The sequence below is a fragment of the Panicum virgatum genome, chromosome 3K, assembly GCF_016808335.1.
Source record: "Panicum virgatum strain AP13 chromosome 3K, P.virgatum_v5, whole genome shotgun sequence".
In the NCBI taxonomy this organism is placed as follows: Eukaryota; Viridiplantae; Streptophyta; class Magnoliopsida; order Poales; family Poaceae; genus Panicum; species Panicum virgatum.
This window is the reverse complement of record NC_053138.1, coordinates 19,465,874-19,535,692: the sequence shown is the minus strand read 5'-3', so window position 1 is coordinate 19,535,692 and position 69,819 is coordinate 19,465,874. Positions and strand designations below refer to the sequence as shown.

General features: G+C 47.8%; 5 protein-coding genes and 1 pseudogene across 10 annotated transcripts; 2 read left to right on the top strand and 4 right to left on the bottom strand.

The window, feature by feature from the left end:
* Positions 1-10,151: 10,151 nt before the first annotated feature.
* On the bottom strand, positions 10,152-12,196 carry LOC120698162 (tyrosine decarboxylase-like). The gene has a single exon (XM_039981691.1). It carries the CDS (start codon positions 11,999-12,001, stop codon positions 10,406-10,408), a length of 1,596 nt encoding a protein of 531 aa, XP_039837625.1. The 5' UTR covers positions 12,002-12,196; the 3' UTR covers positions 10,152-10,405.
* Positions 12,197-24,338: 12,142 nt separating this feature from the next.
* LOC120698160 lies at positions 24,339-31,027 on the top strand (annotated as a pseudogene).
* Positions 31,028-31,164: 137 nt separating this feature from the next.
* On the bottom strand, positions 31,165-34,505 carry LOC120698161 (putative rRNA methylase YtqB). 6 transcript variants are annotated; one of them, XM_039981686.1, is made up of 7 exons: positions 34,028-34,173; positions 32,978-33,881; positions 32,825-32,888; positions 32,432-32,627; positions 32,199-32,272; positions 31,889-32,044; positions 31,165-31,624 (listed from the first exon to the last, which is right to left on the bottom strand). In XM_039981686.1, exons 2-7 carry the CDS (start codon positions 33,192-33,194, stop codon positions 31,501-31,503), a joined length of 831 nt encoding a protein of 276 aa, XP_039837620.1. In that variant the 5' UTR covers positions 33,195-33,881; positions 34,028-34,173; the 3' UTR covers positions 31,165-31,500. The 6 variants fall into 6 exon arrangements, with proteins under 6 accessions (XP_039837620.1, XP_039837619.1, XP_039837623.1 ...); XM_039981685.1 differs by having other exon boundaries at positions 32,978-33,934; positions 34,028-34,171; XM_039981689.1 differs by having other exon boundaries at positions 32,978-33,165; positions 34,028-34,161.
* A 3,437-nt stretch (positions 34,506-37,942) lies between these two features.
* LOC120698159 (lipoyl synthase 2, chloroplastic-like) lies at positions 37,943-40,567 on the bottom strand. Its single transcript, XM_039981684.1, has 7 exons — positions 39,945-40,567; positions 39,643-39,824; positions 39,466-39,556; positions 39,238-39,395; positions 38,801-38,972; positions 38,575-38,685; positions 37,943-38,268 (listed from the first exon to the last, which is right to left on the bottom strand). The coding sequence occupies exons 1-5, from the start codon at positions 40,251-40,253 to the stop codon at positions 38,909-38,911; spliced, it is 804 nt and encodes a 267-aa protein (XP_039837618.1). The 5' UTR covers positions 40,254-40,567; the 3' UTR covers positions 37,943-38,268; positions 38,575-38,685; positions 38,801-38,908.
* A 134-nt stretch (positions 40,568-40,701) lies between these two features.
* On the bottom strand, positions 40,702-47,139 carry LOC120698157 (protein PAT1 homolog 1-like). The gene is made up of 5 exons (XM_039981683.1): positions 46,836-47,139; positions 46,479-46,642; positions 44,500-44,556; positions 43,919-43,988; positions 40,702-43,333 (listed from the first exon to the last, which is right to left on the bottom strand). The coding sequence occupies exons 1-5, from the start codon at positions 46,897-46,899 to the stop codon at positions 41,265-41,267; spliced, it is 2,424 nt and encodes an 807-aa protein (XP_039837617.1). The 5' UTR covers positions 46,900-47,139; the 3' UTR covers positions 40,702-41,264.
* Positions 47,140-51,516: 4,377 nt separating this feature from the next.
* Positions 51,517-58,921, top strand: LOC120698156 (serine/threonine-protein kinase tricornered-like). Its single transcript, XM_039981682.1, has 14 exons — positions 51,517-51,775; positions 52,422-52,805; positions 53,491-53,665; positions 54,696-54,779; positions 54,868-55,109; positions 55,202-55,439; positions 55,959-56,038; positions 56,155-56,239; positions 56,647-56,778; positions 56,850-56,963; positions 57,820-57,867; positions 58,246-58,330; positions 58,430-58,486; positions 58,573-58,921. Exons 2-14 carry the CDS (start codon positions 52,594-52,596, stop codon positions 58,692-58,694), a joined length of 1,674 nt encoding a protein of 557 aa, XP_039837616.1. The 5' UTR covers positions 51,517-51,775; positions 52,422-52,593; the 3' UTR covers positions 58,695-58,921.
* Positions 58,922-69,819: the final 10,898 nt, after the last annotated feature.

The window sequence follows — 69,819 nt, the reverse complement described above, 5'->3', positions numbered from 1 at the left end:
GCGTCAGCTTCATCCATGATGACCGACGCGGCGTCCGCATCGGCATCATTGGGAACGACGTACCCCGACGACACCCTCTGGAGATCCATGAGGTAATGCGTCGAGGCCACGGCGAGAGCCCGCTGGACAGCGAGGCGGAAGGTACTCTTGGCGTGTTCGGCAATCCGGCCGCCTAGCGCGCGCAGGCGGCTGATCACCGAACTGCCCGAGACGGCGCCCTCCCCCTCGAGCTCTTGACACACGCTCACGGCGGTCTGCTCCAGCTCAGCAAACTCCATCTGTGCCGCCGTGAGCGCGGTGTGGACTGCTTCCTTCGCCGCGGTCTCATCCGCCACCTTTTGCCTCAGCTCTGAGCAAAGGAAATCAACATTAGCCACGAAAGAAAGTAAAACGACGGAAAATCGAAGGTACTCACCCGCCATGTTCTTTTGCGCCTCCTCCCTCTGGGTACGGGCGGCCTCCTCGAGCGAGGAAATGGAGGCTTCCTTTTCCTCAAGGCTAGCCCCCATGTTCTGGAGGGCCACCTCCCTCTCTTCGAGGGCCACACCCTGTTCCTGGAGGGTCCCGGCAAGCGCAACCACGGCCACCTCTTTGTGGAGGAGCTCGGCTTTCTGCTGCTCAAGAGTGGCGCCGAGGCGTTGCAGCTCGGCGCTCTGCGCCTCTGCCTCCCGAGCTCTCTCCTCGAGCGCCGTCCGAAGGCGCTGCAGCTCGGCAGCTTGTGCCTCGGCCTCCTGGGCCTTCTCCTCCGCTGCCGCCCTCTGGACGTCCCGCTCACCAGCAACCCGCGCCAGCTCCTCCTCCAGCGCCCGCTGACGCGCTTCCAGATCGGCCATTTTGGTGTTGGCGTCGATGTTTTTGAGCACCAGCTCGGCGTTGTGTTGCCCGAGCTGGCTCATCTGGGAGTACAGCCGGTTCATCTCGATGCTCTTTTGGCGCGAGATTTCCCTCAGCTGCTGCAAAGGGGGAGGGTGTAGGTGAGGACGCGTAAAAACTAAAACCGAATCGGAGCAATTTTCTGGGGGAAATATTTACCTGGCTGACCTGGTAATCCGCGTTCTGATGAAGCTGATAAGCGCGGTCGAGGGCCTGCAAGATCTCGCGCCCAACGCCCATCTGCTTGTTCCAGGCCTCCTCCTCCTCCTGCTCCTTGCGAAGGAACTCTGAGGGGACACCGGACGGGACGATAACCCCGAGGTGGCTCCCCTCCGACGCCCCCGCTTCGAGCACGCCCGCGCTGGCCGACGCGAACTCGGCAATATGTGCGGCGGTGCTCGCCGCAGCAGCGGGGTCGATATCCATCGAGTCCCCGTACTCCTCGCTGCTGTCTGGCAGCTCCACCACCGTCGTTGCGCCCCCTGCGCCGTGGGCACGGGCACTATCGCGGCGGTACCCTCGTCTCGGGCCTCGGTGGGCTCCGAGATGGGGGCTCCTTCTACCGCTGGCGCCTCTTGCGCCATTTCTTCTGCGAGACCCTCGCCCTCGGCCCTCGAAGGCTCGAAGACGGGGGTCTCCTCCGCAGTTTGGCCGGCAGGGTGCTCCTGCGCGCCCCCGCCAGTTTCTCCTCCTATGTCCGGCCGGGCGGCGATATCTGCGTTGCCCTGACCGGCCTCAACATCAATGACCGCTTGGGCGGCACCACCGGCACCGCCCTGGCCGGTCTCCTCGGCGTCGGCCGCTTGAGCAGCCGCCTCGGCGCCACGGTGGCCGGCGTCACTCTGACCAGCGTCACCCTCCTTCTCCCGGGCTTGCTGCGCCGCTTGGGCCCCTCGGGCCACTGCCTCCCGTAGCCTAGCGGCCGCCGCCTCGAGATCCAAGGCGGGCGGGGGCTGCGGCGCCGTGTGCGGAGTGCTGCGAGCCCCGGTCTTGAGAGCCTTGGCCGGGGCAAGCCGCACTGCATCCTTGGGAACGGCCCCGGGGCTGGAAGTCAAGAGGCACGAGTTGAGCGGGATCGAGAAATTTACCAAGTACATAACAAAAAACGAAATCCAAAATGCTTACCCAGATCGAGCACTCATGCTCCTCTTCCTCGTGGCGCTCTTTCGAGTCTGGGGCATCGGGCTGTCCCTCGAAGACTGCCCCGAGGGCGCCCCCCTCGTGTCAGCCCGATGGCTCGAGGCTGCTAGCACGGACGACTCCTCTCCCGCCGCGGCCTCGTGGCCGCGGATCAGCACCTGGGGCGCAGGCGGCCCCTCGCCGGTCGCCGGCGAAGATGACCCCCGTATCGCACCCTCGAGGGTGGGATTCGCCGATGACCCCGCTACGGCCCCCGGCTCCTCTGGCGCCACGGTTGCTCCCTCTTCCTCGTCCCACAGGTCGAACGGTAGGGGGCTCGCGCCCTCCCCGTCCCCCCTCGGCGCGCGGTCCTCGGCATCCGAGTCCTCCTCCTCGTCCTCCTCCGAGGACTCAGGTGTGGCGGGTCGCGGCTTCCCCTCCGCCCGAGCGAGCTGGCGCGCCTTGTCGTGCGCCGCCTTCCTTTTCCTCTTCCTCTCGGCCTTGGCCTCCACCGCGTCCTTCCGCCTCTTCATCTTCTCCGCGTGGAGGCGATTGATCAGGCGCTGTTCTGAGACCGGAGGCCTCGAGGTGCCGCATCTCAAACCCTGTACAATACACACAGATGGGGTCAGGAAAGGGGAACTACACGATGCACGACGAGTTCGAAGCCAAAACTCACCAGGGAAATATACCCCGGCTCGGGACGCATCTTGATCCTCCAAAGATCCGCGGGATCTTGGGGAAACTCCGCCACCGCATACTTCGCCCTTCGGGCGGCGTTGGTGTGGGAGAGAAGCTTGCTCGACGTCCTCGAGCCCTCGACCTTGCTCCCGGGGATGAGCCGGTAAATCGGCAGGGCCCTCTCCACAAGAGGGATCACCCTCTGCCGGTGAAAGTTCGCTATGACGTCCGCCGCTGTCAATCCCTTCCTCACCAAACGCGCCAGCGCATCGGTAAGGCCCTCGAGCCTGGCTTGTTGGGCAGGGGGCGACACCCCCCAGTCCCACTTCGCCGGACGCTCCCGAAGAACCTTGTTAGTAAACGCCGGGAGCGCGCCGCTGAAGTTTCGAAGGTAGAACCAACCCCTCGGCTCCACCCGGAGTTGTTTGTCGTCATCTTGCTTGTGATGTAAAGGTTCCGCCGGTTCGGGCGGACGTGGAGCGTCAAGCCACCGGCGCGCGCGAACCGCCTTGGCTGGTTCCGCGCGTTCTCGACGAAGAGCTCGCCGCAGAACAGGTGGATCCAGATATCCCAGTGGACGTCGATGCCGAGGTACCCCTCGCAGACGGCGACGAAGACCGCCGCCTGCGAGATGGAGTTGGGGCTGAAATTGTGCAGCTCCACTCCGTAGTACTCGCACAGCGCCCTCATAAACTTGCTGGCGGGGACGCCGAAGCCCCGTTCGTGGAGGCGCACGAAGCTCACAACATAGCCCTGCGGGGGCTCCGGCTCAGACTCGTCCGGGCGCGGGGAAATCCACGCCGGCGCCCCCGCGTCGGGGTTCCGCGGCAGCAGCCGATCGGCGACCAGCTGCTCCAGCACCGCGACGGTGGCGGAGGACTTCCCCCATGGCAAGGGCTCCTGGATATCCGACATCTCCGAGAGTCGAGGGGGGATGGAAAAAGGAAGGCTCCGAAATGGCTAAGTCTCTTCCTCTCACTTTCTCTTTCTCCTTTTCTCCTTCTCGCTCTAGGCTATGGGTTCAGGAGGCGACGGAGGCGGAGAAGGCGAAACAGGATGAAGGCAAATGGCCAGGTGAACCCAAAACATCCCCTTCTTCTCCATATTTATGTACCACGGGGGGCGCACCCACAGCCACGGCCCAAATCTACCGCATTCAATGCGGTAGATTTTGCTATCACTGACGGGTGGGCCCCACGACCGCGGAGTTCCCCACGCGCGCACGCGGCGATAAATGCGGCACGGTAACCGGCGGGCGCGACGCGACTGTTGTGTTATCCCATCCGTCAGCCGCCGCCCACGCCGCTCCGTCTGCCCGAGGCCGACGCCTGAAAAGGCGCGCCCACGCCGCACCGCACGAATCGGGCCACGTTCGCCCACCACCAGCGGAAGACCCGTGCACACGACTTGCGACTCTGCGTCGTTTCAAACCAAGACGGAATATTCCTTCAGGGGTCTCTTTACCCTCGAAGGAATCGCATTTTGAGGCCTTACTGATCAAGGGATCGAAGCCTGGCCCTTCAGGGGGTTCGACAGGCGCCCCAGATCACCGGAGTCAGGGACTGCAGGGATGTGCCATACAAGCTACCCTCGAATGCGGAGTTCAAGACATCCTACACAGTGTTTAAGGCCAGTCGAGAGTGCCTAGAAGGGGGATCCCATCGAGGGAGAGCGTCGAGCCCTCGGACCCTATCGAATGGGTCCGAGCCCCGCCTAGTGAACCCTCGCAAGCGCTTTATGAGACGTGTCTATGGACCACGAGCCGACCCCTATCGAACGGGGCACGGACGTCCACTTGAACAACCTGCTAATAGCTCACTGAAGCAGCCATAGCTCGCGGCCCGGGCAAGGGTAGCATGGTGCGCTTCACCCCTCCTCCCTGCTGAAGGGCGACGAGGGTCGTAATTAAAGTCGAGGGTTTCCCCTGAACGCCTTCACACGGGCCTAGGCTCGGGGGCTCCTCGCACACCACGGTTCAAAACCACACCCTCGAATAAATCGACAACCATCACTTATGAAGCTCCACGCGTAAACCGAACCCACCGCTATTAGCGTACGTCCCCCTAACGGCTAAAGCTGAACGCCAGATCGCCGTACCAGCACTAAGAGTGCCGAGGCCGGCTGAAAAAGTGCCGATGCCGGCTGAAAAAGACGCTGGACGGCCATCCCAGTAGAGCTACCCAGCGGGACAACGTTTATAGCCCTTGGACGAGCACAAACTCTCCTCCAAGGCCTCGGGGGCTACACCCGCGGGTGCGCTGACGCGCCCCCGCGAAGGTGACTTCACACATATTCGAGGGTCGTGACTCTCTATACACCCCTATACCCTCGGTAATCCTCCCCGCAGAGGAGAAAGGGAACTTTATTGCTCAAAAGCAAGTAAAGATTACAAAGGATCACCGGCGCGAAGCCATCGAAAGATACAAACACATTGCCACCTACGTGGCAATTTTCCCTGTCTTGGGGAGGAGCGAGCGACGAAGAAAGGCACCAAGCCCCTAGCCGACGCAGCGGCGGGGCTGCTAGGGATGCGAGAAGCGGCCCCCAGACCTCACGGGTCCAGCGGGACGCTCTCCTCGCAAGCCTTCTTCTAGCGTCTCCTCCACCGAAGACCGCGCGGGGGGTCAAGCTGGCGGATAGCGCCCTCCGCACCCTCTCCCCGAGAGCAACCTTGTCGCCGGGGGGGACGAGGCGAAAAATAGCCGCCGGACCTGGTGCCAGCGCCCCGGTCAGGCGTCTCATCCCCCTTCAGGCTAGGGGACATCGCAGGAGCAGGACCCCACGGGCCCAATGCTCTTCCGCTGATCCCACTGAAGCTGAGGGATGGTGCGCACGCCCACTCCGGTCTTCCCCAACCGCTCGCAAGCATTCTTCTAGCGCCAAAAGCTTAAAAAAGCCAGGCCACCCCATCTGGGGGCCGGTCGCAAAAAGGCAATGGAAACATTACAAGATTTAGGCAATGCTGGAAGAAAGAGTCGGAAGGCTGGAGAAGAAGGGAAATCCCACGACCCCTATTTATAGCTGTGCCGGGCACAAAGCTTCGAGCTTTCCGAAGAGCGGAGGCTTGTATCGCCCGTGACAAAGCGGCGCTCCACGAGCAAAGGATGTCCTCGGTCCCTGCGCCGAGACACGACCGAACGAAATAAAGCGGAGCAGAGTCCCCGGATGCTAAGCGGTGCAACATCGGCCCTGGCCGGATGCCCTCGAACGGCGCGCCGTAAAGCAACCAGGAACGCTGGGGCCAAGGCCCTACGTACGGGACAGCACGATGGGAGCACCAGCTGCCAAGCAGCGGGTGCCACCGTCGCCCTGGCCCCCCTCAGTGCGCGGACACGTCTTGTCCTTCAAACAAACAAACAAAGAGGCGCGCGCCTCGAAGTACACCCCCCACGGGCGTACTATCCCGACCGGCGTGTTGTCGCACCCGCCGGGCCCGCGCTCAGGCGCGCCCAGCAGGTGCGCGACTTTGACTAAACACATCGAGAGAGAAACCGCCGAATTACCCTTTGGACGAATCCCATGACTCGACCAAAGCCTCAGGGGCTACTGTCGGGTGCCACAATTAGGGACACCCTAATTGGAGTACTAAAACCACTTTCGAAAACACAAACACATGTTAAGGCAACTGGGCCCACAAAGGCCCCCGGGCTCCTTCCAAATCTGGAAGAGAGGAAAGGACTCAAAGAAGCCCAGCATGTGGCCCATTCGCACCCCTCTCAGGCCCACCGAACAATCTCTGCCCCGCTCGAGGGTAGCGAATCTACCCTCGGGCGGGTCACTCATCTCCGCCTCGCTCGAGGGCTCCCCTCGGACCCTCGACCACGCAATCGCATTTCCGCCTCGCTCGAGGACAGCGGACCTGCCCTCGAGCGGGTGGCCAGTCTCCGCCTCGCTCGAGGACAGCGGACCTGCCCTCGAGCGGGTGGCCAATCTCCGCCTCGCTCGAGGCCATCTCTCGGCACAAGGGACAAGTGGCCCCGCCGCCCAACCGACCGCCGTACAAAGGCATTAAAGGCCAGCTACTCCGCCACGGCTCAAAGGACGGGCGGCGTCAGACTACCACTCCCGCAGTGGATGTGACCGGCGTCCCGTCCACTGACCCCGGTCACCGCTCTGCCACCCCAGCCGCTATAGCAGCACTATGGAGCATTCAACGCAGTACAAGACAAGTTGGCGCCGCCCCCGTTACTGTCACGCCGACATCAACCATCCGAACACACCTCCCCCTGGGGAAGGGGTCTGGTGATGTCACGTGCCCTTCCGGGAGGGGCACTCCGCATGCGCGGACGGTCCCGGACCTCCCTCTTGTGGGGTCCGGGACTTCCACGCGCCCCCGGACCTTCTAGTGCGCACGCTCGCACCCCGACCAGGGGGTCCGGGACCGTCCCACGCCATTACTACCGCTGGGACTCTGCAGGACGGCCGCCGCCATCTCCACGAGACCAAGGACGGAGCCTAGGATGACGGCGACGTGCGTCGCCTTCCCACAGTACGCTTCCTACAGTGCTCGACCACTGTACCCGCGATTCAGGGGAAAACGACGACTTCCGCGCCCCTACACTCATGTACGCCGCCCCTCCTTACAACTATAAAAGGAGAGGGTGGGCTTCCTTTTGGAGAGGCTGATCGACTCTCTCCAATCAAAGGTTGGAAGTAAGTTCTCTGAACTCCCCCTCAGAGGACTCTCAGCACGACTGAGCACTCATCTCAACCAACTCCACCTCTAGCAGAGACTTGGGAGCTTCTCTCCCTCTCTCGCCTCGCTTGTATCCCCTACTACGAGCACTTCGGGTGCAAGATAATACAGTGCCCTCGCACACCCCCTTTGCTGGACGTACGGCCCCGCGGCCGGAACCAGGATAAAACCGTGCGTTACTGTGATTGCCTCTTGCATCATCATCCGGGACGAGGAAACACGCAGCATTTACTAGTTGGGATTCAGGCCCCACGGGTCGGAACGCCGACACATGGTATAGATGCACTGACATGCATGGGTAAAGGAGAGAGAGAGTGATAAGACTACTCACCAAGGAATGGTGAGAGAGAGTGCGGGGAGGCTGTGTTTAGTTCGCGAAAAAGTTTTGGATTTTGATACTATAGCATATTTTGTTGTTACTTGACAAATAATGTTCAATTATGGATTAATTAGACTTAAAAGATTCATCTTGTGCTAATCAGCTAGATTGTGTAATTAATTATTTTTTTCAACTACATTTGATGCTTCATGCATGTGTCAAACGATTTGATGTGATGGGTACATTTTTTTGGAACAAAAAATGGCCTAAAAAGAGTGATAAGACTACTCAAACAAGCGTGGTGAGAGAGAGTGACAAGACTACTAAGTCTCAAATAGTGAGGGTGAGTTTAGTTGATGAAAATAGTGAGGGTGAGTTTAGTTGATGAAAAAGTTTAAGTTTTGGTATTGTAGCACATTTTATTGTTACATAACCAATAATATCTAATCATGAACTAATTAAACTTAAAAGATTCATCTCGTGCTAATTAGTTAGACTGTGTAATTAGTTATTTTTTCAACTATATTTAATGTTTAATGCATGTGTCGAAAGATTCGATGTGATGGGTAATGTAGAAAAAAAATTTAAGAACTAAACAAGGCATAAGAAAGATGGCAGCAGGTATTATAACAGTTTAAAATGAGGCTAAATACTGAGGTGAAGAGAAGATGAAAAGTGGGTTGTAAGCTTGCAGCCGGTTTGGATACAGGAAATAGAAAATCTTCTGAGATAAATAAGTATGTCTTACACTAATGGTGAAGGCCTCGCAAAAAAAAGACTTAGAGAGGTAGGCTGCTACAATCCTTTTTTAAAAATATCCATGCATGCGGAGAGAGGCCATGCACTTTGATTGAATCGTCTGCTGCGTGTGTTTAAAAAAATGATTTTATTGGTGAACTGAATTGTTTGCTTGGCCATGCAGTGGCGGATATAAGCCTAGGCCCCTAGCGTAGACCTATATTTTGTATACCGTAGATCACTGTTCATAGCACTGTAGCACTTGCTGACGCACCATTTCTGCCCTAGGTGTGGCCGTGGGCCAGCTCCGCCCCTGTGGCCATGTGAGAGAGGGCGCAGGTGCTAGACAGTTACCGTGTGTTTGGTTGGAGAGCGGAGCGAGTCGGGTCGGAGCGGACCCGTCCTTGCGGCTGTTTGGATGGAAGATGGGAGAGTTGGGTTGGCTCCAAGAGGGAATATTCTGCCCAGATGTGGGTTGGCTCCGTCCTCCGAAAAGTGGCGGACGGGGCGAACCCAGCTGGGTTCCGTCCCTCGCGCACACCTCCGTTCGTCGTCTCCATTTCGTTCCCCTTCTCCATGCGTTCGCAGAGCTCGCTCGTGGCCGGGATGGATCTCACGGCCGGGACGGGAGGAGCTCGCGCCGGGATGGGAGGAGCCGCCAGGGCGGAGCTCGCGGCCGGGACGGGTGGATGTCGCAACGGGACGGGAGGAGCCACTCCAGGGCGGAGCTCGCGGCCGACGGAGCTCGCCCACGGGCGGATCTCGCGGCCGGCGGAGCCCCGCGTCCACCTGCCATGGCGCCGCCGTGGAGGAAAGAGGGCCCTGAGCGCCGCGTCCGCCTGACCGGAGGTCGCGCCAGCGGCGGAGCTCGCCCAGGCCGAGCGCGTGCCGGCGGGGGGCCGTCGGGTCCGGCGGGGTGAGTTGCGCGGCAGCCCCCCCCCCCCCCCCGGGCTGAGGAAGAAGATAAGGGAGAGAAAAAAAGAAAAAAGATGAGAGGTTGGCAGGTGGGGTTTATTGGTGGCAAGTGGGACTCTCATTAACGGTGTTATCATGCCATCCAACCCGTATTCCCAATTCCTTCAACTAAACATGGAATGGGTTCACTCCATCCCCAAAATCAGAAGTGCAACCAAACAATGAATGGATCGGCTCCGTTCCCAAAATTCGGGTTGGATCCAACCCAACCCATTGATCCCGCAACCAAACACACGGTTAGTGCTGCTATTTGCTTCACGCAGGCCTGGCTTCACGGGAGGAAGAAGCGAAGTGAGAGGGGGCAGTGTGGCATAGCAGCTACTGAGATTTTTTTTTTGATAGCTAAGCTACTGGGATTTGAGAATCCAAAAGAATAAATTTTCTAAATGTCATTGAAATTTTAATTAATCCCTGAATGTCATTCGATGGCATTAAGAGGATGATTTTTGTATCTATGACACGTGGATCCAATGGCATTGAGAGGATGAGTTAAATTTTTTATGGTATTGAGGGAAGACGAAGGGGCCAAGAGGGAGAAGCTAGTTTGCTGTCGGAGAAATCGAGATGGAGTGAGAGAGAAGGAGACCTGCTTGCTTTCTCTTGGAAAGAAGAACAACAGAGAGGAGCCGCCACGATCTCGCCCCGCGCAGCTCGCGGCTATATGCACTGCGCGTCTGCAACATTGCCGCTTGCACACCGAATCGGGAGAGAAAAGGAGAGGACAAGCGCGAGATGCGAGTAGAAAATTCATTATGGGCCCACCTAAAGAAATTTTATTTTGGAGATTGCAGTTTCTCTAGTAGGAATTACCCTACAATGCCATTTACTTACCATGCGAACCAACTATGGCATCATAAACAATTAACTTCGACACTTCAAAATAAACAATTAATAACTTCCAAACAAGGCCTTGCATCTTGCAAGCCACAATGACAAGAGTCGCCTCAAGACCGAATGGGGTAAACCTCATTCTGCACAGGAGGAACAGCAGCCGGAGCATCGGCTTAACGGGCGCTGCGCACCGCACGTTCCTCCGTGCACGCCGCGGCAGCCAAGACAGCGGTGGCTTGCTCCTGCACCACGCGCCACGCCTCCCGGACGTGCCGCTCCTCGGTGAGCGAGTTGCCGATGGCGCAGCGCAGCACGTAGATGCCGCCGACCACGGCGGAGCTCATGTACGCCCGCCCCGTCGCGTTCACCGCCTCGAGGAGCCTCCTGTTGAGCTCGTTGGGCTCCGCGTCGTTATCACGGTCACGGCCGCGCTTCTCCCCGACGGCGGCGGCGGCGGCGGCGCGCAGCCGGAAGCACACCAGCGCGAACTGCCTCGGCACGGGCACCTCGAACCGCGCGTCGGCGCGCACCAAGCCGCGCAGGCCCTCGACGCCGTGGCACCGGAGCACGAGCCAGAGCTTGAGAGCGCGGAACCGGCGGCTCAGCGCGACCTGCCAGTCCTTGTAGTCCACCACGCCGCCGCCCCGCTCCGACGACGGGTCCTTGAGGATCACGTCGTGGTCGGTGCCAAGCGCGGCCGTCAGCGCCTCGGGCCGCCGCACCCACAGCGCGCAGCAGTCCATGTTGGCCAGCAGCCACTTGTGCGGGTTGGTGCTGAACGAGTCCACGGCCTCGGCGCCCGCGGTGGCGCCGCGGAACTCCGGGCACACGCACGCGGCGCCGGCGTAGGCCGCGTCCACGTGCACCCACACGCCGCGCCCGGCCACGGCAGCGCACAGCTCGCGGAGAGGGTCGACCGCCGCCGTCGGGGTGGTCCCCACCGTGGCGCACAGGAACATCGGGACCCTGCCCGCCGCCTCGTCAGCGCGCACGGCGGCGAGGAGCGTCCTGGGCTGGAGTGCGAAGCCGCTCTCCCTGGACGTTGGTATCTCGCGGCAGTTTCCGCGGCGGATGCCGGCGATGCGCGCGGCCTTCCGGAAGGAGAAGTGGGTCTGGTCAGAGCAGTAGACGACGAGGTCGCCCATCCGCTCCTCGCCTATCTCGGCGAGCTTCCGGTCCCTCGCGGCGACGAGGGTGCAGAGCATGGCCTCGCAGGACGTGCCCAGCAGCGTGCCCCCGCCGCCTCCTGAGAACAGCAGCCTCTCCGGGAGGTGCAGCGCCTTGCCGAGCCAGTCGGTGACGACGACCTCGAGCTCGGTGGCGGCCGGCGAGGCCGCCCACGTGAAGGGGTTGATGTTGAGCCCCGCGGCGAGGGCTTCGCCGAGGGCACCCACGTTGCTGCCCGTGGTCGCGAAGTGCGCGAAGTGGCGGGGGCTCTGCCAGTGCGTGACGCCGGGCAGGATGAGGTCGCGGACGTCGCGGAGCGCCGCGGCGAGCGCGTCGCCGCCGGGCTCCGGCCGCGCCGGCGCCGCCTCGGGGAGCTGCCGGGCCAGGAACCCCGGAGCGACGGCTGGACGCACGGGGTACTCGTCGATGCGCGTGTAGTAGTCCGCGATGAAGTCGACGACCAAGCGCCCCTGCCTGCGGAACTCGTCGGCGTCTAGCACCGGCTGAACAAGCGAATGCATGGGAGGTGCAACGTTAACGGCGGCGGCTGCCGGGCTGGTGCCGCTCGCTGCGGTGGTGTCGCCGTGGTTCAGGATGGCCATGGATGGCAGGAGGCCGCGGTGTGAGCTCTGATGTGGTGGAGTACTCTTCTTGGCCAATCGCGGCTTCCACGGTGTCACGGTGAGTGGGGGAGCAAGAGGCGGGGGTATTTTAGGGGCAGTTTTGTTCGGGACCCTTTCTTGCCGAGCTAAAATTTGGCGCTACTCCGATTTTTTTTTTTGGCAGGCGTTCCACGTTAGGTCGGAAGCCAAACTTTATTACTTAACAGAACTAGAAAAAAATTGGCACGAATGCTAAAACTGCGAGAGCCGTCGATTTTGGGACGTCGATTTATTTTGTGCCCAATTGGCCTGGCCACACGGGTAGGGCAGCAGCTGACGTGTCAGTTGGGGGTTAGTTGCTCGCTTGAGTGTCCCCGTGGCCAAGGGGTGGGCGTTGTCTCCCAGCCGCTGGATCCACAGCCCGGTGCCGCCTCCACCAGACAGAAGGCCGCTCCTCCCTCTCCGGTTAGCAAGGCAGTTTTAGTGGAAGTTTTATGAATACAGATATCTAGACTAAGAACTAAGTAATTATGCTAGATGAGTTTTATGGTGATGAAATTCTCCTTACATCCCATGAAATCTCATCATTCTTTCTTCTTGTCACGTCAATAAAATTAATAATATTTAATATCATAAAATTTTTCATAAAATCTCACTGAAACTGGCTTAACCCACCGGTATCAAGCCGCCACCCAGGCCGTTGGTGTCCCAGCTGCCCCCGCAACCCGCCGCCACTGCCGGTCTTCTCCACCTCTCCCCCTCCTCTTCTAAGGCCGCCGGTGACCGCCGTCCCTTACAAGTAGCAACCAACCCTCTCAAAGTCCAGCCACCTAACCTCCACGAGGTAGAAGCATAGCGTGTGTACTACATCGCGAGCTCTACTCGCGCACGAGAGGAATAGATTTTCCCAAGGTGCATTGCCTCCTAACGTTTCAAGAGCTTTACTTGTATGTCAAACAATTATAGTTTCGTATACTCGTACTTCAAACGATTCTATCAACTAAACCATACTTATTATTGCTATTTTATTTGAACAACTACATTTCTTGCAATTAAGTCTACAAACAAATCAAGATCCGTATTATTCGCTGAAAGTGACCGGGTGCTCTAGCCTAAGAGGGGGAGGGGGTGAATTAGGCATTCAAAAAACTTAGACCTATGACTCCAACTAGTTTGCACAAAACTTAAACTAAAACATACTATCTAGATGTGCAACTAGGTTGTTCTAGTGTGAAAACTCTATCCAAAAGAGTTTAGCAACATATAGACTTTCCTATCAAGAAATTATTCTATGAAAGTAAAGGCACACAAATTGCTAGTATGAAATGCGGAAACTTAAAGAGCGGGATAGGAGATAGCAAACTCTTGACGCAGGTGTTTATCCTGTGGTTCGGTTAGTCACAAAGGCACACCTACATCCACGTTGTTGTAGCACTCACTAAGAGTATTGCTACTCGGCCACCAAGTCTCTTCCGTGAACACAATCACGGTCACCTTGGCTCCGGGTTCCACTAAGAAACTTCTCCACAAAGGATGGGGGTCTCCACGTCCCCCGCACAAAGATGTCGTCGCCGCTCCACACCAAATCGGAGGGTCGATGACGTTGCCGGCGAGCTTCACGCTCCAAAGTGCCGGCGCACCAAGCTCTTGTTTTGGTTCGCTAAAGAACCACAGCACAAAGGCTCGAAGCCTTGCAATCTCACTCACTAAGAGCTAATTCTTTACACAACACTCTCAAAGTGTGATAAGGGCTAAGGATATGATCTTGATGCTTTTGTATGGCTTGGAGATGTTCTTGGGTGTGTGTGGGATGTCCAGCAACTCCAGCAATCTTCAAATGGCCGGGGTGAGGCGCATATATAGGCCACCAAGTCTTGTAGCCGTTGCTCCAACGGTCAGCAGAAAATCTGCGTATCATTGGATGAACCGATGCCTCTGGCTGGGGTAGCGTCGGTTCATCCGGTCACTCATAACCTGAAGTAGTCGTTGAACTCCTGACAGCTGACGCAGTGATCACCGGTTGAACCGATGCTTTGTACCGATGCATCACCGGTTCATCCGGTGCTTAAGGATCTTCTCCTGGGCGCTGACGTCATTACACCGACGGTATGCACCGATGCTTCACCGGTTCAACCGGTGCTGAAGACTTGGCTCTTGCGCGACTTGCATCGTCTCTGGAACACTGTACGCCCAATGCACCGATGCCCCTTTTTGACCCATCAGTTCATCCGGTGCCTCTAAGCTGACTTGGCTTCGATTCTCTTCTGCACCAAAATACCAAGGCGTCGGTTCTTCCGGTGCTACCAACCGAAGAGCTTTCAGGGGGCTGCCCTGAGACCTGTGAGGGGCGGCTCCCCCATCGACCCCCGTCCGCTAACCGGGTAGCGGAACCCCCGTAGGGGCGGCCCTTCGGGCCTTGCTACGCCTATCTTCTCTTTCTCTTTGTCATCACTTAAACCTAAAAGCCTGAGAATGGTCATCTTGACAATCATATTAGTACAAGTGTTGTGTTGTCGTTCGATCACCAAAATCACTCGAAATGGCATAAATGGTGCCATGTTCGTTTCATTCGCACTAAAAACTTTATTGCCACATGGGGTCCATATGTCAGTCACAATTAAGATTGCTCCAACATTATTCGTGTAATTTGGCTTGTCTCCGATCCAAACATTAGTACCTGGCCAAAGATTGGCCATGCCCTAGTTTGTCCTCGTTGAGCTCGTCGGCCAGATCAGAGTGCCTTGCAAGTTGCACGGTGAGTGGAAAGGAGCAGGGGGTGGGGGTATTTTATTGAAGAAAATTTCTTATATGCCACTAAAAATTTACCTCATCCTTTTGATACTATCAAAATTTAAATCATCCCATTCGGTACTATTGAAAATTTTAACTCCATCCCTTATATGTCATTACCGTTACAATAACAACAACACAGTCACATGCTTTTGATACTATATGTTACAGTTAACAGCAATACTTTGTATATATCTAGAGCAAGCAACACACGCCAATATCTTCTCTCCTCTAACAACTTCCACGCAACCAAGAAATGAGAAATCGGAAAAAAAAGACGAGAGAAAAAAAAAGGATATGCCCTGTTCCATCCGTCCACACACTCCATGCATCATCAGCGGCCTTGGAGTTGTGCCCGCCGAGGCAGCTCTTGCCACTCGCATTGAAAATCTTGAGCAACTCTGACCCCACCTGCCGTGTCGCCGCCGAGCACATGCTCTGCATTAGCACGTGTAGCCAGAGATGGTAATGGATCAGGATTCTAGTGGTCACTTGTAGGCCCAATTTGACTCTTTAATTTTTTTAATTTAAAAATTATAAAAAATTAGAGACCGACTCTTTTAAAATTCAGTTTTTAAATTATCTAAGCTAAATTTGTCGATCCTTTACCACCTAGCCTGTAGCCCACCCTCGCACCCAGCCGGTTGCCACAGCCGGGATGGCGGTCCCCGCGGAATCGCAGATTGCCGTGCGGTCCTCGAAGCACCCTACCACGTCCGTAAACGTTCTACCGAACCTAGAGGCTTGTACCCACCCAACGTGACGACCGTTGAATATACTCCCTCCGCCCAGTGCAATTCTAGGATTTGAATAGCAATCTTAGTTTTTATAGGAAATGACATTAATACCCCTATGTAAAGTAGGGTGCAGTAGATAGACTAGAAATACAGGTAATCATTGCAGCTTTTCACATGTTATACTTGGAAGACAAACTATGCCTCCACGTATACAATCTGGAACATCCCAGAAAATAAGCATTCCATGAGAGAGCAGAAAATGGCGCCACTACGGAGCCATTCAAAATTTGAAACCCGTGCCCACCAGTGTAGGCCCCCACTATATAAACGCATGGTGAGCTCCATTTAGGCACTCCTCTTGTATCATGAGCTGCAGCCACCACATCACCCACTCCAGCCTGCATTTCTCGTCATCATAAGCCATGGCCATTGATCTAAACACAATACCAGAAGAAGATGGAGATCCCATACCTGATCTAAATGAAGAACCACCAGATGAGCAAGAGGATGAAATCCATCATCTCCAACAAGATGAGGTCCATGTACTGGTGGATGATGCAGTCCATTGCCTCGAAAAAGCTCAATCCCATGTTCTCCAGGAAGATGAACATGTTACTGTGCGTGGACATCCCTTACCTGATCTCAACGATGATCCTTCTGAGCTGCAACAATCAAATGAAGGTAATGTCTTGTTTTAATTACGTCAGTCAATCAAGTTTTTTTCATGGTCTTATCATAGGATGCCACAATCAAATGAAGGAATGCTCATCTGCTTTCTAGTACATATAAACATTCACCATCACACATAGTAGACATCCTGATCCCACATCAATATTATTTTATCATCACACATCAAGCATCAGCAAATGAACTAGGGTTTGAAGAAAGCAGGCACCATAACCTTGAACATGCTGACAAAGACATCGTGGAAGGTAGGATCCATTTGGGCAAGCAACTTCTTCATGCGGACAGACACCTCTGGGTGCATCTCCTCGTTGGTACCTACGCTTGTTGCAACCTTAACGCCATCTGTGGCGCCCTTGTCGGACGCAACCTCTACGGCATCGGCGGGGACGCCCTTAGTACCCTTAGTCACCGCATCGAAGTCATCCTCCGCAACCCCGACGGCCCCAAATCGCGATGGTTTCGGTGGGGACTCCAACAATGGCCATCTGGGTGCCATCCGCGGGACCCGAGCCGGCCCCAAAATCGGCCATCTCCACGCCGCCCACGTCCACCACCATGCCAGGCTCTTCATCCTCGGAATCAGGGACGTAGACGTCGCCATTGGCGTCAACTGTCATGCGTCCCACCAGTGTGATGCGGTGCCCGCGGACGCAGATCCCCTCACCGCAACTGTGGCTGCCTGGCTTCATAACGATGTCACCGTTTTCTTCAGAGCGGGCACGCTTTGAGCCCCCACGACGCCGGTAGATCCGGCCGCGACGCCATGGGCCCCTACCGCCGCCAGCCATGAAATCGAGGTATGGAGAGACGACGAGGGGGCACAGGGAGCACGTGGATGGAGGGGTGCCGGCAGATCTGGAAGGCACACAACAGAGGGGAGGGGGCGTAAGGGATTTGCCAAGGGCGGCGGCGCTAGATGTGGAGCAGCACGGCGGCGCTAGATGTGGGCGATGAGAACAGGCGTGCGGGAGAGCCGGAGAGGTGGACTGCGGAAGAAGCCAGAACCTGCCGGAGAGGAAGCGGTGAGTTTTTTTTAGTTGATAGGAGGGTGCAGTGCTGAGTTGTTTTCTAAAATGAATGGGCCCCGCATACCCTACCCACCAGCTGCAACATCCGGAACCTCATATCGTGAGTTTATTTGGGATATTTTTTAAATCTTCCAAATGCACTTAAACTGGACGGAGGGAGTACTTTGAGAATCTTGGAGCTTGTTTTGGTGCACCATTGGATTACTGTTTGCACCTATATATTTACGATTTTGTAGGTGGGTTATGTATGTATCTCTTTTTGCATCTGTTCACACTCCGTTCCGTTCAGTGGCTTAGGTCAGTTTCAATTCCGTCGTGGTTATGGTTATTAGGTGGTGTGATTGGTCCGATATGTCCTATTTTTTTCTCGGATGAGTCTATGTAAATTCTACTACTTGGTTTAGTGTTTAGGATTAGGGGTTTAGGTTTAGAATTTAGGGTATAGCTTAGGGTTTAAGAATTCGAGTTTAGGGTTTACGGTTCAGAGTTTTAGGATTTATGGTTTTAGGATTTTATATTTAGAATTTAGTGTTTTGGGTTTAGGAGTTAGTGTTTTGGATTTACACTTTAATGTTTAGAATTTAAGGTCTATGGTATAGGACTTTTGGACTTAGCAGGATTCTGTATCGGTTGGTGTTTTCATAAGTTGCTGTGCAGGTTCTAAAACTTTGGAGTCCTTCGTGTCCTCACTGATGTCCCGCAACACGTGTTGTTCATGCAATCGTTACCGTCCTACTGTTCGCGATAGGGCCTCACATCGAGTTACCGACCTATTGTTCGTGAAACTGATTGAAGTCGGATATTGACTTCATAAACTCTAATTGCTGCACAAGACAAACTGACAAGTCTGTAATAGTAAAACCTAAAGGATGCTTCATGTATTATGCTTAATTTAGGGGGGGAAATGCAGGATGCAAGTACCTATTGTCTTAGTAATTAGTAAGATTGTACGCCGCGTAGTCTATACACACTTAACGCTTTAACCACCGTGTTGAGTCCAAAATTTGAAGGAAAAAATTCCACTTTTTTACTATTGAACTATCGTCGGAGTCTGACCTTGGCCATTAAACTTGAAAACCAGAAAACTTTGGCCAGAACTATAAACTCGGCCAAGTTTAGCTATTTACCTAGTTTCAAAGATGGTTTTGGATATATTTATATTTTCTAAAAATAATAAAATATGGTTTAACCTCTAAAAATTTATAGCTAATTTATTTTAAATAAAAAATATGAAATCACTACAAAAAAAAATCTCTTGATGAATCCTTTTGGTCAACATCCTAATCTATTATAGCATCAAACATCAATTTAAATAAACAATATCACGATTGCAAGCAATATAACACTAGCAAAAGGAACAAATAAGATTCAGATAACTCAAAATAGAGCACAGTCAGGTAGATTATATTTTTTGAGAAAATTTGCTATGTGTTTCATATTTTTTTGTTTTAAACTGAATTAGTTATGAATTTTTAGAGATTATATATCAGATTATTAGTTTTAGAAAATATACTTATATGCAAAACCACCTTTGAAATCGGATAGATGGTCAAATTTGTCTGGTTTTCAATGTTTAATGGTTGTTGGGGATTGGGCCTTCGGGAAGTCTCTCGAAGGTTAATCTCGGCCTCAAAAACATCTCCTAACCTGTCCGCAGGGCCCCGATGGTTGGGTGATAAATACGCCCGAAGGATGATTGGTGCCTTCCAGGACCTGCGAAGAATCAAGGAGCTCACCTTCGCAAGGACGAAGGTGACGATGGATCACCCGGAAGCACAAGCCCAGAGATCAATACCTGCGAAGCATCGAAGAAATCACCTTCGGGAGATCGAAGGTGATGATTGATCACTCAGGAGCACAAGCTTGAAGACCAGAACCTGTGAAGGATCTCAACACCCGAAGGATATTAAATACAGAGTGCAACCCGGATGAAGGATTACATAACCTTCGTCGGGAGTAGGCGTGCGTGTAAAACGTGAATGCGTGAGAAGGTCGGATTTGTACACCTCTCACTTTATAATTTTACCTGAAACCGTCTGTAAGTGAGCTGTAAATGAGTTGGAAGAGGGCAATTTGGGGATATCTGACCGAGGGCCAAGGGTATAAATAGCCCTCTCTCTCCACAGTGTAAAGGATTGAATTTTCTGGTGATTTACTGGAGAATGAAGTGCCTATTTCTATTTCTATTTTCATACTGTTCATGCTCCCTGTATGGTCATCTAAGAAGCAAAGATCCCAACAATGGTCAAAGATACCCGGTTTTCAGGTTTTCAAGTTCGATGGCTAAAATCGAAATGTGGCGATAGTTTGATGGTCAAAAATAGACTTTTTTCAAATTCAAACCTGGTTAGAAAGATTTCTACACAAGGATCTAAAAACTAAGGTATACTTAGTATGCGAGCAAACAATTGTTAATCCATATTGTTTCCAATCCAATCGATTGCTTCTAATACTCCTTAGAAACCTTACCGTGCAATGGATTGTTACAGCTAATTTTCCCAGTATAAGAGGATGGTGCTCTGCATGTTAATAATCATACCATCGCTATCGATCCATCAGAGGAACCGGTCGATAATATACCATATTGTTTGTCCAACAACAATGCCAAATTCTACCTTGGATAAATTATATGCATATCCTTGCAAAATAGCTTTTATGGTTATGTGAGAGTGATATAAATTTTATTATTCAAAATAAGAAACACAAAAATGACCGGTGTGTGTTAACTTCTCGATACACGGCATAGACGAACGCCAGACTCGTATGCATATATACGTAACCCTATTAACATACACACTCAGGGGCGAAGCCAGAACAAAATGCCACCGGGGTCAGCAGGTTTCTTGTTGAAATTTAACCGGGGTCTAACACTGTGAAAATCAATTGGGTATAAAGGATATGTGGAAATCGTCGGTCGGCCGACCCCTACGCCACCACGTAGCTCAGCCCCTGTACACACTCACATTCCATCATCATGGCGTGTACAGAAGCGGAGCCTGAAAAAAATATGATTAGAGGGGCCGCATGGTAGAAATGACATCAAAGGTGGTCTACTTTTCAATTCTTTCTTTATTTTTATGAATTTTTTCTTTACGTTGAAAATACATGTATATATATGTGCATGGCGTTCTACTAGCATAGGAGATGTTTGAGCCCCATAGCTAAGTGATCATTTTTTTTACTTATTTGCAGTTTGGGGCTCTCGATGTTACTTGTTTGTGACATTTTAGAAGTTGTACCTTGCACGGGCACATTTATGTCAGAAAACCATAAAAAAGCATCTGTCGAAAACCAATATTCTTCATATGTGGCGCAGGCGACAATATGTATCACTGTCTTAAAAGATTATTATTGGCGTTACTAGCCCCCTCCATGTAAGATTTAAATCTCGTTTTGGACAAGGTTTGAGTCAAACATTAGAAATATAAATCATGAATAATTTTTAAGTTATTGAGTTTGAAAAAGTGAAAATTATATGAATAGATTTGTCTTAAAAAACACTTTCATAAAAATATACATATATCACTTTTCAACAAATAATTTTATAAAAATAAGCAGTCAAAGTTATACTTTGGAGACCGTGTCGCTGTCCTAAACATCACATATTTTCTATATAAAGGGAGTATATGAAATTTATAGGCCACCGATCGATCCACCCAAAACACAGTCACGTGTCAAGACTATAGTGGACCGTACTGGGCGTGTGAAACACGAAAAGAATATACTATGCTACACGCGTTATGATTTATATATTTTTATGAAACTTTATAATTTATATTGCCTGCCATACGAACAAGTGGGGCATCTGCATATATATCTTGGCCAATCAAACAGCCATTTATATCTTGGAGTATGTGACAAATCACTGTCAGAAAATCGTAGCACGTGACCAGTATTTTTGAACCATGTAATTGTTTGGTTCGATAGTTTTGTGATCGCTATGCAACACCGTGGGCTCATCAAGTGCACGTTCCAAGTTACAGCACGCCATAGTTGTGTCCTGGCTGTAAGATTTGAATGTACTGTGCTGATTTTTTTCTTTTAATATATGTTGCATCCTTTTCTCGCAAAAAAAAAAGTTGTGTCCTAGCACAAAGTTTGACGCTCCCACTAAGGCCCACGTAGGAGTATCTCTGAAGACGCAGTGGGGGCCCGGCCCAGTGGGCCACTCCGACCCGGCTGCCGCTGGATCGCTCTCGAAGGCGCACGCAGGCGCAGCTATGGATCGCTTCAGGTGATAGTTATGGCAACCATCATCTAAAGAGCATGTCATTAATTTTCTTTAGATCCAAACGGCTTGTTGGGCTCTATCTTATATCTTAGATCCGTTAGTATTTTTTCCCGCCGAGTTAATTCTTCTACTAGGAAATAAAATCTGCCATACATGCAGATATATACAAAATGCTGACATCATCCATGTATATGCAAATCTAAAACTAAAAAAATTATAACTACAAAATTGAGCAGCCAAATTAAATTTAGATTGCACCATTATCTTTCTTATGATAAGATCTTCAAAACAAGACCACACTTGCCTATGTTTGCTCGATATTTTTAAAAAACATTTTTTTAACACTAAATAATTAATTTTAAAATAGTGCGAACAAATATTTTGACACCACAAACAAATAATTATTCATACGAACAAAAAATTAAACGTCATGAACAAATAATAATGTACAACAAACAAAAAATAGTAACAGTCTGAACATTTGATTGTATAGGATAACTACTGAAAAATGAATATCGCGAACAAATGAATCAACATCGCCAAACAATTTAATCTACAAAGAGAACAAATAATTTAGCATTACGAACAAATGAGTTATACACAGACACACGAAGAACAATATATCTACATTTAAAAAATATCTTTATAAGCGTATATACACATATTAAACAAGTTAATGTATAAAAAGTAAATTATTAAAGAACTCTATAGGACGTCCACATTCTACAACTTACATAGATTTATAGAGTTAGTTAACAAAAAAATAAAAAAAAATAAAAAATAAAAAATAACCAGCAATGTTTCTTTTGCGAAAAGGGAAGATATATTAATGTGATGCACAGTACATCCCCCCCTTTTTCAACCAGGTACAGAAAGAAAAAGAAAATTACAAGAAAGTCCCTAAGACTCCTATTCATCTTCTTTCTTTCATCGCCCGATCGATCTCCGCCACCGACACCTGCACTTCCAGATCCTCCAATAGCAGACTCCAAACCTTGGTTAAGCTGCAAGAGCCACCACCTCGGACCAACCAAGATAGATGTAAAGCGTTGAACGGAAATCAGCAGTCTGCCCAACAAAGGAAGAAGAGGCGCAAACTCCAGGCGCACCACGACAGGCTCGCCGCAGACGATGCTGGCACCAACACCTCGACGACGAAGCAGTAGCCCAGCAGCCAACCCGCCGCCAGTGTTGAAATCACTAGCGCGGAAACCAAAGCCCCCCCGGGGACACCCAAGATCTATCACCATCGCAACTGCTAGAAGATAGAACACAAACCTCCACCACACAGCCTTATTGAGGTAACCACAGCTGCGTCGGAGCACAGGCGTCATCGCCGGCCACCGGTAGACCGCCGCCGCCGACGAAGACCAAAAGATCCCACACGAAGCTGTCTTCATGGGGAAACCTAGACTACACCAAGGTCTATACAACCTAAGCTAGTAAGTATAGCCGGCGGTCGATTCCGAGCTCGCCTTCTCCTCCAATGCCTAAGAGGACACCGGAGGAAGAAGAGAGTCGTCAGAATCGGCCCCGGAAGCAGCGTCGCCCACCCTTTCGCCTGTCTGTACTGTAGCGACGAGAAAGGAGGGGGAAAGAACGAGAAACACTGGTCAAATAACCAGCAATGTTGAGGCCGTGTTTAGATGTTTTGCAAAAAAAATTTGCGATGGAATCTTGCTAATTTGAAGTACTAAATGAAGTCTATTTACAAAACTTTTTGCAAAGATGGGTTGTAAATCGCGAGACGAATCTAATGATGCTAATTAATCTATGATTAATTAATAATTAGCGAATGATTACTGTAGCATCAATGTTGTAAATCATGGATTAAGTAGGCTCATTAGATTCGTCTCGCGATTTACAGCCCATTCATGCAAAAAAAATTATAAATAGACTTCATTTAGTACTCCATGTATGTGTCGAAATATTTAATGTGATATTTTTTTTTTCGTTTATAGGGTTCATGGGTGGGAACGCCCCGAGGAGAGAGCCGTGCGCTGCACCTGCTATGCCCTGTGCTGCACGCGTCCGCATGAGCCCCATCTGTGCTGGTGGTGCAGTGCCGCACGCATCCGCATGGGTCCCTGGCCCAGCTTGTTGCGCGCCCCCGCATGGGCTGCTGGTGCACGTCAGCCCACCTGGCTGCTGACGCTTCTGACTGAATTTAAATAGATCTTTACCCTAAATCCTGTAAACGAAAAAAAGTCACATTTTACCAGTATTAAATGAAGTTTATTTATAAATTTTTTAGACAGTAAATTACGAGACGAATCTAATGAGCTTACTTAATTTATGATTTACAACAGTGATGCAACAGTAACTATATCGTAATTATAGATTAATCATAAATTAATTAGCATAATTAGATTCGTCTCGTGATTTACAACCCATATGTATAAAAATGTTTATAAATAAATTTCATTTAATATTTCAAATTAACAAGATTCTTTTACAAAAAATTTTACATGCAAGGCCTTGTTTAGTTTTTTACATATAAACACAAAAACGCCGTAAACACATTATTTTACAACGAAATCTTGCTAATTTGAAGTACTAAATGAAGTCTATTTACAAAACTTTTTGCATGAATGGGCTGTAAATCGCGAGACGAATCTAATGAGCCTACTTAATTCATGAGTTGCAACAGTGATGCTACAGTAAATATCCGCTAATTTTTAATTAAACATGGATTATTTAGCATCATTAGATTCGTCTCGCGATTTACAACCCATCTACGCAAAATTTTTTGCAAATAAACTTTATTTAGTACTTTAAATGACCAAGATTCTTTGCAAATTTTTTTTTGCAAAATGAACTAAAGAGACCCTAAACATTCAAGCTGGCGGGCGCACGCGGGGAGTTGCCTCTATCCCCGCCAGCTTGCGAAAGAAGGAGCACCAAAATTGAACGAAAATTTGGAGGAAAATCTCCCGCCACGATAAATACCATGCCTCCGAAATCCCCCCCTCCCAGACGGCCAGAGCGCCAGAATCCCAGAACCGAGATCAGAAATCGCCGCAAGGAAACGCAAGAGTCGCCGAGGATCTGGAGGCGAGATCCAAGGACCGTGATGGCGGACGTGGGGAGCCTCGAGAGGATGGGCCGGGAGCTCAAGTGCCCCATCTGGACGCCACCGCCGCAGCCGCCGCGCTGCTCCGCCCAGCCTTCTCCTTTGCTTTCTTGGATCCGTATTATTTTGTTTACATCCGATTGCTCGTGATCTTTGTCGAGGTCTTTTCTTACATTTCTGCTATTCCCCCATGGTAAATCTTGAGACTTGCGATTTGTTGCGTATTTGCTGAAATGTTTCGTGGTCCTGGCAGCTTGAGCCTGCTGGGTTCGGCGGTGTCCATCACCTGCAACCACATCTTCTGCAAGTGAGTCCCGTCCCTTGTTCCTCTCCGATGAACTATAGTCGCTATTTATAGTTTTGCTCGATTTGATTTCGCGCGTCTCTTATTGCAGCGGCTGCCTGACGGAGTCGATGAAATCTTCCTCCAGCTGCCCGGTGTGCAAGGTCCCGTTCCGTCGAAGAGGTTAGTTCGTTGGTGCGGTGATTGTTGCAGTATCTGAATAGCGTATGTGTTAGAGTATATTAGGCAACTCCAGATATGGTAGTTTAGGATTGATGTAATCCCGTGATAGACTTCCTTATCTCTAGGGGAGTTGACTTGCCCTCCAAGCCTTGTACTCCTATATATACCGCCCAAGTGGCTCATTGCAATACAATCGATCACATTATACGTATCCTACCTTTCCTACATGGCATACGCCTAGGTTACGAGATCCTAACCCTAGCCGCGCCGCCGCTTCCGCTACACCCGCGCGCCACCGGGGAGATTGATCTCCGCCGGGGGCAGCGCCCTCCTAGGATGCGCCGCGGATCCCTCTGATCCGCCGCGGATCCCTCTGATCCGCGCCGCCGTCGTCGTCCACAAGCAGCAGGAGGGCTGACCTCTACTGTCGCCGTGGCCGTGTCGCTCGTCGGCATCGCCATGGCCCCGCCTTGGGCCGCCGCCGCCTCTGCGTCGTCGTCCCCGGCCCCGCTCACGGCTTTCCTGCGCCTTAGGCCAGCCCCCTCCCAGCGCCGCCGCCGCCGCACGACAACGTGCGTGCGCGGCTGCCGAGGGGGAGGAGCCCCTCCCAGTGCCGCCGCACGGTGGCTGGAGGGGAGGAGCCAAGACCGCGCCGTCGGGCGGACGGGCCGCAGCATCGCCGGTCGACGTCGCTGTCGGGCCGCCACGTTGTGGGCTCCGCCCCACCGCCCTTTCCTCGCCGGCTACCTCCCCTGCGCCATTGGCCGCCGCCCTTCCTCCCCCAGTGCCGCCTCTGCTTCTCGAGAAGACGCGGCTGCGGGGGCGGATCTTGGCTTGACGATCGGAGGAGAACCACTCGGGTTTTCCAATCTCTTCTGTTTTCTCTGTCCTGTGTTGACCATGCGGGGAAGAGACAAGGAGGAGAGAGGAATTCGCTACGGCACTCGAGATTGTACTCGGAGGTCACTCTGTTGCTGCTGTGTGTTTTTCTTAGGTTTTTTCCCGATTCGTTATCGGGTTTGCGTCGCCCTGCCGTTTGTCGCCGTTCATCATCGACACTCTCGAAGGACGAGGTTGTTGTTGCGCCCTCCAGGCTGCAGCAACAACGTTCGTGATCAAGCCACCCTACCGGTGCCGTCGCCTTTTCAGGCGGTGGCGCCACTCGCCGCCGGTCTTCGTCAAGCAGGCGCTCGATCCGCCTCCGCGCCTCTAGCCTTTCTCGCGCGGACATCGCCGCCGATGTTCCTGAAGGAAGACGTCGTCGCCACCCCTGATCTGAGCGCGACACTTGCTGCAACCTGCGCCGTCGCCACCCCTGTCCTGAGCGTGACCTAAGTCGCAAACCGCGCCGTCTATCATCGTCATCCGCCGCATCGTTCTGCTGCTATCTTCGGCAAGAAGCTGCTGCGTTTGTGTACTCGAGCACCTCGACGACGCTTCGACCCGCGCCCCCTCCACGGCTTCGACCACGTCCACCTCGACTTCGGCTACTATGGCACTAAAGGGCTATCATTGCATGAGTCTCCAGTCAAAGCTTTCGCACCGGCGTTCCGACTGCAGGGGGGATACGTCTCCATTGTTCTCCAGTCTGACCGTTCGTGTTGCTACCGCTACGACTGCGGGGGGATGTTAGAGTATATTAGGCAACTCCAGATATGGTAGTTTAGGATTGATGTAATCCCGTGATAGCCTTCCTTATCTCTAGGGGAGGTGTCTTGCCCTCCAAGTCTTGTACTCCTATATATACCGCCCAAGGGGCTCATTGCAATACAATCGACCACATTATACGTATCCTACTTTTCCTACAGTATGCTTGGTGTAGAAATTAACTGAAGAAATTCCAAATCCGCACAAACCTTTTAGATAATGGAATCTGCACCAACAATGATCTGTTGGGCTCCATTGGTGCATTTCATTTATAAAATTTGGTATTATCCGATTTTGATGAAAGCAGTATATACTGGAAATGCTTAGGCAATTCCTTGATCTCCTGTGCAAAACTCATGGCATGTGATGGTCTTTTGCTTGTAGAAATACGACCAGCACCTCACATGGACAATTTGGTGGCTGTTTTCAAAAGTATGGAAGCTGCAGCAGGTACTAGTGTCGTTTCAACACAGCTGGCTCCTGCACCCAAGGTTGCAGATAATTAGAAATCTTTATTTAGTTTCCTGTTTTCTGGCACATGGGCAAGATTTAGTTACATGCTTACAGTGATAGACCGATAGTTTTGCATCTCTGTCTTCTAACCACAGATATTGAGTCTATTTGAGCATATTTGCTGTTTTAGGTCTTTGACTCTCTCTAACAATCGAATTTCAGAGAAATTGAACAATTATGCTAGACTTATTTTCTTACTTTTACTTGAAGATGGATCACAATGTGGTGGGAACAGTGGCCGCAAGGCTAAAAGGTTGCGGAAAAAGAAGGTAGCATCCAAGAAGGAAAATAATACATCCAAGGCTACTGCAGCTTCTGCATCTTGTCCTACTACAAAGCCTTCAATCTCCACAAACAAAAGAATACACGTGACGCCATTTCCTGAATCTGAGACGCCAACAAGGCCCCAAAAGATCATGAAGCCTGAAGGGCAAAAAACTAATCTGAATGGTGATGCTGAAGAGGACAAAAATAAAACACTGATTTCTGATAGACCAGAGAGTCCTTCATTATCACCATTTTTTTGGCTGAGGGGAGAAAAGGAAGAAGAATGTGGCACTGCTGGAACTTCAAGTGAACCACTATCATTGGAGACACCCTTGCGTCACAATGCACCCACATTCAGCGATATCATAGATTCTGATGATGAAATACCTAATAATGCTACTCCTAATGTAAGTTCTTCTGAGCATTTTTTTTCCTTTTTTATTTTAAATTCCTGGCTGAACTTCTGTGCACACCATTTGTTTACATGTGCTGTAGAGCAAAGCTGAGGTTTCAGAGATATTTGACAGTGAAATCTTTGAATGGAGCCAGAGACCTTGCTCTCCTGAGCTGCGATCTACTCCACTGAAAAAACAGGTATTTTTGTTAACTGAGTCAGTAGCTCTATACTTACCAGTTCTTCTGCCACCTTTGCAATTTGACTATTTATGTAGTTCTTGCATTTTGTGTGTATCTAACTTAGCTGTTTTGTCCGTTCAGGGTAAATTGAAGAATGGTCTAGATCGAATCACAGAGACAGATGATGTTGAAGATATGAATCTTGACTGTTCATTTGATAAGTTAGACCATGCTCAGCCTGTCAATTCTAAAGAAATTAAGAAGAGAAAGTTGGCAAGGGCTAGGACCAACAAGAATTCAAAACTGCCCAATTGTGTTAAGTTATGTACAAAAGGATCTGACACTGATAACCAAGTTACAAATATACCTGTAAGTATTGATGCAAAGCGATCCAAGAAGAACAGCAGTAAAAAAGAGAGAAATACTTCAAGTGGAGGAAACAAGGTCTCTGGCACCAGCAATAGATTTCTTTGCTCTAATGATAAATCTAAAGAGACATTTTCCCAACAAGATGATGGTTTGGAGGTTGAAGAACCTGAGGACCAGCCTTCAGAAAGGTCCTAAAAAATGGATAAAAACAGTCGACGAAAACTTGAAATAACAGGGGATAGTGCAGTGAAGACTGCAGAGAAAACATCTGAACAAAGAAGTAAGCGATTCAGAAGAATTGTTTCAGAGGCTGAAAATGAAACAGAACCACTGCAGCTTCAGAGTTTCATAAAAGGCTGCAGCCAACATAAATCCTTGGATGGCAGAAGTAAACAAAGCACAGAATCAAACATTGATCCACATACGCCAAGCATTTTACCTGGGAGATGCCTATTTAATGAGACCAGGCGCACAGTTCCTTCAGTAAAGAATGGTAGTGCAAAGGTCATCGAACAAACAGGTTACTCAGCAACTATCAGATCATGCACTGCACGGAGTGCTGGCCTGAAGAAATGTGAGGATAAAGTTCCTAAGATTTCATGTGCTTTCTGCCAGTCTGATGATATCACAGAGGTATGTGCTGACAAGTCTCTTGAAGTTAACTTTCCTTTTACTAAATGAATAAATTAACCAAATGTCTTTTTAAAGGAATCTGGAGAGATGGTTCACTATCATAATGGGAAACAAGTGCCTGCCGAATTTAGTGGAGGGGCTAGTGTAATTCATTCCCACAAAAACTGCCTTGAGTGGTATGTTGCCCTTTCTAACGGAATGTTATATTGGCAAACTTTTGAATTTCAGTATCCCTAGCTAATTCGTATTTGATTTTTATTTCATTGAAGGGCTCCTGATGTCTACTTCAAAGATGACTCTGTGTTTAATCTTGCAACTGAATTGGCTAGAAGTAGAAGGATCAGATGTGCTTGCTGTGGAATTAAAGGTGCTGCACTTGGATGCTTCGAGATGAGTTGTCGAAAAAGCTTCCACTTCACCTGTGCTAAATTGATCCCAGAATGTAGATGGGATAATGTAAGTTCATATCATGTTGCTACACTAGTGTTTTCAAATGTACTAGAATAGTTTATTGATATTATGCAAAGTCCAGCGGTGTCGCCTTTGCCAACTTTTTTCTTTTCTTTTGCTGACAGGAAAACTTTGTGATGCTGTGCCCTTTGCACCAATCTTCGAAGTTGCCAATAGAAACTGGGTCGAAAAAGATGTCTCAGAGGAGACTGACACCAAAAGGGTATTCTTTAGTGTTTATGGCATGTTAGTTAAAAGGTTATGGTTGACAAATATATGGATATTCACTGTAGCATAACTGCTTTCCAGGCCATCTCAAGCAAGAACCTGTCAGGATTCTGGTAATAAATGGACATGGCCATCTGGATCACCACAGAAGTGGGTTCTCTGCTGTTCAGCCCTTTCTGCTGCGGAAAAGGTGTTTTCTAGTGTCCATCTTATTTTGCTGATGATTTTTATGATGTTTGCTTCATATGCATTTCAACTGATAATAAAATGAACAAATCACTTAGGGTATTGTATCAGAATTTGCAAAAATAGCTGGCGTGCCTATCTCAACTAGTTGGAATCCCAGTGTTACTCATGTTATTGCAAAAACTGATCTGTCCGGTGCTTGCAAGCGCACACTGAAGTTTCTGATGGCAATCTTGACTGGCAAATGGGTTCTCTCTATAGACTGTAAGTCCACTTTCCTTGGGTGACCATCATAATATCTATGCAGAACAGCTTATACTTGTCAAATTGCTACCATTTGTTGCTAAATACTGACTTTATTCCACAGGGGTTAAAACTTGTATGGAATGTATGGAACCTGTTGATGAAGTTAGATTTGAAGTCACCACTGATGTACATGGTGTCAGTGAGGGTCCCAAGTTAGGCAGGCAAAGAGTTATCAACAAGGTAAGGTTGTGTGCCCTTGTTGCGTACTCCATCTGGTAGTCTCATATTGTCTACACAATACCGCTGACAATATTAGTGTACTGCTGCCATTTATTAGCACGAGCATCATTGTTCCCAGGGATATGTTCTAGTGATCACAATCTTTCTCTATGCAGCAACCTAAATTATTCGATGGCATTGAGCTCTATCTCCATGGAGATTACACCAAATCCTACCGGGGCTACCTGCAAGACCTTGTGGTTGCAGCCGGTGGAAATGTCCTGCAGAGGAAGCCTGTGTCAAGAGACCAGCAGAAGTTGGTCGACAACAGCTCCCTCGTCCTCATTGTCTACAGCGTGGAGAATCAAGACAAAGTGAAAGTAAAATCCAAGGATGTTGTCGCTACTGGTAGTAACCAAGCTGATGCTCAGGCTCTGGCCTTCGCGTCTGGTGGCAGAGTTGTGAGCAGCGCATGGATCATCGACTCCATAGCTGCTTGCAACCTTCAACCTCTTTAAGTTAGAAGGGAGCCTCTTCCATGCTGCCCTAAATGTGTGCTTTGCATGCACGGTAGATTAAGTAATGGACATAAAATTTAGTATGTGACAGGAATGTTAAGCATTAGAATTAAACTTTATGTTCTTGTTGGAAAGAGTTGAGTTTATCATGCCATAGACACAGTTAACGCAGTTTTTTTTTTTAAAAAAAAACTGCTACAATGCTGGAATCAGCCTACAGGTCGCTTTTACATGGTAATTGCAGTTTGAACTCAATCAGTGGTGGAATCGTTGTACTCCTGTTTAAAAGACAAGGTTTCTGCAGCAAATGCTATGGGGAATTATCTGGAGTTCATTAACACATCTAAGAACCAACAGTGGAAAATTCTACAGGCCATGAAAAAGTACAACACAAATCAAGACGGATATTAAAAATATGCACAGAGAACACTGCAGTTGCACTAAAAGCTTGTACAAATGCCAAGTAGCTGGCTAATATTGTGCCCCATGTAGAAGACTCAGCCGAAGTTCAGTCAATGCCAAGATGAAATTTGAATCCTTATTACAGTGGTACTGAGCTCCATCGGCAAGCATGGTCGCTAGTCACATTGCTTAAGAGCTAACATTGTGTCGCTCTAACAAGAGTACAAGACTGATCATTTCTTGTTCAGAAGAATGAGCACTGGAGCAATTGGCCGATTGACCATTTGAAGTTTGCAGCTCACCCAGGAATTAATTGGAAGGCTTGATGCAAATGATTCAACAACATTGAGTTCATCCCTACGAGTCAGAGGGGGAAAAATCAATAACCAACTTTTAACTGATTCTTAAACAAAACTTGGTGTATTAAGCAAGAATGTGCTGGCAAGTCAAAACCATGCAAACCTAACAGAAAATAATTTTATTTATTTTTTCTATTAATAGAATTGTGTTCCTTGTCCAGAATCTAGAGTTGTGAGTAGTTATAATCTTTAATGTTTCATGATAAGCAATAAGAGAACAATATTACAATGCAGGGGCACAATTTTTGTAATTGGTGTATACCTTCCACCAGGATGCCCAATGTAGACGAGAACACTTATGAGTCCCCCAGAACTAAGAATTCTGCTGGCAGCTTTCAATGCTAGCTCAGTTGTCTTAGGTACTGTGATTAGTGTTTTATCTCCTCCTGGAAGGTAGCCCAAGTTGAAAGCTACGAGCCTAGAACAAATGTGTCACAATGAATCAGCATGTCTACGATTGTAACTACACTAGTACTACAGACCAGCATTTCCAGGAAACTGTTTTGTTGAGGCGTACTAGTAAATGAGTATAAACATTCAAATAGCAATGAACTCAGAAGAACCTTGATCACCTGACAGGAGCATCTTTGGGAACAATTTCCTCCATTCTACTATGACATATTGGAAATAGCTTAACTAGTTCCCCCTGCCACACAAAACAAGTATAATCACAAAATGTACAAATATATTTCGTGAAAACCTAAAGCCTAATGCCTTTTTGTGTTGTCCGTATCCATTCTGTTTCCTTCTTTAGAGGAAACTAGCAACATACATAATGTTTTCTGCAGTTACTTCAAATGCACACCTGGTGGTCATCATCCACGGCCATTTTCAGAAAAGTGGAAGTGCTCTCTATCGCGGAATCTTGAATGTCCATTCCATACACGCGTCCTTGCCCTTTTTCATCAGCCACCATCTTAAGCAAAGCAAGCGTGTCGTTGCCATTCCCGCATGTGGCATCAACCACCGTATCCCCTTTCCGAACAATACTTCTCCACACCCTGACCATGAGAACACACGCCAAATTAGCAATCGGAGAAATATGGAGATAATATTAGACAGGGTGATGGAGTAGATCTCCCTCCACAGCTCTCAGTAGTACACAGGGCTAGCATCCCATGCTGTAAATTTTAACATTGGAAAGAAGTTGACAGAAGTATACACACATTTACTAAGCAACAATGGGATTAGTACCTACGCGTGGGCTACCTCGGTGGCCTTCCTCCTGCCGGTGAGAAAGCCCACCACCGCATCGTCCGCCCCTGCAACGAAAAACGCACTCCACAGTCACAGCAAATTTACCGACCCGGCAAATCTGATTTCAGAGCCGAGGAGAAAGAATGGACGTCACTTTGGCATGTTCGGGTTCCGTCCAAGATCAGAGTGTTCCTGTGGAGGCTAGCTCGGCAAACACTACCGTCGGGAGATCTCTTGCACCACAGGAAAATGGCACCAAGCAACATCTGTGCGATTTGTGGAGCCGAGGATTCCTGGAAGCATGCTCTGCTGGACTGCAATATGGCTAGGTGTGTTTGGGCCCTGGAAAAAGAAGATATTGCAGAGTTCATTGGAGGTCTGCAAGAACACAATGCACGGCATGGTTAGCAGTAGCCTTCTCGTCCTTGCCTCAGGATGATCTGGTCAGGGTGTGCGTGACTTTATGGGCCATTTGGTATGCAAGGTGCAAGGCTATTCATGAACAGAATTTCCAAAGCCCGCTATCAACACATTATTTTGTGGACCGATTTATTGCTGAGCTTGGTCTAGTGAAACCGTCCAGAAAGCACGGCAGCAGAGGCAGGATCCAATTCCCAAGTGGATTCCTCCCCCCTCGGGTCTGGCCAAGATCAATGTTGATGCCGCCACTTCCAAGAATTCTAGTTCGGCTTCAGTAGCGGCGGTAGCACGAGACAGTACAGGTCTCTTCCTTGGAGCTTCAACGGTGACATTCTCAGGAATATCTGACCCAGAGACTTTGGAAGCAATGGCATGCAGAGAGGGTTTGGCGCTTGCAAGTGACCTCCTGCTCCAAAGGATCATGGTGGCGAGTGATTGCATCAACGCGATCCGCAGCATCCAGGAGGAGTCGATGGGGCAGTATGGCCAAATTACCAAAGAGATCAAGGCGACTTCAGAACAGTTCCTGAATGTTGACTTCATCCATGAACGCCGGGAGTCCAACCACGACGCGCATAGTCTAGCAAGGAGTGCTATTTATGATACGCTTGGCCGGCGTGTTTGGCTCATCGATCCGCCTGCGGGCGTATGTAATCGATACACTTCCATTAATTAGTGTAGTTTTTTTCCCCTAAAAAAAGCAAATTTACCGACCAACGCCAACGTTGAATAAAAAAGGCATTAGTTAGAACTTAGAAGAGAAAGAGAAACAAAAAACACCAACCAAGTTCAGGTTGCTGCGTTGCGGCGACGCCCATAGCGGCGAGCTGTGCGCCGGAGGCGCGCGCGGAGAGGAACTGCCTGGGCCGGCGAAGGGCCGCGTCGCAGCTGGGCCTTCGCCGGAGGAGAGGAGTTAGGGTTTGGGAGCGGATGAGGAGGAGGTGAGGGCGCAGCGGCGGCGGCGGCATCGTTGCGGGTAGCGGCGGAGGCTTGTGAGGTACTGCGCGGATTGGCGACGACCTCCACGATTGCAGATGCGCAGCGCTAGCGCTAGTGAGATAGCGTTCGCTGGATCAGGAATTAACGGGCCAGAACTTTCAAGAAACTGGGATGGGATTAAGGCAAAAAAAAGGTAAATTAATAAAAAGTTTTGACCAAAGCTCAGAGGTGCCCGGTATCATTCTAGGAAGATGATTAAGCGTGACGACCCATGTGTCTTACAGGGCATTTCATCATCACCTGGCCAAACACTGGGATGGGGTGAGAGACCGTGAGAGAGACTCGAACTCTCGACCTCAGAATAACTCATCAACAGCTATGAGACCTACGCGCTAGCCAACTGCGCCACCACCCCGTTGTGATGGCTTTGCAAATAAAGTTATCTTGATCGTAAGTTATTAACTTCTTAGATACGCCTAATGGAAAGGAATCCCACCATGGAGGATATCAGCCGGATCAACAACATCTGATCGAACAATAGGTCAATAGCTAGCCGAAGTAGTCTGTCCCTCTCACTTTAATTAACACGGGGCCATTGTGCTACTTGTCCGCTAAACTACTCAACATGCATGGCGGTGCCCAATGCCGAATCTCAAAATTTTGAAAAAATATGCCCAATCTCAATCACATCGGACTTTCAGAGAAAATAAAAGTAGATACTGAATCATTAGAAACGGCTACTTTTGAGCAAGCTCAACCACCCATCCGAACCATTGACACATGAGTTCCCATTTGACAAGTTGGAGAAAAAGTTCTTCTTCTTTGAAATGATAAGTGGGAGAAAAAGATTGATGTACCATTATCCTTCAAAGTAGAAAGTGGCATGCTGGCATACTTTTAAATAATGGAAACATTTCTTTTTTCATTTGACAAAAACAAGGGCTCATGCCGTACGCATATTGCAAAGAGTCTAGACTAAAAATAAATTCAGAATCAGGTATTTGAATAGATATATAAATATTTACATAAACCCCTTTTAATTGTGTCGGTACCCTGTAGCAGGGATACCCACTCCTACTGCAGGAAGGTAGAACTCGTGTAGTCATCCATAACCACACACTAAAGGGCAGACTAGTCGGGCCCCAGGGGTCCGGCTCTTACCTCACCGGGCCAACGGCCCCGCACCCGTTCCCCGCTCTGGGAACGGGTCCGGTGACGCCACGTGTCCCTGAGGAGGGGAAGCTCCGCGCCAAAAGTCGAGGCCTCGGACCCCCATATGGGTCCGGGACCTCTCCGCGTCCGTTCGGACCTCCCACGCGCGTAGAACAAATAGACTGTCGGGGCGGGGTCCGGGGGCGCCACGTGTCCCGCGGGCGCGAGTCTTCCGCTGGAAGACTCGCCCACCCACCGCATTCAATGCGGGTGGTTGAGGCGTGCTCTGCCATCGCGGCATGCGGGGCAGCTTTTGTCAGTCCTCACTGTATACCGCATATTACCGAGGTACACAGTGCAGCCGCATCCGCGCAGAGACCGTCTACCGCATTAAATGGATACGACGGCACGGCACACTTTTCATCATACCGCCTACGCCGCAAGCTACACGGCCTGTTCAGCTACGCAGCAGGCTACGGCAAGCTACGCCGCAAGCTACGCCCTGGCGCCGTTTCGACAAGACAAGGCATGGCTATGCCGGACGGAAGATTCCCACGGGCAAAGCAAGGAAATCCATAAATAAGATCTCCGTCACCTGCAACGACATAACGTCTGTACAGTATGTTATTTTATACTACATCGCTGGACCCATCTGTCGGGGACCCAACAACTATGTACACTCCTCCCTTGAGATATAAAAGGGAGGAGTATGTAAAGCCAAGCTAGAAAAAAGGGAAGGCAGACACAACACAAGCTCGGATTCACTCCGAACAATCCCGTCCTCAACCTCTTGAGAGCACAAGCAATACAACACACAGTTGACGTAGAGTATTACGCTCCGGCGGGCCGAACCACTCTAAACTTGCTGTGTTCATCGTCATATAGATTGGACTAATCCTAGCTACCCCGAGTACTCACCCTCTGGATTTAGACGGGTGCACTACGCCACCCCGGCTGTGGGTTTGCACACAACGACAAATTGTTTAAGATCATGACTAATAGTCGCAATCGACTAAAAGTAAATTCAGAATCAGGCATTTGAATAGATATATAAATATTTATATAAACCCCCTTTAATTGTTTAAGATCATGACTAATAGTCGCAATCCGATTAGGCGGTTATTAAGAACTTTTTTTTGGGGGGTGGGGGGGGGGGGGGGGTATGTAACTAAATTGGGAAGCAGAGCGTCGGAACCAGCGCTTGCCGACGGCAGCGACCTCACCGTGATGGCAATTGCGGATCCGGTCCAGCTACCTCAAGTCCGCCTCTGCTCGCACCAAGCGGAGAAGAACATGTTTTGCCATACCCCAAACCTTCCAGGCCCAAGCGCAAAGGGTAGGAGACAACGAAGGAACGAGAGCCTTTTGGATTCTGACCACTATAGGAGGTGGGTTTCGGAGATATGCCATCTCACAATGGGGTTTCGTCACCTTGTCATTATCAAATGCATTCCACCGGGATGGTATTTCTGCAGCCCGTGCGTATCGTGCGGAGCTCCGCGTCCTGCCCCCCCCCCCCCCCCCCCCCTCCTCGTCATTATCAAATGCATTCCACCGGGATGGTATTTTTGCAGCCCGTGCGTATCGTGCGGAGGTCCGCGTCCTGCGCCCCCCCCACCCCCACCCACCCCCCTCGTTCCTGATTGCTATTGCTGAAATGCTGATAGTGCATTGCCCTTAATTCTTGACAGTTTCTCCTCGAAACACATCGCCGGTTTTTTTTTCAGAATGTTTATTTTACCTTCCACACGATTCCCTATGTAGTCAAGAACAAACTCACTACTCATATGAGTCCCCTAGAAGACCAGACCATAACTGAAAATTCAAAACTTTACTGGCAGCTTACAACGATAGCTCAGTTGTCCTAGGTACTGTGATTACTGTTTTATCTCCTCGTGGAGTCGAACGCTAGAAACCAAGTGGCCACATTTTTTTTTCTTCTGGAAAGATTCAAGTGGCCACATTGTATCGGGGTCTTGAAATTGGCATTTCCGGGAACTGTTTCGTGGAATCACAGTACTGAATGAGTTGAAAACCTCAGAAACCATCGATGGGGATTAAAAAGGACTTGATCGCCTGCCAGGAGAATAAAAAAAATAAAATGTTTGGGCCAAAGCTCAGAGGAGATCGTATCATCTATGAAGATGACCAAATTAGTGACGACCCATGTGCCACAGAGCATTTCATCATCACCTGGCCAAACACTTAAAAAATGGGGTGAGAGGCTCGAACTCTCGACCTCGGAGAGTCAGGATCACTCAAGAAGCTATGATACCTACGCGCTAGCCAACTGCGCCACCACCCCGTCATGCTAGCTGTGCAAATGAAATATATAAAGTAAAGACCCCATGCACTGGACCACCATCCGAGTTCATTTGAGCCTTGCTTTCCTTCCGCCCCTTTTCCATGAGACATTTTACATATTTGGCTTAAACCTTGCAGCTTTCCACTGGAAGTAGTCGCAATTGTTGTTGCTTATTATGCAGCTTGAACAGAACATCAATGTACATGTTTTTAATTAGGATGAATCATTGCTCCATTTTTATTTATTAAAAAAAAACGGTATAAGTGGAGAAATAAAAAAATAAGGAAAAAATTCCTTTCGGGCTAAGAAAAATACTAACTGATTCTCATCATCTGGCCACATTTCCATACACATCTGAAATGGTGCAAATCAAAATTTTGGCAATTTTACCCTAAGGCAGCCGAAGTAACAGTGTAACACAAATAATTACAGGATCATCAGTATTACAAGTCTTGTCTTTCCAAATGCCTACGGCATACTATAACACAATATTGAGTATGGGGATATGATCGAAGAGCAGAAGCGGCCTGAAGGTAGATGGCTAAGATGCAGTAGATGCAAAGTGTTTCCTTTTTACGTCTGACTAAATTCTGGACAAAGAGCTCTCCTGCGCGATATGACGACCGAACCTGGAAACATGCAACAAGTACAAAAGCAAGTGCTAGTGAATAGCTAATAACAGCAACACCGAATGGCATGTATCCTGCTAACAAGTTCGACGGCCAGCAGTGTTACAAGCCTTTCCTGGACATGATTCAATGAATGCTCAAATACAAGTTAAAGCATTATCCTTCTCTATGCCGCAATGAGCATTGGTAAAATCCCCTGTCTTTTTAGAAAGCATATTGTTCCTTTTCCATGATGATGACACTTTTTTTTCGGGAAGGGGGGGGGGGGGGGGTCAATGGTGCCGAAAAGCAGCATGTCATGCTTACCAGAGGTCCACTAGCCACATAGAGAAAACCTAAAGATTCTCCGTAATCCTTCCAGAAATCGAACTTCTCAGGAGTCACATACTCTCTAACTGTTAAGTGTCTTTCTGTGGGCTGTAAAATCAGGAAACTTCAGTGTAGTGTTACAAGAAGAAAATCTGGGAAAGTGGGGTAATACATGAATGGGTAAAAAATATGTCACAGGCGATGAAGACCAAACGGTCCAAACCTGTAAATATTGCCCCAAGGTCAGGATATCAACATCGACAGCCCTCAAGTCAGCCATGGTTTGCTTCACCTCCTCATCTGTCTCTCCTAGACCAAGCATGATAGAGGACTATGTTACCATGCCCGCCTTGCTAATCTTAGCATGTTTCAGAACAGCTAAACTCTGATCATATCTGCAGGGACAAGAAACCAGGTGTAAGAGGAAAAAAAACTTGGCCAAACACAACTGCAACGATGCCACTGATTTTATATGATTTGGTTTTCTTGACTTAGTTTTCAAAAATAGGAATTGCAGATATCCATGATTGGTATTATAAAACTTGTGATTCTAGAAAGCCTTAAATGGGTGTCACAATCCCCAGGAATATGTATTGATAAAACTTATACAGAGGAGCTGGAAAAATATTGTGACAGAAATGAAATCAAGAGGAGCATTACCCTGCTCGGGGATCCCTAACTATTCTCTGCAGACTCTTCACTGTTTCGATGTTATGTGCATATACATCTAGACCAGAGTTTGCTAATGATGAAACAGCATCCAGGTCACCTCGAAAATCTGAAGTCAGGCACTCCACCAAAATCCCAGGTTTCAACTCCTGGAAAAAAAAAACTTAGCACAGTAGATTGGAATACCGCCGTCAAACTAGAGTGCTGCAAGGGATAAACCTTGAGAGATCTGACTGTTTGAGCAAAATGGCCACTTCCACCATCAGGAAGGTCATCCCTATCAACACTTGTCAGCACAACATAGTCTACTCTGCAAAGGACGTTATCTGTCAGGCAACCTGTAGGCTGTAGCCTAACCATCACCTTCAACATGTCAAACTCTGCCAGAGATCATACCCCCAACTCGCGACTGCCATGGCTGTCTTCAGAGGCTCCAGGGCGTCCGGCGCTGGAGGCTTGTTGCTAGTTTTCACGGCGCAGAATCGACAACCCCGGGTAGAGGTATCACCTAGGAGCATGATCGTCGCGGTCGCGATGCCGTCCCCTTCCCCGCCAGCCCCGCCGCCTCCATTCCAGCACTGCACACCATCACCATTACAACGAAATCAAACCAAAACCGGAAACAATACCCGCATTACGGCCTACAATGCATCGAATCTTAAGTTCTTAAGACTACCATTTAGCCGTGCCGATCCTACCTCTCCGATGTTGGGGCACTGGGCCTCGACGCAGACGGTGTTGAGCTTGAGCTCGCCGAGCGACTCCCTCAGCCTCGCGTACTTCTCCCCCTGCGCCGCCCGCTGCCGCAGCCACGCCGGCTTCTTCACCTCGGGGTCCCGCCCCGTGTACGGCCCCGGAGGCGCCCAACACACCGACTTCGCCGTCGCTTCCCCTTCGACCTGGCACCGCACCACCGCCGCCGACCTGCGCCGAGGACAGCGGCTCAGACTAGCGGGGCGCGCGCGAACCAAGGGAGGCGGCGGCCTCGCCGCGAACGAGCTCTGCATTGCGGCGTGCGGGGAAATCGGAGCGAGAGCGATTAACCCTATGGCGCCATCGCTGTGTAATGAGCCGCGCCGGGCGCCGGCGATGGGTTCGAAGTGGAAGGACGAGCAGGTTGTTACGGTTTGGAAAAGTCTAAATTACCCATGAGAATGGCGCGCCAGAAGGTTTTACGGTGTTGATCTATGGCAGGATTGTGAGTGGTGACTCCTGCGAGAAACTCAGAGATATTTTTCGACAAAGAAAGAATCAGAAATAACAGAGGCGCACGAGTCTTCGACTGCTATGAGAAGGCAAGCAAACAGCAAACAGCAATTAACAGCTAATTGGCTATTAGAGCAGCAGAACAACCGTTTGGCAAACTTTCTTGATGCACAACCTAAACCTGGCAGCTTGCCTCTGCCAAACATCAATCTTTGCAACCTCGTTGTATAAATAGAATAAAGAGATGAATAAGCACATACAAAAGGCATCGAAAAGAATTACAATATCAGCAAAGTGTATGTACGAATTAATAGACTAATCAAACGAATACGAAGCTTATATTACAATCCATATAGGAAGAGAGACGGGAGCAGTAGATACAACTGAAGCAGATCACTCACGCCTTTGGCGCATCAACCGGTTGAAGTAAACGTCGCCAGAAACAAGTAGGTGGCACGGTGGTACGGTATGCTGTTGCTCAACTAACGTCCTCCTCAATGGGAGAAAATAGGTCAATTAGGCTACCAGCAACAGATGTCCAATTCACCACTACACAGTTACAACAGGATACATACATGCATAATCTATTATAACGATCAGGGGTGATATAAAAGGACCTACATAAAGGAGATTTTCAGTCTATAAATATAATCTTGATCCTACACATGGTCACATCCTGAATGCTAACTTCACCGAGCCAATGGAACTTCTCCAAGCTCGCACCTTACCATGAGGTCACAAGCACATCTCCAGATATACCATCTGAAGACAAACTGCACATATAAATTAAGCTTTGGGTCTCTTCAATGGCGCTATCCTGGAACTGATTCATGTCCACGGCTAGCATTAGGACTGAAACCAGAAACATGTGTAGACTTTCGAGCAAAATCTAGCAGTGTTTGGCGATGCTGGTCATTAGTATGAGGAAGGCTTGCACGTAGCAACTCAACAGGCATCTCCCTGCTAACTGCTTTGGTGGCATCAGGTCCACCCAGAGAGTTGGATCCCTGCATGGCAAACCTCTGTACAATACTTTCATACTTGCTGTCACAGTATTTTGTCAGCAGTCCAAAGAAGGCATCAAATGATGCTTGCCAAAGTGATCGCGTTGATCTGCTGTAGTTTGCTGCAGAATGAGGATCTGCCAGTAGCTCAGTTGCTCTATCCAATACATATTTGATGATCAGAGAGGCCCCATCACCAGCAGAGCTACCCAGTGGTCTGAGAGGTGGCTGCTGCGATGAACAGACAACAGCAGCAAGGCAGGCACTGAGAGCACTTAGTTCCATATGGTGCACACAAGAGGAAACAGTCTTGGCAAGACTAGTTGTTGTTTCTGCAGCACCAGAGTCTGACGGCAAACCCCCAAACAAGCTCCTAAGATGTCGGAAGACAGCCATACAAACTATACGGGTCAGCTCACTTCCAGGGACAAGAAGTCGAAGATAGCGTGCCAAAAGCTTGCGTCCTTTAGGGAGAGAAACAATACGAAGAAAAATTAGGTCATCCTTAGGGGCCAATCCAGATGAGTGGCCAGGTTTGTTGGGGCCAAAAGGGTCAACGAGCTGAAGTGAGGCAGCTAAGCCCTCAAGGAGGACTTGTCGCCTTCGCCTTAGTTGGAAACTGTTGTCCTGTGGCTGATTAGACTGTAAGAACCGATCAATGTCATCAACATCCAGAAGAAGACGAAGAGAATCTTCAACAGTTATTCTGGCTGCAAGCATTGGTTCTTTCTCCAATGGCCTCATGGATGACTTATGATCATACAAACCATCACCAGATACAGGCAAATCAACTTCAAGAAGAGGGCGAGGTCTACGTATGGCAGAGAATGAAACTCCTCCATTAGCATCAACCTGTAGATATGAATGCTGGTCACCACCAGACCGGGACTTCGAGGGGAACTCTTTTATTGATATAGGGCAGAAGTTGGACTTTTGAGAATTTATGGATCTTTTGGCTTTACAAGCTTGGTGGTAGTAGTCATCGATGTAAGGATCATTGCTGTGACTTGCAGAGTGCTGCATTTTTAAGATGCTTTCGATCTCCTCAGACGACATGTACTTGGATCTGAACTTTATCCCCACACTCTCACTATGCTGGCTACTTGCATCAGAAGGCTGTTGAAGTAAGCGCATGCTGCGCTTTCCTCTTCCTGACCTTGATCTCTTGTCTCTGGGTGAAGGCACAGTAGGAATATGATCAAAATTGCCCATTATCTCTAGAGATTGATGGTGATAGAATAGGTGAGGCTGCAAGTTTAGGTAATTCTGAAAAGATGGCTGGACTGGTGGTAATCTCTGTTGCTGCTGAGAATAAAGCAATGAAGACATTGAACTACTTGGACGAGATAATTGTGGTTGCAATAAACTGGACCGCCGGTTAAGGTGATCAAAAGCAAATGGGCCAGCTTGATTCGGCCAATCATTTTGCACAAGATTGTTCATTGAAGGATCTGCAGCGGCGTAAGATATGCTTCGTCCATAAGGCAGTCCATGAGATGGACCATGCATATGATATGGAGAGCCAGAAAGCGACGAACTTGGAGAACCCATGTGGTGACCAGCAGCAGATGATGGAATGCTCGAGTGCCGTGTAAGACCTTGAGCAGGATAAGGCAGCCCAGCGCTGCCACCTGGTGGTGGATATGATGTAAATGAAGTAGATCTGTGTAGCAGAATAGGTTCGCTTGAGCGGTGCTGTAGTGGTTGATCGGGATATGAAGATGTGCGAGACAGTGGTTTGGACTCTCCAAAGTGAGGTGAAGATTGCAGCTGCGAGCACCACTGTTTGCTGTCCATAAATTCATCACCGTCTAGCATACCCTGATCTACCCAACTGGTTAAGTCTGAATCTGGAACCCAGTCAGTAGTTAAAGAACCTGAAGGAAGAAATTATGTAGGTCAGTGAATATTGCAAAAAATGTGATGAAAAAAAATGACACCAGTTATTTCTCAACAAGGAAATATATTATTATTACATTGATAACAGTGATTCAGATAAGCACTTGCAACAGACAGGATATGGTGGTAGTTTTGGAGGGGCAAAGATAGGGGGCATGATCAGCCTGAGTACTTTCTCGGGGCACATTGGACATGAACAAAGTCTTTTTTTCTTTTACCAAGGGCCAACTAGATATTTTTTGCCTTTTTCGCATCATGTTATTTGTAAAAGGTGTGGTGCTTTATGACAAAATAAGCATGACTTTGGATTACCCATCAGCAAAATATCTAATCTTCAGTGTGCCAGCAAGTGTAACATATTTACAATGTCCAGAGCTATTTTAGACTAATATAAGAATATAAGATGTTCAAGATGTCACACAAAATGAAATTATGCCATATCAAGATAAATAAATCGTTCTCAGTGTAAAAGTGAAGATTCAATAATAACTAAAGCTGATCCTTGTTTATACATATATGCGGCTCTAAGCTTCATGGTAATAGAGGGCAGAAATGTTACTTACTTTCTCTTGAAATTGATCGTCTATCACCAATAACGCCAGGATTCCTTGTTCCACTAATACTTCGGTTCAACTGAATATATGAAGTGTAGCAAGACAAAAAAAAGTTATTATTGTAAAAGAGTATAATATAGATACTATTCAATGTATCATGAAGCCACCCAAAATCAAATAAAAAAACTTTAAAGAGGGGCATATATAATCTCAAGATTCATAACATAATATCCAACTGGAAAAAAAATGGGAATACTATGTAACTTAATCACTTTTATGTGCATGTGTGGCTAAGAAGAAATGGTTGGGCACGCGGTGTATATGAATAGACATGGTTGTAAAGAGTTAAAGAAAAGAACGATAATGAATAAATAGCATAGCCTTAAGAAACCTTTAAAAAAGAACAATATAATGAATAAATAGCATAGCCTTAAGAAACCTTCAAACATCTGCTCGCCAAACAATTCACTACCATGGATACAGTAAATCATATGAGCTGAGATATATTATATTCTTAAATATGAGAATTTTGAAGTAGAAGACACAAATTGAACTGATCACCAATCAAGAAAGTGGTACAAGGCACTAACCTTTGCAAAAGTGCTTGCAAGATCATCAATTTCAGACAAGTTACTCATACAATCAATCTGCAGGAAGACAAATGGCAGACAAATTATCATGATGAAAGAATAGAAGTAAACCAGGAAAAGGAAGTGAGACAAGGGAAGGAGCAAATGCACCAATAGTTAGGGCTGGATTTAATGAATAATTAATTCTTAGATCAGCCCATGAAGAAAATTGGTAGCACAGCCTAAAAGTTTGGTAGGTAATCTTTCATATCATTGCGATATAACTATATTACAGCAATCTAGCTGCATTTTTAGAGCACAAACGCATGTTGTTGTCCAGATCCAGACAAGTACAACAGTTACAACGCTACAACTACAAACTATATTCACTGATTAAATTGTTAGCAAGAACATGAGCAGTAGTGCTCATGCACAGCTCCTATGACCATTTCTCTAAACACTTCCAAGTGCCACCTATACCAAACAGTAACCCATACTTATTGCAATATATTTGAATGTCCTTTTATTCCAATTGCACCTCAATCTCAAGCTCTGGCCACTAGCTACTAAAATATTAGTTGAAAGGGGGATTTGCATTATAGAGAAAAAGGAACTACAGCTGTCAAGAACTTAAATACAATGGAAGCAAGAAATAAAAAAGCTTGAGTAACAGCATTTATACAAGGTCTAATATTGCACATTTCAATTTAACATTGAACTCTACAGCGATTGAAGTTGGAGATTGAGCAACAATGGCAGCAGTTAAAGCATCTGACTTCTTTTCAGAAGGAAACAATGTTTTACAGTCGTCCGACTAATCGCGATTAGTCGCGATTAGTCAGGCTTATCGTTCCCTTGGCACCGATAAGGAGCAACGACTAGGTATGAGCGACTAGAATTCTAGTTGTCCGATTAGTCGTCGATTAGTCGTTCGACTAGGTAGGAAAACGATCAGATTTGCAGTAATGGGCCGTGTCAACTGTGGTTGGGCTGCTGGGCTGGCATTAGGCCCATTAGGTTTTAGGTATATATGCACAAATGCATGTGCCTCAGACCCGCTGTCACCCAAATCTCACAAGTGAGTGACCAACTGACCATCATTGCGGTGTTCATGCTTGATATACACTATGTAATGTATAGTATACATATCATATCGGTCCTAGCATGATAGGACGACTATACAGACGACTAGGCTCGACTAGGCTCGACTAATCGGCCTGATCGACGACTAATCTCGACTAATCACCTTATCGGTGACATGGCGACTAGATCCGACTAGACGACCGTAAAACATTGGAAGGAAACTCGATGAACAGGGATGTGTCCTACCTGATCACTCTCACAATGGAAATAGCTTTAACACGACAACAACAAATTTATATGGAGTAAATCAAACACAATGGCAGGTCTCTTAGACTGTTATAAGGCAGAAGGCTAATTCAGAAACAATATCATAAAAATACTTTCTTCTTTTCTCCACTGCCAAGCCAGACATAAAACAACTTAGCTGATGCTATTCAGGTATTTCAATAATGTTCAAACAAGCCCAAACTAGTTAGTAGCAGAAAAGTTCTGGATTTCTAATCTGTTATCTACTCACACATAAATGTATATTCAAAGTTCTCTATTTTGGAGGAATTTCAATGCATGCTTTGGGCTCACAAGTAGGAATATGATTTTCTAAATTATTGCATCATATACATGCCTTGGACTATCTGGAATGCAGGTATGAATCTCAATTCCACCAAATATTGGGCCTGGAACAGGAAAGTTAGGGCTAACTGATCCCTTGGTGCAAAAGCAACCCCTAACACTGTGGATATGTCAAAATCACGTCCTACCAATCCTACCGTAGAAAATAGCACTCAAGTCACTCTCGCTATTCATCCAACAGTAGCAGGCACCAACAAAACCAAACCTATATGAAGCATGCAATGCACAAAATCCATAGGAAATTATGAAGCCAGCTTTGCCAGATATGAAGGTGCCGAGAGCCGCACCTCATCCCCCATAGAAGAGAACTGGTAGCCCCCATCATCATGTCCACCAAATCCGCCACCATCGCCGTCGGCGCCTCCATCCTCCAAAAACCCACCCAGCTCTGGCCCCTCCATGGGCCCCTTGCCGAAGAAGGTGTACTGCGCCGCGTCGAAGCGCGAGTTCTCTGCAGATGAAGAGAGAGAGAAACTGCGATTTTAGCTGATCGAGCCCAACAGCCCCGAGCAATTCCCAAGCGGCAAGCGCGCCATGAACAACCAGCAACAACCACCGCTAAAATCCCGAGGATGCCACCATCAAAACCGCACTCAACAAAATCCCAACGGAAGCACGCCAAAATTAGCCGCGAAGAATATCACCTGCGGGCGAAGACGAGGACGCGGCGCCTCCCCCGCCGCCGCCACCCGCCCTGACGCCCCTCATCGCCTCGAAGCCCCCGCGGCAGCACGCGGCGGCGCGAACGGCGCGCTAGGGTTTGGGTTCCCGCGTGGGGTTTGGATCTGACGAGAGCAGAGGGGGAGGAGCGAGGGCTACAGCTCGCCTCCGCCCTCAGTCTTGCTTACTTCCCTTCTCTTCTCCCTTTGGACTTAAAGCCAAAGAAACCCCGAGGAAATATAGAAAATCGAAAAAGGGGCCGGAATTATGGCAGGGAAGGAAGCTTAACTGAAAATCGCATGCTTTTTATAGAACAATGTGAGAATGATATCCAATGAGATTTTTCGGGGAAACTTGCACGCCTGCGAAACGCGAGGATTATGTGGAGAGGCCAGATCGATTAGCGCTAGCGCTGGTGGATTATTTGGGTCGTAAAGGAGAAGACTCCGTCTTGGCTTGCGTGTTACTCTACCTACATTTCTTTATTTATGGGTCCCTTTTGCGCGTGTTGTTTTCTATACATTTCTCTCTCTCTCGGGCACTTCTATCTATAGTTCTATTTGGCTTCTTTAGCCTGTTTTTCTCTCTCTTCGATGATCATTAGTCACACTAAATCACGCGCCTTTGTGTAAACAACTTTTTGGCACTTGGCGAAAACATTGGCATGCATGACCGTTTTCATGCGAGGGATGTGCAGCGACCTCTGCCCTTGTGACTTTGTGAGCACCTAATAAAATAAAAATGATTTTTTCATCGTAATAACAAATGCTTTGCCCCTGAAATTGACTGTCTGGCTCGAGCATTTAGAGTTTTGAGATTCTAGCTCTGCGGGGGTTGGGAAGATCGAACAGTTCTTGCATCATTGGGTCGCTGCCTCTCTCTCTCTCTCTCGTGTGAACATGACCGTACCGGATATTGAGCTACGCTAAAAGTATCCATCTTTCGCAATCATTTAACCATGACACCGTTTTATCTCGAGAAAAAATTACTGCGACGGTATGACGTCACCACAGCGACGGCGAATGCGCCGCCCCACCCAAGCGACAGTGAACGATGTCCTACTTCGGCAGTGATCGGTAACATGCCTAAACACGACACGTCCCCATAAAACCATATCTTCGTGTTACTTTTTTTTCTAATGACAATGGGCTGCTAGTGCAGTCTCCTTTGTGCGCACCAAGCGACCATGATCAACTGCACACGTGCCATCGGTGCATCGTAAGTCGTGTCCACTCTCCACTGTCGATCGATCGAGCGTCGCAGCAGGCCAATTGAATTGAGCCTTGAAACCATACTCAGAAAAAAAAACCTTGAAACCACATGGTTTAATCATTCAAGTACTAACTGCCGCCCCGATCCAAACCACGTGAGTACAAGAAAAAACACGCGCGCGATGATTGCGTCTGACCTCTCGCGATCTGAACGCAGCCAGCCAGGGAGAGGCTCGCGTATCCGTCCGATGGTTCGCGGAAACAAGCCGACAAGGCAAAGCGGCGAGTGAGACAACGCTCGAAGCTGCGCCACCCGTATGTTTTTTTTCTTGCGCCAGACTCCAACCAACCCAACCCAACCCAACCCAACCCGAGACGCGGTGTGAATGTGAACCCAACCGCGACCGCGACACGACCAGCGGCCGAAGCGGGTAGCATTTGCTTTGCCGCGCGCGGCCAGCTTGAGTGCTTGGCCCCCCGCGTGGCCGCGTCCGCCCCCGCCGGCTCTCTCCTCCCGTCGGCCGGGCGGCGTTGCATTTGGCGTCAAGCAACCGCGCCCCGCCTTCTCTTCCCCCGCAACGGAGTGGTTGCACCTGCCCCCCTTCCTGTCCCCGGTGAACGAGGCTTGAAAGAAAGGCGGGGACCTCATCGCCGTACTCGTACGTGCGACGGCAACTGGGATTCTGCCGGCGGGGATCGAGTTGGTGGCGTGGCGACATGGAGGAACGAGCGACGAGGGGCCGAGGGGGGCGACGCCAGACAGAGCAACCTCTCCCATGCCGTGTGTGTCTGCTGCCCTGCACGCTTCGCAGCTGAACTGACTGCTGGACTGCTGGTTCCGTCTCCGGCTGTGTTTAGTTTCAAAATTTCTCTCTCTAAAATTTTACTATTCATCTATCACATTAAATCATTTATCTCATGTATGAAGTATTAAATGTAGGTAAATAAAAAAACTAATTGTATAGTTTTGATGTACATGACGAGACGAATCTTTTGAGCCTAGTTAGATCATGGTAGGACAAAAATTACCACAAACAAATAAAAAATATTACAATGTGCTACAGTGTCCGATGTGACTCTTTTTACCATCATTTTACGGATCTAAACACAGCCTCGAGCATTTGGGATTTTGGGTTGTTAGGGGTCAGGACACGGGCGTCCCTGTCCTACGGTTAGGTTGCGGGCTTCAGCCGATGGCGGTGAGAACTGAGAACTGAAGCGGCTTTCGGGGAGTGTTAGCTCGCTCCTGCAAGCGTGAGGTGCTAGCTACTGCGATTGCGACTGCAGTGCGGAGCATATTCTCTTGCGAGCTTGCAGCACAATTGCGGTGGCATGTCAATGACGGAGACAAAGGTTAGGACGAGGAGTCTGGTTTAGCCCAGCCTTAGCATATCTCGTAGACGTTTTTTGCGGGGGTTTTTTTTTGCGGGTATATCTCGTAGACGTTTCACACCACTACTACTCTAGCTGGACTCATTTGCACGCTAGCTTGAGTGGTATTAAGGGTGTGAAATGTCGCTTCTATTTAGTTCACTTAACTGTATTGAGGTGGGGTCGATGGTGAGTTGGCGATGTAAGAGTGGTCACTTCACAACGCTTGGGAACTTGTCTGGATAAAACCATTGGCTCTCAATGCATGAGGGAAAAAGTGAAAAATAAATTAATTTACACTTTACCAGACCCAATATGCGTCAATTGAAGATGGTTATTGTTTTTTTTTCAAAACAAGGTCCAATCGACATAGAAATATGCAATTTTTGCAACACAAAAAGTATCATAGTCTGTTTGTTTTGAGTTCTAGCTTCATATTTTGAGCTTGCTTATCAAGTGGTGATGTCGTCCTCTAACAAAAATTCCTTTTCTGTCCTTAAAGAAGTCAGTAGGGCAAAGTGGACGTTCCAATTGAAAATATATACAAATTGAGCCTCAATCCTGTTTGGGCACACAAACTAATTTGGATTGAAAAAAAAGCTAATAGTTGTTTTCTGTCATCTCACCTAACATCTGGCAAAAATATGAAAAGGGGAAGAGAGAGGGAAAGTCAAAATAGCCGTTTCACCACAAATTACCTACAAATGGAGACACATAACAAAATCATTTTTGTTATCTAACTTTGGCTAGCGAGAATTGCGGAATGGGTGATGGCTACATCTATATTTTATACTATAAAAGCTGAAGCAATTGCAAACAATTCTCACCCAAAGTGGGACCACCATTACCCCTCACGGATGGTCCCAAATTGCAAGTCTCGAGATGGTGGATAGATGAAAACAAATATTTCTAAAATGTTTCCACCCAAAACCTCCAACTTTTCTCACCACGGCTCTCCTACGTACCCACCCATCACATTGATGTGTTATTTAGACAATGTCAACGTTAATTTAGGAAATATCAACATTAATTGATCATGGCAAGAGAGGACATGGTCAATAATCATAAATGTTAATATTATATTTTATAGCATAGATTTAGCATAAAATATATTCTACGATTAATATTTATTAACATAGACTTAGCATAAAATATATTCTACGATTAATATTTATTAACATAGACTTAGCATAAAATATATTCTACGATTAATCTAATAATATTTATTTTGCAACATAAATATCAATATTATATTTTATAACATAAATGTTAATACTATTTTGTATACATTTAGTTAAATTCAAAATTATTTGACTTATCTGGAAAGCGAAAGTTACGTTTTTGTTGGGACGGAGAGGTATGTCACGTAACGTAACTTTCAGCTGCTCGAGCGATTCTGACATCGAGACAATAACGTGAATCGCAGCCAATCGACGTGTGGCAAATGGGGACATCGAAAACACCTGTTCCCATAATTTTCTAATTTTTTTCTAGGGGATTACGGGCCGTTCACCCACTCGCCCGCCCGAAGGCGGCAGCGCGTGCAACCGAACAAATGGACCTCCATTTTTCTTCTTCTTCTTTTTTAAATACGGCAGGAGCACTGCTCACTCCATTTTTCTTCTCCCCCCACCGTTTCCGAAACACCAAGCGCCCCAGCAGAATGAACGAGCGGGGTCCATTTGATTTGATTTGTGGCCGTGTATCCGTAAAAAGTAAAATAGTGGGAAAAAGGGTCGCATCGGACACTGTAGCACATTGTAGTACTTTTTCTTTGTTTGTGGTAATTGTTGTCATACAATGATCTAACTAGGCTCAAAAGATTCGTCTCGTCGTGTACATCAAAACTATGCAAATAGTTTTTTTATTTATTTATATTTAATGTTCCATGTATGAGGTAAAAAATTTGATGTGATAGATGAATAGTGAAATTTGGATAGACAAATTTTAAAAGTAAACACAACCCTCGCATTTGCGCGGCAGAGGGGCCGCACAGTGATGGAGGGCGGGCGAGGAAGAAGGATAGCGCGCGCGGAGCCAGCCAAGGAAGCCTGCAGGAAGTTTGTTTCCGCGAGTCAAAGGCAAGACCAGCTACTCCCCTCCTACACACACCTCCTCCTCCTCTCTCTCTCTCTAGCCTCTCTCACACTCCTCTCTACTCTCTCTCCTTGGTCTCACACGGTTTGCCTCCCCCCACGAAAAGACAACCAACCCGGGGCAGCGAGAGGAAAGGGAAAAGCGGGTCGCGCGAGTGCCCCCTCTCCCCCTGCTTTTGCTCCAATCGCGGCGCCGCCCCGCGCGAGATCCGCCCCGCGTGCCCCGCCGCCAGCGCCGCCGCCGAGGTGAGCGCCGCCCTCTCCACCGATCCGCGCCGGGGCTCCGCTCCGCCCCTGCCCGCCCGATTTGGCACGCGGTTTTGGCCCGGGGTTCCCCTCCCCCCTTCTAACTGCTGTCGCGTCTGCTGTTTTTGTTCGGGGCTGTGCTGGGAGTTGCGGGGGGACTCGCTCGTCTCGTGAGTCTCCGGTGGCGAATTGGCGCTCGCCGGTGCGTGGCTCTGGTTCTGGTCTTGGGGACTGAGTTGGGCGGTTTGGTTCTCTGGTTAGTTGGTGGGTTTTGGTGCCGCTTTTCGCTAGTGATTTTTGGGGGCCTCGCGCCGCGGCAATGCGATTCCTCCACCGAATTCCGCGGCTCTGGGTGCCGAAATGGAGTTGTTCGAGAAATTTTGTTGTGGCCCCTTTTTTATGGTTGGGACTGAGATCTTAAGCTCTGTCGTCGTGGTTTGGACGTGCTCCTTTTGATGGGCAATTCGAGTTCAGCGTTGTCGAATTTTGAAATCCGGAGTAGGTTTATGTGTGCCGTGGGCGAACGGGCTTGAATTATTAAAATCAGAACTGTTCCGCTGACATTTTCAGTTCCGTCTAGTCGTGCGATGGGTGGCACAACTTGGGCGGAACGGCTCTGATTGCGGATTATTTTATTTTGTTTCAGATAGAGGTGCCGTCCCCAGCATCGTGTTCAACGGAGAGTTGTTGATTTGGATACCTGATCCAATTGAGGTGGATTGAGTGATTTGACCGTTTCAACATCCCCCCGTGCCTGCTTCCTTTGATCAGGATAAGAGGCTTGGCCGGTTCCAGAGATGATGCCATTGTGATTGGGGATGGATTCTGCTAGAAGTTGGTTCCAGAAGTTCCAGCCGAGGGACAAATCGAAGTCTCCTGCAGTGGCTGCCAGCCATGGAAAGGATCCAGGAAAGCCCCCGATGGATGACGCCCCTTCTAGTGCCACAAAACAGAGGGTTGCTGCGGCAAAGCAGTACATTGAGAACCACTACAAGACCCAGATGAAGTCCCTGCAAGATAGGAAAGAGAGGTAGGCAGTCCAATGGACTCAAAATTGTTTGTACCCTTGCCTGCTTTAGCTGTAGATTTTGTACCCATTGATTTTTACATACAAATAGCAGAAATCGAAGTTTCAATTGTAGTGTTAGTGTAGCATGGAAAGAAATGAAGGACCCCCATCTTGCTGTTAATGACCAGGATGCCCAACAACAATTCACATGCCATGTTGGGACTGGAATGGTAAACACAGGTGCAGCCATGTGGATGATTAAGATCAAGTCCTTACTAGTGCGTTGGGACCTTGGCTGTGCCCAGAATAGAAAGCCCAATTATGGCGTTAACTCAAGTTAGGTAGAATACAGTGACTTAGCAAAACCAATATCTTAACACCAAAATATAATGCATGAGCTGATTTTTTTAGGATTGCCTTATTAAACAAACACTTTACTCAAGTAAATTTGCATACTCATTCTAAATGCTGTGCGCATGCTGCCATCCCCCTCCCACAACCACCACTACCACCAGACACACACTCAATTCTGCGTACCAATCTACTTCTCTGTGTTTTCTTCTACTCAATGGCATTCACTTGCAGCAAATTTTTTTTTAATCTTCACATGTTGGTTTGCTTTTAGCTTCTCTGTGTTTTCTTCTACTCAATGGCATTCACTTGCAGCATTTTTTTTATCTTACTTCACATGTTGGTTTGCTTTTAGGCGCTGGATGTTGGAGAGAAAATTACAAGATGCTGAAGTTCCTGTAGAAGAGCAAAATAATATTTTGAAGCATTTGGAAAAAAAGGAGACTGAATACATGCGTTTGCAGAGACACAAGATGGGAGTTGAAGATTTCGAACTTTTGACTATTATTGGGAGAGGTGCATTTGGAGAGGTACTGTTCATTTCAGTTTCCATCGTTTGCCTCCCAGCTATCGTATTTTTAACAATTTGTGCAGACCAGAGCAATGATATACTCAGTATTTCTTTGTATTTTGAATTCTATCCCATCTGTGATTGTTCTGCACATACTAGTGTTGTGCTTGACATTATTGGTCATACCATCTTTTTTCACTAAATAAACGTGAATATTTCATATAATTGGAAATTTGTACTGCCTTGCTGCTCTGTCTTGTATTTTTCAACTTTACACATAACTCCTTTGCTTGTAAGAAAACTGGGATACAGTTAACCTTTTTGTCCTTGTTCTGCTGACTTTTATCTGGCACGTAAGAATTCTTTGGTATTTGGACCTTCTATGGGCCATGTCAGCTTTAGTCTCCAATTTGATGGCATTCAATTGTCATGTTCATGTGGTTCCTTGATGCATGCTTGTGCTGAGTTTCTATTCGTTGCATCCACATATGCAAATATTGTAACGCAGCCTGGCTGTTTCCACCATACCATTTTCATGTTCCTCATCCATCGTTAAGGTTGCTTCGATGGACTAGACCACTTTATCGTGGCTGGCAGGCAGTTAACCATTTTTGAGAGGAACACGTGTCTTTAGATAGATTCACCAGCTGCTTATGTTTCACTCACCTCCTATGTCTGCCACTGTTTATGGAAAAGGGTGCAGCCCTTGATTTTCATAATATACCTGTGAAAAAGAAGCCTTTTGTCCTTGATGCCCATTCTAGGCTTTTTGATTCTTGGAGTTAATCTGTCACGTTTTTGCGATCTGCTGGTTACTTTTTTTATATTTAATCAATATATTTGGATGAACACCTTTTCACTACAAGGCTCTCCTTTTCTTTAAAAATAAGAGAAAAAAAGTAACCTAGTGCAGTTGATTCATGCAGTTTTAAGTAAGATTTTTCTTCTATCTTCTATTTCAGTTGACTCTTGACTCTTTTCCTTTCTTTACTTGTTATGCTACTCTTTTCCCTGAGTCACTTATGCCGCTCTAAATTTTAATTGTGCAGGTGCGTCTTTGTAGAGAGAAGACCTCTAAGAATGTTTACGCAATGAAAAAGCTCAAGAAATCTGAAATGCTTCGTAGGGGCCAGGTACCATGTACGGTCTGTCTGCATTATTTTGCATTGTCTCCATTTCTGATTTGCATGTTATACTCTAACACGTGTGTGCATATTTCAGGTAGAACATGTCAAAGCTGAAAGGAATCTTCTTGCAGAAGTTGATAGTGCTTACATAGTTAAGCTCTATTATTCTTTCCAAGATGAAGAATTCCTATATCTCATCATGGAATACCTTCCTGGTGGGGACATGATGACTTTACTCATGCGCAAGGACACACTAACAGAAGATGAAGCTAGATTCTATATTGCAGAAACTGTGCTTGCCATTGAATCTATTCACAAGCACAACTACATTCACCGGTACCATACAAGTGTTCCTCCTCCCCCCCCCCCCTAAAAAAGCCAGGTGATTCTATAATTTAAATGATGTATCTCTGTGTTCCTTTTATCAGGGATATCAAGCCAGACAATCTGTTGTTAGATCGCAGTGGTCACCTGAAGCTTTCTGACTTTGGTTTGTGTAAACCTTTGGACAGCAGTAATTTTCCAAATTTGAATGAACCAGATTATACGCCTGGAAAAGGCACGAAACCTTTGCCTGATAATACCAGTCGGTTAAGCAACCCTTCTGCACCGAGGCGTACACAGCAGGAGCAACTATCACACTGGCAAAAGAATCGCCGAATGTTGGTAAGTAGCATATTCGAACTTGGGTTAACTTATCAATGGCCAGGAAATAGCATTCCAATTTTATGGTGTCTTTTTATTTGATTGTTGTGATTCAATTTTCTCCACCTGCACTTTATCTACTTTTGGCATCCTATTTGTCATAAAGCCATACAAAAGTTACACTGCTCCTTCAAATTTTCATGTTTTGAACTGTGTTTTCACTGATGAGTTTGTATTTAGTCTGAACATATCTATCTGAATCAATCATTATTAAACTTCTAAAAGGATGACAATGGTTCCCAATTTGAAGGATATATTGTTTTGTTGACGTAAACCAATCTCCTTTTAAAAGGATATAATAATAATAAACTTCTAAAAGGATGATAATTATGCATGACACCAGTTGATGGTGAACCTGGGTCCTTCGTAAGTCTTCAGCTAGATTTTTGTTCCTTTTTCTATAATTCTGGTTTCTGTGTCGTCTTGCTGACCATACACTTGAGCACAGTTAACATGTTTAATTGCACTTTTGGCACACAGGCATATTCAACAGTTGGTACACCTGATTATATTGCTCCAGAAGTTCTACTGAAGAAAGGATATGGAATGGAGTGTGACTGGTTAGGCTTCTTATCTTGTAATTTTATCTTTTGTTATTAAACTTAGTAATTCTACGACACCCCTATGCATTGTGTACTTTCATGCATTCTTGACATCAGATTTTTTTCTTCCTTAGGTGGTCCCTTGGTGCTATCATGTATGAAATGCTTGTTGGTTACCCTCCATTTTATTCAGAGGATCCAATGTCAACTTGCAGAAAGGTACGTGTGATATCCACAGGAATACAAGATACATACGCTTGTCATACATATTCTATATTCAGGTTTGTCCGATGCAAGCTTCATAAATAGAATTGTGTCAAACTGGTAACACTTACTTGAGAGCAGATTACGCGATGTGCCACAGTAGCGTGACTATGTCTTGTAAACACAATTACATTGTGGCTGGGAGTTGATGGTTATATGCTTATTTAATTATTGTGGACATTATATATATATAAAAAAGATCCCACATCTCATTGACTAGCCCACTGGTATAGATGGAAAGTGCATCTTAAGTGGTGGTATGGATGCAAATTTCCCAACTTCCTCATTTACTGTAGTAAAGCAAAATACTATTATGACTTTATGAGCATGCATCTCAACTTAATTTTTCTCTGTTCATGCAGATTGTGAACTGGAGAAGTCACTTGAAATTCCCTGAAGAGGCAAAGCTTTCTCCTGAAGCTAAGGATCTCATCAGCAAGCTTTTGTGTAATGTCGAGCAGAGACTAGGCACAAAAGGAGCCCATGAAATAAAAGTGCGTCATGTTTTATGCATACATTTGCATTACTCTCAAGTACCCAACTAATTTCACTGTACTTTCTCTAGGCGCATCCATGGTTTAGAGGTGTTCAATGGGATAAATTGTATCAGATGAAAGCTGCTTTCATACCAGAAGTGAATGGCGAGTTAGATACTCAAAATTTTGAGAAATTTGAGGAGGTAATGTTCTACTTTCTCAGTTTGATTTACTTCTGCAGATTATCTGCATCAATACATTTGCCTACTGTATAAAACTTGGTGGTTGTCAATGCCACATACCAGTCATTTATAGTGTCTGTGAGCCTATTTTCATGTTTATTCTCATATCGAGTAGTGTTCATTCTATATTCGAATAGTACCTGTGGGCACAGCTAGCATATGTACAGATTGAATAGAAGGGGTTCCCCAGAATGCTTTTTTTATTTCGAGACAAGGCCAACTCCATTTCCATTCACAGTAAAATGGAAATACAGAAGTTTGAAACAGAAACAGACAGGAAGAGGAAAAAGTGGCAGACACTGAGTGTGAGCACTACTGCTAGGCGATCATTCCTATCTAGTCAATCAACTAGCGCTGGCGCAAACAAATAGAGGTTGGGGCACAGGCCACAACTGCTCAAAACCACCCAAATTGGTTCGCCAGAATGTCTTGAGCAATGTTTACTTCAGAGAGGTGAATATCACCATCTGATTCCTTGGTTCCCTGTTCATTGTAGGCTAAATCTCTCTGTAGGGTATTCAAAAGTCAAAACTTTCCAGGTTAGATCCCTAGTAGTACAATTAAATGAATTCAGTGATCTAATCAAAATTTCTATCTGATGCTTAGGCAATACGACTGGGCAGATCGGGAGGAACAGTATTAATCTTAGTTTTGGGATTATCCAATCATAATACTCTGTTCTTTAATTGTTTCAATGATAGCGTGTTTGTTGTTGATCTGGTGGAACTTGAATTATGAGTGCATCGACAATTTTAGTAAACATTTTTTAAAAAGTTGTACTGACATGCATTTGATTAACTCTTCCACTATTTTGTAGACTGGTGCTCAAATGCAAAGTTCATCCAAGTCTGGCCCATGGAGAAAGGTATGCATGACTTTCCATGAAAACCTTTTTGTAGTGGAAGTTTACAGGACAGAACTAGTTATGGAAAGTTCCATATCTGCTGTTCAAGTGTAATGTTTTATTGTTTATGTTTTTTCATTGATTACCCCCCTCAATCCAAGAATAGCCAAATCTGTGCTCAGAAGTGTCACACTGTGGGCATGAAAAAGTATTCATGTTCATCTAGCATGCATCTGCTAACCATGAAATGTAAAGAAACTTATGCATTTCCAAGGTTGCTAAGACTTGGAGGGCACTGATATTTAGGACATTGACTGGAAAATTTACTAGCATGGACCTTTTAGCTTCATTTTATTACTATCCTCTTTCAATGGATTGAAGAATACTATTCTTTTACAGATGCTTCCATCGAAGGATGCAAACTTTGTTGGATATACTTACAAGAACTTTGAAATTGTAAATGATGATGAAGTGGCAGGAATTGGTTAGCTCTCCCTTAACCTTGTTCATCCTCTGCACTATTTCACCTTGTTTAATTATATATATTAATTTGACAAAAATGATTTTGTGCTTGGTGCAACAGCAGAGTTGAAGAAAAAGACTTCAAAGCCAAAGCGGCCAACCATCAAGACATTGTTTGGTAATGAGCAGAACCAGTATTTTACGTGCCCCTCCACTATCTTATCTTTGTGATCGATCCACTTAGCTTCATTCATCTCTGAACAGAGAGCATGGACGAAGAGGAGCCTGTTCAAGGAAGTTTCTTAAGCATGTTGCCCCCGAAGGAGGGGCAACCTTCCTCCCACTCCAGCATTCCACCAGAACAATACCAACCTCGACGTAAATAGGATAAGGAGGTTCAAAAAGTAAAGCATAGGAAAGTAAAACAAGGAAAAAAAATTCTGCTGCCTTTTGATCATCCCGCTCCCTGTCTGTAAATCCTAACCGATGCTTTCTTTAGTCAAATGCTTTAAAAGAACCTCTCCGTCCAAATAGTATGGCAATAGCTGTGTTCGCTGTATGTTATGGTTCCAACCATTCTCAACCTCTCAAGACATACTGGCTTGCATCTGTATACTCGTAACCAGGCACGAGCTGCAGCGAGCATGAGTATGACTTGGCATATCGGCATCATATCTTGTTTGGTTTTCGTAACCTTTGCAGGAGCTTTGACTAACCGAAGCCCCCAGAACTCCACAAGCCGCTATCGTGGGCTGTTGACGTTTTGTCGTGGGCAGCTGCTTTCACCAGCCATTGGTCTCACCATATTTTCCCAATTAAATCGTGTTATTTGTTCGTTGCCGGGCTGCAGTTTATGTTTTTCACGAACACTAGGGCGTGATTGTGGTTTCAGGCTGAACTGAGCCAGGCTCCGGTGGCCAGTCCAAGCACATGCAACAATGCTGTCAATATGATTGGTTGCCTGTTTATTTCTAGCCTGTCTAGTGAAATTGTTTGGTTGGCTGTATGGTAGCTGCACACACGCCAACCACATTTCAGCTATCTCTACTACGCAGGTCGGATTTTTCGGCATCCTCCGAGCTAGGCTCATCAGCAGCTTTTACATCTCAACAGCCAGGCCCAACTGATGATCTAGGTTTTCCTCTAGAATTGAAGATACGTTGACCGCTAATTAGGGGTGTCAAACAAAGTTAGTTTATAAAATCAACTTCAGAACCCCTGCATTAGGAACCCTGACGAATCCAATGAGATTTTTGACCACGTGATTTGAGGATGATTACTTAGCATCAATGTAGTCAATCATGAATTAATTACTGTCATTAGATTCGTTGCGAAAAGTTACGCCCATCCGTGAAGAGATTTTGCAAATAGACTTTATTTAATACTCTATGCATGAAAGATTTATTTCTCGGCTCAGGTACCCCTGCAGATATCACTTGTGCAGAAGCTCGGCAATACAATGGTACTCTTCTGGACATCAAGCTCAGCCAATCCTTGCAATCTTGCCTTCCTCACATCAATAGCAAACATCACTGCCAACTTGTCCATGTGCCTGTTTCTGGTTTGAGAAAGTAAACAACATCATCATCCATGCTTAGGATCGGGTATGCCACTGGAAGTTCCTTCCATGTTCGTGTGGTCTTGCTGCTCAGCATAGCCATGAGATCAGAAAGACATGGGTCACTAGCCTCCAAGTTGACGCCTTTAACGTCAACAACACAGTCACGGTGCCAGCTCTCCCATGACCCAACCGGTATTGCCATGTTCCATGTTGTGGACTTCCAGCCATTCACGGATGACCTGGGATTTCCTTGAATTATTGCGCACCCAATCAGTGTTGGAAACAGGGATGGAATTCAGCTCTTCTCGTGACAAGAATTCCAACTCAACAAACTTGATCGATTTTTTGTTTCGGCTGATAGTTACGTCCCGCAAATAGCTGGCGTCACATTGTTTGAGGAGGCGATCCCAGTTGCCCCTTGCCGGCACCGGCAGCCGGACATCCTGGAGCAGTGGGCATTTCTTGAGCACGTCGCAAAAGAAGATGCCACGCCAGAGGTCCACCCAGGCGGCCGTGCCATGCTCACCACCAATTGTGATAGTCTTCTCCGTCTCGTGGTACAGCCTGTCGACTGCTTGAGGTAAAGGGATAAGCTTGTCCCTCTCGAACTCATTCACTGACAACCGCTTGGAGATCCACCCTTTGGAATCTGAGGATCTGTACAGGTGGAGGTCGAACTCCCACCTAATGAGCGTGGGGCCATCGTACAGGGGGGGCCTAACACCGAGAGCAGCGACCACATACGAAGCGCCGTCTTTGCGGCTAATGAGGGCAGTTGCGGAGTCGTCGAGCTCCATGGGGTACGGGTTCTGTCACAACCCAGGAAAAAAAAGAAAAAGAAAAAAATCCCGCTGGGCCCCACCTGTCAGCCTCTCCCTCTCCCTTCTCTCTGTTTTCTCCCGCGCGCCGCGGCACGCGTCGCCGCCGCCGGCCATCCTCGTGAGCCGCGCCACGTGCCGTTCATCGTCGTGTGCCGTGCCGCCCTTCGCTCCTCCCTCGCCCTTCTCCTTATCCGCGTCGAGCCCCGGCCCCGTTCCCCTTCAAACCCTAACCCCCCTCCACCATTGGTGCCGCCGCCGAGCTCCCGTTGCCGCCGCCGATTCGCCGCCCACGGTGAGTCCCTCATCGATTCTTCGCGGGTGGAGCATCTCCTCGCTTCCCTCGACCCGTTCCACCCCTAACCCGGCCCCTTCCCCTCCCCTGCAGGGCCGCCGCCGCTCGCCTTCGCCCGCCGCCGCCCCTGTCCGCCGCGCCGCTAGCCCGCTGCCGCTCTCCGCCCGTGATCTTGCCGGTGAGATTCGCCACCGTCTTCTCCTCCCCGTGCGCGCCGCCCCTGGCCCGCTCCGGCCTCGCTCCGCCGCGCCGCCGTCCGCCGGCGCCGCTGTGTGTGCGCGCCGCGCGCGTGGGCGGCCCAGGCGCGGGGTCAAGGCAGCCCTTGGCCTTGACCCGGCCTGGTGGTGCTGCCCGGCCCCCTGGGCCCACCTGTCGGTGGCCGGGGTGGCTACCCTCGGGTAGACCTAGCAATTTCGCTAGGGTTTCTTAGGTTCCATTTAAGCAGCAACCTTGTAAAATCCCTAGAAATTCATGTATAGCTCCAAAAATCATGAAACTTGTTTTGTTGAGTTCCTCTAGCTGAGATCTACCTAGGAAAAATATTGTTGTGCATGTTACTTTGCTGTAGATTTATCTATTGTTTTATCTTGGAAAAGTGAGTTTATTACTTAGTTATTTGTGTATTGCTAGAAAAATGCCAAACCAAATTTTGTTAGACTCCTTGTGAGGTGTAGTTTTTAGTGGTGCAACTTGTTCATGTGTTTCCTTGCTGTTGGTTAGGGTTTCATTTCGTTTTCGTGCTTGCTGTCCAAAATATGGTTTATTATAGAACTTTTTTCTGGAAAGTGAGAAAATGGCAAAACCAGTTTTGTTAGCCTTGTGTTGCTTCCTGGTTTCAAAGATATTTTTCTTAGATTTGTTTAGTTTAGTTTGCATGCCTTTTCTGATTTACTTTGTTTAGAGTGGCTGAAAGCTAAAATATTTATGGTTATTTATAGGAAAATGCTTTTACTGAATAATCAATTTTCATGAGTTCTTTGCATCATCCTCTGCATGCTTATTTTGTTTTATGATTTATGCTTGTTGTTTAGTTCATTTCTTAATTCTTGCATCGCATTCATGCATTTTAGTGACCGGACCGTCGGAGAACGAACCCGTGGAACCCGCCGAGCCCGTCGAGCCTGAACTTGGAGTTCCGTACGCGGTCGAGTCCGAAGCTATCCAAGGCAAGCAGCTAAGCATGATTTCTTGCTCCTACTTAATCTGAGTTAGTTATCTCACCGGGTAATGTTGGGTTATTAATAGTATGTATGTATTGCATTCTTATACCTAATTTCCTGCATTATTTTCCTTGAATTGTTAACCATGTCCTTGTCACTAGTTAGTCAGTAATAACTTAATCTGACTAGATGCTTAGCCCGGCTTAGAGTACTTCTTTTGCTCGCTAGACAGGAATAGTCTGGAGGATCACACTTACTGGTTACCCTTGATCGCACTGGTTTGGTTTAGTGGTATGAGTTTGGTAGTATCGAGATTCGAGCGGAATAGTAGGGCCTAGAGAATGAAGTCACATGGGCATAGTCCGCTTGGATCGATTAAGGACCGAGTTGATGCCATCGGCCTTGAGCACCTTTTTGTGCTACCACATATCCAATATAATGGAACGGATGAGCTAAATACCTTCTTTGACTTGATCATTGGGGCCCGGTCCCAGATGCGTGGCCAACGGGCTATGCAGGGAGGCTTAGCAGGTCCCCGAGTGGAACTATGTGTAGGAAAATTTAGAGATATCCTCGGTGGAACTAAGTCTCCACGCGCAAGCTGGGCGTACCCTCAACGGTTGAGCCTGGTTGGGAACGGTTGACGTGAGTACCCCCTTGCCCGGCGTGATCGGTTGGGTGAGTCGCATGGTTCTCGCGTCGTGTGGGTAAAGTAGTACACCCTTGCAAGGTTTTAATCAATTCGAATTGCCGCGCTCTCGGATATGAGCAAGCTCTTGGTTCGTCGAATTCTTCATAGAGAGTTTCGGTTTTGTTGGCTTTGGTTTCATGTCATGTTGAGGATCTGTTATGTATTTTGTGTTACTCTCTTAATCCACTAAAATTCTGGGGGTTGGGCAAGATTAATTAAGTTTGCTAGGTGATAGTCTAGGCAGCTTATGCTTATACAATAAGTACTTAAACTTAAAGCTTTTCCTTGAGCCTTTGCATGATCCTTGTTTATATAATCGCGTAAGTCTTGCGGAGTACCTTCGTACTCAGGGTGCTTTCTAAACCTAGTTGCAGGTGAGCCAGAAGTGGTGTTCGGCCATTTCTACCCCGCTGATCCTAATGCGGGGGAAGAGTAGGCTGTTGCTGCTGTGGTGATGTCCTTGAGCAAGGCATCATCATCTTAAGTAAGTTTTATTGTAGCTGAGCTTCGGGAGAGCATGTATTTTCAATAAGCTCTAAATCTCTGTTTAATATGACTCGCGTGAGCCCAAGGCTTGTAAAGTGAAGCTTGAAACCCACCTATATTGAACTTGAAATATTAAGTCTCGAACTCTGGTTTTATATAACTGCTCTTTGTGGATTGTTGGCTATGTATTCGATTGTATACGGTATGTGCATATGCTGATTCTGGGCGTATGTTGGAGCACATACCGGGACTACCGGATTTGGTATTATTTTGAATGAATGACATGTCGGTTATTCGTGTCTCTAGATGTGGGATAACACGTGGCACGCTCTACGATAAGCACGTGTTAACTCTCATCTGGGTGATAATGACCGGCGGTTCGTTTAAAATAGTATCAAATTGGGCGGTTCTCACAGCGGGTATCAGAGCTGAGTTTCCATGAAGTGAACCTAAAATTGGCTTAGTGGGTTGAGGGTCAAATAAAATTTGATCACTTGCACTAAGATTTACTTTCATTAAAAATTTGAACTTAAGGTGAAATACTATCCTTCTTCCTTCGTCTTAGAGCTAATTCTCCTTTACTGCTTCACTTGTTTAATTAAGATATGCTTGATCTCTCTTGTCTTCATGAGTAGCGGTAGCGTAGGAAAACCCTTTCACCCTCTGGAAACCTTTTAAGCCTTTTACCGGGGTTGAGACGGTGAGAATCACGCATTGTCCTGAGCGCTAGTAGGAGGGTTGTAGTGCTGCTGGACAATGCGGTTATTTTGGGTCGTGAGTGAGTGCTAGAACGTTAAGACGTGCTCACGATGTGAGGAGACGTCATGTTGCATTCATACCTTGCATGCATGCATACTTTCTTTTGGCTTTCAAACCTGCATCTAGCTGATCTAGTGTGTCGTGATCTAGATTTCGTTGAACTCGTTCTTGTTAACCTTAGTGGGCCAAATCTATCCTTTCTCTTAGATATGTTGTTCCGGTGTTGATCGTGTGTTAGATTTTTGTCTACACATTATCTTTCCACCCTGCCTTTGAGTATCATTCTCTATCTTTCATTCCTGACCGCTAACCGTTTTGTTTATTAGCAGGATGGTGTTGCGTTCGGGAAATGAAAGGGATGGTGCCAGTGGTTCGGGTGGCAACAACCACCGCAACAACGAGGACCCCCTTCCTAATCCTCCAGTTCACCCAAACCTCGCGGACGTCCTGGCCCGACAAACTGAACTCATGGCAACCATAGTCAACCAGATGGGCAATGCCGGCAATAATGGTCCAAGAGCTGAGCCTCAAGTGAACAGGTTCGGAGATTTCTTCCGCACCAATCCTCCCATCTTCCGTGGCTCCAAGGATCCTCTGGATGCGGATTTCTGGCTCAATGTCATTGAAGAGAAGCTTGGTCTTATTGAATGTGAGCCACATGAGAAGGTACTCTTTGCTGCTCATCAACTGCATGATGCCCCTGGGGTTTGGTGGCGGAACTTCAAGGCATCTCACCCTGCCAACTACCGCTTCACATGGGAGGAGTTCCGCACAGCTTTTCGCTCCTTCCATATTCCCAAGGGTATCATGGACATCAAGAAGAAGGAGTTTCTGAATCTCACTCAAGGAGGTCGTGATGTGATGGCCTATGTCAATGCCTTCAACACTCTCTCCCAATATGCACCTGAAGAAGTGGCCACCGATGCCAAGAAGCAAGAACGTCTGTATGATGGGCTCTCCGCAGAGTTGCAAGACAAACTCTCCACTTCCAAGTTTGAAGACTTCAATGACTTGGTGAATATTGCCATCAGAGCTGAGCATAAGATGAAGAATCTTGAGGCAAAGAACAAGCGTCCTGCTCCTACCTCAGCAGGCGGTAGCTCCTCGCGTCCACGTCTGGGGCCTTCTCCTTTTCCGCCTCGGGCGCCGGGTGCTCAAGCTCCACGTCCTATGTGGATTGTGCGTCACCCTCAACCTCCTCAAGGACAAGCTCCTAAGCCGGTCAGTGCCTATTGGAACAACCCAGGTGTGACCGCAAAGGGTCCGTGCTTCAATTGTGGTGGCTTAGGCCACATCTCTAGGGATTGCCCCTCTCCGAGGCGTGGTGGTGCCTTCAATGCACCTAGGCCCAGTACTCCTCTGCCTCAAGCACAGCGTCAAGAAGCTAAGCCACAACAAGCTCCTAAACGTGGCCGCCTCAACTACACCATCGCCGAAGAAATTCCGGAGAATGCTGAAGTTCTTATGGGTACGCTCCTAATCAATTCTCACCCTGCTATGGTTCTTTTTGATTCTGGAGCAACTTTTTCTTTCATCAGCAAGAAATTTGTGCTGCATAGTAAGCTTGAAATGCAAAAATCTACCAGTGCCATACCAGATAGAATCACCGGGTGGAGAGATCATTTCTAGAAACTTTGTGGATAGGGTTCCAATTCTCATCGAGGGAGCTATTTTCCAAGCTAATCTTCTTGTCCTAGATCAGATGGGTTTAGATGTGATTCTTGGGATGAATTGGTTGGGTAAGCATGACGGAGTTATCAAATGTGGGCCCCGCACCATTGATCTTTTGCACCCTTCTGGGAGTAGAGTTTTACTGTCTCTTGCCAAGATAGAATCTTGTTTATATGCCTTGGCGAGTACCATAGCCACGGCGTTGGAAGATATTCCCGTGGTTTGTGAGTATCCGGATGTCTTTTCGGAAGAATTACCGGGTATGCCTCCTGATCGTGAGGTTGAATTTGTCATAGAGCTCAAGCCCGGAACAGCTCCCATCTCTAGACAGCCTTACCGAATGCCTCCCAATGAGTTGAAAGAATTGAAGAAACAACTCAAGACTTTATTGGACAAGGGTTTTATTCGTCCGAGCTCCTCTCCATGGGGATGCCCGGCTCTTTTTGTGAAGAAGAAAGATGATAGTTTACGGTTGTGTGTTGATTACCGTCCGTTAAACGAAGTTACTATCAAGAACAAATATCCTCTTCCACGGATTGATATCTTGTTTGATCAACTCTTTGGAGCTCGTTATTTCTCTAAGATTGATTTAAGGTTGGGTTATCATCAAATCAAGATTCGAATTGAAGACATTCCGAAAACGGCTTTCTCTACTAGATATGGTCTCTATGAATTCACTGTCATGTCTTTCGGCCTCACCAATGCACCGGCTTATTTCATGTATCTGATGAATAGCATCTTCATGGAGGAACTGGATGTCTTTGTGATCATCTTCATTGATGATATCCTCATTTATTCCAAGACCAAAGAAGATCATGCTCGTCATATTCATATCGTTCTCCAAAAGCTTAGAGAGCATCATCTTTATGCCAAGTTTAGCAAATGTGAGTTTTGGCTTGAAGAAGTATCTTTTCTTGGTCATGTCCTCTCCAAGGATGGTATTGCTGTGGATCCTAGTAAGGTGCAAGATGTTCTCGATTGGAAGCAACCTCAGAATGTCCATGAGGTTCGGAGTTTTCTGGGACTTGCGGTATATTACCGCCGGTTCATAGAGAACTTCTCTAAAATTGCGAAGCCTATGACCGAGTTATTGAAAAATGGGGTCAAATTTGAGTGGTCCCCAGCCTGTGAAGAAGCCTTTCAAACCTTTAAGGATCGTCTCACTATTGCTCCAGTTCTTGCTCAGCCGGATATTTCCAAGAGCTTTGATGTCTATTGCGATGCTTCTCGCATTGGTCTTGGCTGTGTTCTTATGCAAGAAGGCCGAGTGGTGGCCTATGCTTCTCGTCAACTCAAGCGACATGAAGAAAATTATCCTACCCATGATTTAGAGCTTGCGGCTGTTGTCCATTCTCTAAAGATATGGCGTCATTATCTGCTTGGTAATCACTGCAACATCTATACTGATCACAAAAGTCTCAAGTACATTTTCACTCAATCTGATCTAAACATGAGGCAACGTCGATGGCTTGAACTGATCAAGGATTATGACATTGAGGTGCACTATCACCCTGGTAAGGCGAATGTCGTCGCTGATGCACTAAGTCGAAAGGTTCAATGCAACTGCTTGACCATAGCTCCTCCTGTGCATACTCTCTGTGATGATCTTCGGAAACTTGGAATTTCTATGGTCAAAGAAGGCTATCTTGCTACTCTTACAGTCAGATCTGATCTTTATGATCAAATTAAGAAAATCCAAAAGAAGAATAAGGGTATGGCTCGAATTCGGGAATTAATGAATGAGGGCAAAGCTCGGTGTTTCTCTACGGATGATCAAGGGGTTCTATTCTTTGGGAAGCGTATTGTGGTACCTAAGGATCATAACCTCAGGCGAATTATCCTGGATGAAGCCCATAGTTCTCAATTCTCTATTCATCCGGGCAGTACCAAAATGTATCAAGATCTCAAGCAAAGATTCTGGTGGACTCGCATGAAGCGAGAAATCGCTCGGTACGTCTCTGAGTGTGATGTTTGTCAAAGGGTTAAAGCTGAGCATCTCAAACCAGCTGGTACCCTTCAGCCCTTGCCTATCCCATCATGGAAGTGGGAAGAAATTGGAATGGATTTCATCACTGGGTTACCCAGGTCTTCTCAGGGATATGATTCTATATGGGTAATTGTGGATCGATTGACAAAGTCTGCTCATTTCCTTCCAGTGAAGACTACTTATCATGCCAAGCAATATGCGGAGTTGTATCTCACTCGCATTGTCTGTCTGCATGGTGTTCCTAAGAAAATTGTCTCTGATCGGGGTCCTCAGTTTGTTGCTCACTTCTGGAGAAGTCTTCATGAAGCCATGGGAACTGATCTCACTTACAGTACTGCTTATCATCCTCAAACCGACGGTCAAGCGGAGAGAGTCAATCAAGTCTTAGAAGATATGCTGCGAGCTTGTGCTCTTATATATGAGAAGAAATGGGTTACTTGCTTGTCATTCGCAGAATTCTCCTACAACAATAGTTATCAAGCAAGTATTAAGATGTCTCCTTTTGAAGCCCTTTATGGAAGACGGTGCAGAACTCTGATCAACTGGTTCGAATCGGGAGAAAGGCCTTTCTATGGTCCGGATTTGGTGAAAGATGCCGAGGATCAAGTCAGGATTATTCGTGAGAATCTTCGTATTGCTTAATCTCGTCAAAAGACTTATGCTGATCGTCGTCGCCGAGAACTCCATCTCAAAATTGGTGATTATGTCTATCTCAAGGTCTCTCCATTTAAGGGCACTCGCCGTTTCCAAGTTAGAGGAAAGTTAGCGCCACGCTATGTCGGACCTTTTCGGATTATCAAGAAAGTTGGAGCAGTGGCTTATCAATTGGAACTTCCTCAATCACTCTCCGCAGTACACAATGTTTTTCATGTCTCTCAGTTGAAGCAGTGCCATCGTGTTCCAGCTGACGCCATCGACCTTGGGTCACTTGATCTTCAACCGGGCCTTACCTACGAAGAACACCCAATAGCCATTCTTGATCGAGATGAAAGAAAGGTGAAGCGTAACCTGGTGAAATTTGTGAAGGTTCAATGGAGCAATCACTCCGAAGATGAAGCCACTTGGGAGCGCGAGGATCGGTTACGTCAAGAATATCCGGAATTCTTTTCCGATGAGTAAGTTTCCTCTCAATCACCCCCACTTTCTTGATGAAGTTCAGTTTCCTAGATACTGTTATATGTGTACACAGTCACCATCAAGAAAACCCTAGGAATGTCTCACACCACATCATCCCTGCCTTTGTGCATCATCTCTTAGATGTTTATCTTGTCTAGGTGAATATGGCCTCAACCTAGTCCGAGTTTTATCCTTCCCCTCTCGTCTATCTAAATCTCGGGACGAGATTTTCTTAAGGGGGGGAGATTGTCACAACCCAGAAAAAAAAAGAAAAAGAAAAAAATCCCGCTGGGCCCCACCTGTCAGCCTCTCCCTCTCCCTTCTCTCTGTTTTCTCCCGCGCGCCGCGGCACGCGTCGCCGCCGCCGGCCATCCTCGTGAGCCGCGCCACGTGCCGTTCATCGTCGTGTGCCGTGCCGCCCTTCGCTCCTCCCTCGCCCTTCTCCTTATCCGCGTCGAGCCCCGGCCCCGTTCCCCTTCAAACCCTAACCCCCCTCCACCATTGGTGCCGCCGCCGAGCTCCCGTTGCCGCCGCCGATTCACCGCCCACGGTGAGTCCCTCATCGATTCTTCGCGGGTGGAGCATCTCCTCGCTTCCCTCGACCCGTTCCACCCCTAACCCGGCCCCTTCCCCTCCCCTGCAGGGCCGCCGCCGCTCGCCTTCGCCCGCCGCCGCCCCTGTCCGCCGCGCCGCTAGCCCGCTGCCGCTCTCCGCCCGTGATCTTGCCGATGAGATTCGCCACCGTCTTCTCCTCCCCGTGCGCGTCGCCCCTGGCCCGCTCCGGCCTCGCTCCGCCGCGCCGCCGTCCGCCGGCGCCGTTGTGTGTGCGCGCCGCGCGCGTGGGCGGCCCAGGCGCGGGGTCAAGGCAGCCCTTGGCCTTGACCCGGCCTGGTGGTGCCGCCCGGCCCCCTGGGCCCACCTGTCGGTGGCCGGGGTGGCTACCCTCGGGTAGACCTAGCAATTTCGC

Coding starts and splice junctions, on each gene's coding strand:
- LOC120698156 (XM_039981682.1), top strand. CDS start 52,594: ATGGATTCTGCTAGAAGTTGGTTCCAGAAGTTCCAGCCGAGGGACAAA. Junction 57,868..58,245: donor AGTCTGGCCCATGGAGAAAG/GTATGCATGACT, acceptor ATTCTTTTACAG/ATGCTTCCATCGAAGGATGC. Junction 58,331..58,429: donor TGATGAAGTGGCAGGAATTG/GTTAGCTCTCCC, acceptor TTGGTGCAACAG/CAGAGTTGAAGAAAAAGACT.
- LOC120698161 (XM_039981686.1), bottom strand. CDS start 33,194: ATGAACTCTGCAATATCTTCTTTTTCCAGGGCCCAAACACACCTAGCC. Junction 32,889..32,977: donor CGGAACCCGAACATGCCAAA/GTGACGTCCATT, acceptor TTTTCGTTGCAG/GGGCGGACGATGCGGTGGTG. Junction 32,045..32,198: donor CCCAAAGATGCTCCTGTCAG/GTGATCAAGGTT, acceptor CATTTGTTCTAG/GCTCGTAGCTTTCAACTTGG.
- LOC120698157 (XM_039981683.1), bottom strand. CDS start 46,899: ATGAGGGGCGTCAGGGCGGGTGGCGGCGGCGGGGGAGGCGCCGCGTCC. Junction 44,557..46,478: donor TCTCTTCTATGGGGGATGAG/GTGCGGCTCTCG, acceptor GTCTTCCTGCAG/ATTGATTGTATGAGTAACTT. Junction 43,989..44,499: donor TTGCAAGCACTTTTGCAAAG/GTTAGTGCCTTG, acceptor TCATATATTCAG/TTGAACCGAAGTATTAGTGG.
- LOC120698162 (XM_039981691.1), bottom strand. CDS start 12,001: ATGGCCATCCTGAACCACGGCGACACCACCGCAGCGAGCGGCACCAGC.
- LOC120698159 (XM_039981684.1), bottom strand. CDS start 40,253: ATGCAGAGCTCGTTCGCGGCGAGGCCGCCGCCTCCCTTGGTTCGCGCG. Junction 39,825..39,944: donor AGTGCCCCAACATCGGAGAG/GTAGGATCGGCA, acceptor GATGGTGTGCAG/TGCTGGAATGGAGGCGGCGG. Junction 38,973..39,237: donor GTTAGGGATCCCCGAGCAGG/GTAATGCTCCTC, acceptor TTGTCCCTGCAG/ATATGATCAGAGTTTAGCTG.